The sequence below is a fragment of the Drosophila biarmipes genome, chromosome 3L (genome assembly GCF_025231255.1).
Source record: "Drosophila biarmipes strain raj3 chromosome 3L, RU_DBia_V1.1, whole genome shotgun sequence".
Classification (NCBI taxonomy): Eukaryota; Metazoa; Arthropoda; class Insecta; order Diptera; family Drosophilidae; genus Drosophila; species Drosophila biarmipes.
This window is the reverse complement of record NC_066613.1, coordinates 10,117,456-10,189,544: the sequence shown is the minus strand read 5'-3', so window position 1 is coordinate 10,189,544 and position 72,089 is coordinate 10,117,456. Positions and strand designations below refer to the sequence as shown.

Below are 72,089 nucleotides of genomic sequence, written 5' to 3'. Positions count from 1 at the left end.
ATTATCTAAATATATTAATTCTTAATATAACCTACTAACATTTCAATTAAGCAGACACATTTTGAATAAATTTATAAATTTTGATAATATTTAAACTACTAAAATTAAAAAAAAAGAAACAAATACATTTAATTTAATTTTTTTGTTGGTAAACTTGGGCAAAAGTCGAATTGTGGACAACATCCCAGCGTAAAGACATATTTAATTTTAATAATGAATTTAAACCAATTGAATCGAGTGGCCTGAATTCCCCGCCCACACACAGCCCAGCGTAAATTAGTTAGTGCAGTGCGATGGTGATGCCCGACCCAAATCCGACTTAATACGCTCCGCTTAATTGTTTACAGCATTAACGCAAAAACCTCAGCAAATCCAATAAACAGTGCCCAGTCCTCCGAGTCGCAATCAGGATCCAGAGACCGGGTGGACAGGCCATCAATATTACATCACAACATGGCATCACATAACACGCAGTCAGACCAAAATCGCGGCGACAGGAAATACGGGAGTGCCTCTGGAAATGGAAAGGGACTCGGGATGGGGCGCTGCTGCTGATGATTCGGTGGCAAACATTAATCAGCGAATTATCAATGCAAATAATTTTCAACACGCCTGAATGCGATATCAATCAACGGACATCGCTTCCGCTGCAATAACCAGCGACGACACCAACAACACGGCCGTCGAGCCAAACACACACTACATATAGCCACATACATGCTCGGAGGCCCTGGCTGGGGCACTTAACACACAATTAAGTGCAAATAATTGCAAGCGCTGCATATAAATGATTTGTTTAAGCCAACATGACGTGGGATAAATCACCCAGCATCTTCATTTCGGGTACCATGGGGTGAAGTAGGCCGAGTTCAGTTCAGAGCACCAAAATATTACATTTTAGATTCCTATATATTATTGAAAACACATTATTGAATACTAAAAAATAAAATATTAATAGGCTAATAAGTAATTTAAAAACCGAAAATATTAATATTTGTACACAAATGTAATTTTTTAAAACTCTTTTAAACTGATAAATATTTTAAACCCAAAATGTTTAATCTCAAAAATTCAATACTTTTTTTTTCTAGTAAGTACTACTTGTGTTTAGATCACCGTGCCAACAAAAGGCCTTCTGCGCCGCTTGATCAGCGGATAATGAATTTGAATTTTGCAGCGGATGCACCAAAATGACCAGAGAAGTAGGACCGTGGAAATGGGGCTTAAGACCCTGATTTCGCCACTCCCTCCTCAAATTGGCTGCTGAGGCGCTTAATTAGTATAATCCGCGTTGAAATTATTTAAGTGTGCACTGTGAAATGCAGCAAGGGGTGTGGCAGGTGCAGGGGGTGGGTCAGTGTGCTTAGTGCTCATGGCAACGCATGTGTGTGTGACGGCTCCATCCTGATTATGATAAGATTGGCAAAGCTGCATAAATTTAATGACAGCAATTAAGCGAAGCGCCAAAGTTTTCGCAAGAAGTCTTATCAGAGGGACAGCAGCATGAGCAGGGACGTTCCGCACAGTGCCTGCGAAAAGTGCACCGCATAATTGAATACTATTAAGCCAACTTAATGCGCATTTCATTGGGCCACGCGACACACGGTTAACCCCTTCTTGGCCAATGTATTGCATTGCGTATAATGTACTTTAAAAATATTGCAAAATAAATATCTAAATCTTTTCAGATCCAGGATTAATAAGATTGTATTTAGTAAATATACCAAAAATACTTTATCTAAAAAATGTTTTAAAATGATAAATATTCATTTCTGTTTCTTAGGATCATTTAAAATTTCCCAGAAGCATAAATAGGATCAAATATTTTTATTAATATTTTTGGCTTATCAACATTATTAATTTAGCCACGACTGGGTTAAGTGGTAAGATCGGGTGCATTTGCATATGGACGAAGAACATGTATGTAAGTGTCATTAAATATGCAAATTGCAAAATAAATACACCAGCGAGACGATATGAAAAACAATTTGGTCCGAATGAGATTTATGGGGTCCAGTTGGCAGGGAATAAAAGAAAAATGTGTAAAGTGCACTTAAGCAGTCGAAAGGATTGCTTCCTGCCGTTCTCCATCTCTGCTCGGATTTCTTCCTCCTGCGGTCACTTTGCGTGAATCACTGGCGACGCAGAGTCTCCAACTTGCCACCACCCGCCCTCTTTGCTCAGGAAGCCGTAATGGAGTTTTCATTCAAATTATTTTCGGTCCAGCTCTGGGAAAATGCAGCGCGAGCCAAGGAGGCAGTAAATTGCCTGAATTGATGTTCTCCTTCCTGTTTTGGTCTTCTCTCTGCCAACTCTCCTCAGTGCCGAGTGCTGCTTTTCTTTTATCTCTCAGCCAAGGCCCACATATTGTCCTGGTATAAATCAGCAGCGGAGGTGGAGCTGCAGCCAAATAAAATTCTCTAAATCTCAAACGGGGTGAAGTAGTGGTTTTGAGTTAGACAAACGAATTGCGGGTTTCCCTAGCAAATTTTAGATTCGATAACTAACGAACGACCAGATAACCTTAATAAAATGCACTTCTTTATGTTAAAAATATTCCGGATTTTTATCAAAGCTTAAAAAAATACCCAAATTAATTTATTATAAAATATTTTATAATTTCCCTTTTTTTTGAGTTGGCTTTCTTTTGTGTAAATTGTTCTAGTCTAAAACATTGCTCCATTTTTTATTTTGTACGAACTCTGTAAAGTGCCGTTTCATGAGTACCCAAAAGTGACCCCTTAAACTCCGCCTAATGCACACTTTCCGCATTTTCCTCTCGAAATTTGGCAAGCACATGGCGCACATTTCATGTTCAGGAAAACCCACATAATATATGCATGCACTCTCCGAATCACACTCTTTTCCAGCCACGAGTGCCGAACAATGCAAAATTTTACACATAAAAATTCTTTTCGCACTTTTTGCATCATTAATTGCGATATTTACGACTCGAACCCCAAAACCAAGGGCGGCGAAGAGGGAGGGAGATCTGCGCGACATTTTCTATGCAAATTTGGTAGCCTTTTATTGAGCTGTATGTACGTGTTGAAGGTGTTGGCTCAACTAAAGGGACATACAAAAAATTGCACTGGAAAAAAGACTTGAAAACAAAATATATCCTTCTCTTACTCAAGAATTATTTTTGTAACTACCTAAATTATAACTATTTCTAACAAAAAACTTAATTCAAGTCAGCGGAAGAAGCGTATTAAAAGCATAAATTAATTTTTCAGTAGAATTCATAAAATAAATTTTTTTCTGTTATTAGAATTATAATTAATTTTTTATTTTATATTAATCCTTATTGGATAAAAAGGTATTCTATCTACTTCACGCTCATATAACCTTTTACATAACTTGAAGTGTTATTTCACTATTTTTATAATTTTTTGCAGTGCACATATATCGCTGTCACCGTGCGGAGGCGAAAGGAAAAGCGCGGCTCGTGATCGTTTGTTGTTTCAATTGTTTGTACGTAAATGTTTATACGAAACATGTAAATAATTTCCAGTTGATTGCGCAAATTCGTTGCGGGCTTGATTTTTATTATTGCATCCTTGGTGCCGTCTCTTTCACTCCCTATATCACCATCTCGCTTCCACTCGAAGAGCGGCAGAAGGATGCATAACGAATTTTGAATTGCAGACTCCTTTTTTGTTCCGATGCCTTTTTGCATTTTCCTCTGGGTGCGTTGTTCGCGCTTTTGTTTTCAATTTGCAATAAGTCTGTCAATTGGCGAATTAATAAACTGGAAAATTCAACACAAACGGGACAGATTGGAAAAGTCATTTAGGGAAACTGAGGGTAAGCAAATTTCCCTTCCATCAGCCAGCATATGAAGGGAAAATTCAACTTCAATGCTTTTAAGAACGGAAGTTTTTTTTTTCTACAAGGGAAAGTTATCCTTAAACTTTAAGTTTAAATGTATATATACTTTTTTTTTTAATTTTTAGAGGACTTTACGACGGACGAACCTAATGCAGAGGAATTCAATTTAAGCCGAAATAACAACTCATTTTAGGATCACCTTCAGATACATAAAAATCGTAAATTAAAGTTTGTATCTCATTCGGCTTATAAGCTTAGCCTCTTTGCTAATTTAAAAGCAGTAAAACATTTTCTTGACTTCCAACCTCTCACCTCATTATGTAAATTCGCAGAAAATTAGTAAGCCCATTGCAATTTTTATGATATCAAGTTGTAAAATTTAAAAAACTGTCAGCGGGCATGGAAAATTAGCCTGATCCTGTCCTGTGCTAAAATTATGTAAATTTGCAAATTTTACGACTGTCGCAAGGAAGAAAAAAATATTCGCTAAACAACTTTACGACTTTCCAATAGGCAAATTTGCGACTTTACCCTAATTAGCTATATAGACTGGGGACACGCGAGAAGAATCGTAAAATTGTAGGCACGTGCGGGGCCAGGGCATTTTTCACCATCTGTCTGCTCGGTGAAAGGCCCCCGTCATAAATGTCGAAAGGCAGAAAAGTTCATAAATATAACTTTGAAGTTAAATGAAATGATTAGTAACGGCTGAGTGCGAAATTTTTGCATCTCTCATTTGGCTGCAGGCGCGATAAAAATGCAATAAAATCGCGACTGACAATAAAAAACCAAAAATTCACTTTGATTTTACAGGGTTGACGAGCCGTTGACGGAGTGGAAAAATCGATGTAAACGGGTTGTAAAAATATGATAAAGAAAAATGCTAGGGGTTCCATATAGCAACCCACTATTTTGCATAAAGGGGTGTGATTTTGTAGGTAGCACGATCGAAACAATAGTTTTTGTTTTGATTTTTTTTAAAGATAACTGATGTGGAAATGCAAACAAGTTGTTGGGATGGGATTAGAAATTCCATTTTTAGTAACGCCCGAGTTTGGGAATTTAAAAGTTTACATTTTAAAAACTGCTATAAATAAATATATGCTATAGAAATAGCAAATAAAGTACGTAAATTAGTCTTAAAAAATAATAATTTTAACTTACGTTCTATTTACAATCCCTGAAATTTTGCAGCATTTTGAAATAACCTGCACCAATTTGCTTTGCCCCGGCAACAAAGCCACTAACTAGCAAGTATCGAAAACAACTCTCCCCCAGTATAATTTGACATAATTTATGCAACGCCCGGCCAGTTAATCAAATTGCAGAGTGCCGGAAAAATTCCTTTGGACGCATGCACCCATGCAGCGGTCGAGGGAAATTGCAATCAAATCAGCTGCCGGTCCGCAGGCCAATCTAATTCAATTTTCAAAGCAAATTCGTGTCATGCCCCTCACTCGACAGCCAAATAAACACAAATAGAACGTCACGCGCTGCAAAGCCGAAATTAAATTCCCTCGGAGTGAAAGGAAGAAAGAAAATACCGGGCAAACACCATGACACATGTGGCCAAAAAAATGGGTCCACTTTTGTTGGTCGATTTTTTGCTTAGACGGCGGAAGTAGAGGAACAGGCCAGCAGACCAGCAGCAGGTGCCAAAACTGACGCCTGGCAAAATTGTTGGCAAAAAATCACACAAAAGAAGAGCTATAATGGTAGAAAAGGAAAAAATTGAATTTTTAGACTAACGAATACCTGGTAATGTCTTCAGATGAACGTTGACATAATGTTAGCAAAGAAAAAATAATTTATCATTGATCTTATGAGAGTTGATATTGACATAAATAGTGAACATACATATATTTTTTAGGTAACAAAAATAAATATATTTTAAATACTATACAACTACTTATGAGGTATAACATATTATGAGAGGAATCAGTTGTCTAACTAAAACATGAATTATGCTACAGGTTGGAAACTTCCCACTTCACCATCAAACCTCAAGTACCGCATAACACCCATGGACCCTCGAAATACTGGGTAGAAAAAAGAAATGCAATAACTAAAAGTAAAGCACAGCTGGAATGAAATGAACTAGACCCCGGCAGTCGAACATTTGACGAATGTGCGGCAGACCTGCTGCTTGGCCACAGGTTGGTCAGATCTGGTCAGGTTGTTTTTGCAGAGAGGATGGGTTGGTTGAGTGTTGGGGTAAATCGCTGGGTGCTTGAAATGGGCGCCGCAACATGCTGTGGTTTCTTGGGGCGGGAGAAAGTGAAGTGGAGCTTATAAGTCCCACACACCCACGGCGAACCGAAAAGGGGAAACAACAAATGCAATGGCTGGGCGGAGTGCAACAATGAAATACGCAAAATATTGACAGGCCAGATAATAGGGTATGAGGGAGTGGAGGGTATATGTGGCCAAGGGAAAAGGTGCCAGTCACAGAGGAAAGCGAGGCACAAATGCACTCGCAACATGCGTCTTGCCTGCCTGTTACAATTAAAACCCCAGTACAGAGTTCCGAAGTTGCAGACCCTGAGCTTTGTTTCAATGGGACTAAGGTGTGTACCAGGGGTGGGCGACATATTAAAAAGCTTGTGTGAAAAACCATTTCAAACTAATATTATTAAATGTCTTCGAAGAAAAATGGAACCTTTCAAAAGCTGAAACTTTTAATATAGTAGGTAGTTGAACCTTTAATCTTAAATAATCTTAATACTCCAAAGGGGTTAGTCATTTAGTTTTGTTCGATAAAAATATATAACTAACTACAAATTACATTATTTAACTAACTAAAAATATAAGTTAGTTTGTGTATAATAAAAAGCGAAGAATATAAATAAAGTTTTTTAACAGGAAATGAAAGAAATTATTTGCAATTCAAATTCTATTATATATTAAGATATTATATTTTGTTTTGTTTAAAGTTATTTTTAGTTTTATACTTCAAAAGATCTATAAAACCCACCTTATAATTTTCTGGCGGTCCGTTACAATTAAGGCCCACTGCAAGGATACTGTGGAAGTGAAGGGTGCACCCAGGGAGGACGAGGGAACTCCAGGGAGGTGGCCACTACCCTCTTATGTAATGCAGCGGACAGCAGGCTGGCAGCAACACTCGACAACCTGCGACGCGTCATTTGGCCGCCCATGATTTCGTGGACAAAGGACGACGGCAGAGGAGCAGCTGCAATTTTGCTTGAATGCTTCGGCTGGCATGAATAAAGCATCCTTGTGCGCTTGTTATTAATCCGACATGATTGGCAGCAGCGAAATGGACAACACACACTCGCCCACAAACAGGGCCTCCCACACACACACACAGGCGGCCGAAAAGGACACAGGTGGATGGACCCAGCGTCCTGTCATCGGCCCACGAATTTCGAAAAGAGACGCCGACAAATTTGTTAATTTATTATGCCAAAGCGACGCGACGGCGACGAAAAGGCAACGATTTTGACCCGACTCCCTCGGCATCATTTAGCACACCCACACAAACGAAAGCCCACACACAGATACACACCCACACCCACAAGATGGCAGGAGTTTCCCTTTTGGGTTTGGGTTCCGGATTTTCTATCCAGCTCATTTGGCTAGCTGCATGTCAAGTGATTCCGACTAACGCAAATCTCATTTCGAAACAAGAAAGTAATGGGAAATTGGATCTATAGTGAATGAGGAATACCCTTAATAATGAAATATATATTTTAATATTCAGAAAATGCATCAACAATCCAATAAAATCTTATATATACGTTTTTGAAGCATACTTTGTGGGGCTTCTTCACTTTTTCTTATTATCAGTAAATAATACATACAAAATTCATTGATTTTATTTAGGATAAAATAAAATAATAAATCTTTTCGCAAAATATAATTACATAAATAATTTGATAAATTATACTGATCCAGATTCGATTTTCGGTTTTAAAACAATATAATGCATTTTAACTAAAGCTAAAGTTATAAAAACGTCTTAGAACTATCAAAATTAATAAACCCATTTCAAATTGTTTAAATATTACCTTAGAAAAGTATTTTGATAACGAAAAAAAAGTAAATGTATCCTTAGAGGCAGGGTACCATGGGCAGCTGCAACTTTGTTGCACAGATTACAGTTTTGGGCCCGTGTGGTCAGAGTGTCCTTTTTAATAAAGGCAGTCGTGCAGGAGTCGCCGGGAAATCGCAGCTCCACAGCCACATCCTGCTCCGCCTGATCATACAAATTAAGCACCCGTGTTCAGTTCGGTTCGGTTTGTTTGTTTGTTTGCTGGCCGGGGTCCAACACCATGGAAAATGGACTGCGGCACCGTGTGACTTAAAAGTGAAATATTGCAATCAGTCAATGGATTTTCCCGATGTTGTCCTCCCGTGAGTAGGCTTCGATTTTAATTAAGGAATTAGGCAGAGTCCCAGCGAACGTGAAATGAGCAGGCGACACTCACGAAAAGCTCATTAGGGTGCAACTCCCCTCAGGGGAGATTGGGATTGGCCAGAAGGTGGAAAGTGGATTACGTCGGGGATTGAGTGCATCAAACTTAGTTAAAAGTGAATGGAATGTTGGGAGGATGGGCTTGCATTGCCTATGTTGCAGGGTTAGGGAAATGAAAATGGGGAAAACATCAAGTTTAAAAGAAAGACAAAAAGGTGAAATGGCACAAAAATCTCAAATAAGATAAAGATTCTAAGTATTAAAATTAAATATTAAGGAATGTATATACCTTTTATTATAAATGATCTATTTTATTGGTTTCCTTTAAAGAAAACATTCGTATTTAAGTTCCTGCACCTTTTGAACAATATTTAATAACTACTAATCCTCCTTCTTGAATAACCAGTAACCCGATCAAAGCCAGAGACCACACAATCGACCAACAATACCTCAAATTAACTTTGATTAAACATTGGCCAAATGGATCATCAATAGCTTTGGGTTTGGCTGAAACACCTGGGAGTACACAAGCTCGTACAAAATCACAATACCAAGTGGCCCCAAACATTTGTACAAAATTTCCAACGTTTAATAATCGAACTGGGAAGTGGTAGGAGAGTGAAGGGGAAAGGGGACTACAGGACGACAGCAACAGAAATTACACAAATGCTGAAAATGTCCACCAGGAGGGAAGGGGTTAAGAGGCCGCCATGGGAGAGCCACTCAGCGAGGAGTGATGTACAGGCAGACAAAATTATTGAGGAACTTCATGTTATACTTTGTGCTTAAAATATTTTGTAAAATAGTTTTTAGGCATTTCGAAAGAGCCCTAAGTATCTGAACTTATTTTAATTCTTTTTATATACATTTGTATACATTAAATACAAGATACTATACTGAAATTGTCAGAAAGAGAATTGACAAAGTATATTATTAAATTATTAACACTAACATTCATTTCAAATATCAGAAACCATATTACAATGCTTAGAACAACAAGCATTCCCCAATTCGTTGAAAGAAAATAATTTTGTAACCTTGATAATTAAAAAAAAAAAAAAATAAAACTCGACTCAAACCAACAGTATTTTTTTCAGTGTGCTTGAAAGGTGGGTCGAGGTGAACGTGGCCGGAGAGTCGGGTTTGTGTGGCTGGCACACCCAAAGTGGCATTAGAGATTTATCAAGTGTAGCGTGACGTGGCATGGACTAAGTCACAGGATGCAGTCCCATGCCATTCTCTACGCCCCCTTCCGAACTCCCGGCACATCGAAAGGACAATCTCCACACACGGACACATTGCATTACGTGTAGCGTAACAAATGTACAAAAACACGTAAACTCGATGGAAGGACGGAGTTGGTAAGGAAGGACTCCGTGCTGCCAACTGCAGGCAAAAGTGGAAATGGAGCCGGGACACTTTGACTATTAAGCAGCAGCGACAGGACACAGGAGCAGCAGTAGCAGCAGTAGCAGCAGTAGCAGCTTGGGAGCTGCTCATATTCGATGCCCTGTAAATCTAGTGGGCAAAGGGTAGGTACTTGTGGGATTTGAATAATCTAGAGATCTAAAAATAGAGCGTTAAAGTATAAATTATTTCCAAATTATGCATTAAGTTAATGATATAAATAATTATTCAAATTACCAAATTCATAAGCAAAAATTATCATATATATATCCTAAAGCATCTATAAGATTTTATTTGAAGGATAAAACAACAGTTTCTAAATTTTGCTTGCACAGGACAGCAGGGTACCAACCAGTTGCAATGACTGAATAGTCGCCTCCTTGGACATTCCACCTATTCCTCCCATAATCTCCCCCGTCCTGGCGCTTTTTCTTCCACATCTGCGGGGGCTATTCGATGACAATCAATGGTTTTTGGTCTGCTGCACACACTGGACCCAAAGTTGACTCAAACTGGGAATCGGAGGAGCCGAGGCTACTTCTGCACTCCTGGGAAGATGTGTATGCATGGACATGTGTGCCGTGTCCTGTTTTTGGGTCCTGTTGTGGGGGCCACGCTTCATAAAGGATTCAAATTCGAGTGCATCAAGCGGAGCTGAGTGGAGTGCCTGGTCTAATTCCAAATAAATGAAGTGTATGGCAAACAATGTGGTCGAGATTGGGCAGGAGAGCTCCTCAAATCTGCCGGACAAACTTTATCGTCCTTCACAGGCCAACACCAACTCTACTCGGATCTTTCAGTTTCTCCCAATCCAATCCTTTTTTCCTCTGTGGTTTCTCGTGTCTCTTGGCATAAATGCATTCGTTTTGGCTTTTTCTAGCTCTGAGTTTTTCCCAAAAATTAATTAACTCTGGCCAGTGTTGAATATTGGAACCCTGCGGGATATGTTACTTTGAGGCTCCTTTGTGGCTCCTGTTGATATGTCTATCTGGGCCTAGCTAATTAAAAAGCCAACAAAAACCAATCATAACCTTGTGCTGACAATTTTTTCGAGATTCATCTGAATGTTTTGTCAAATTGGTGTAGAGTCCATCGGCTTAAAGAGGCCACTTTCGGAAAGACTTTAATAAAAGCTTATCAACAAGACATTAACTAAGTAAGGAGTTAAGTAATAGCTACATTTTTTATTTGGCTTGGACAAAAAGTATAATAAGATTTCTGTTTTTTTAGCTCGATCTTATGAAAGTATTTTACATATTTTCTGGATTTTTTCCAGAGTATCTACAATTCGTTGACCGCCTACATCTCCCACCTCATGTATTGAGCTCTTTTAAAAAAGGAGGACTTAATCAAGTGCAGCATTTTGTTGTTTCCCTTCAATGTCATGTGCAACTCGAATTGCAGCCACCCAATGCTGTCAATCAGCATGTTGCAGGTGGTGCACTGAGTTACCCATTAAAATGGCAATACGGGGAGGAAGATCCACCCGAACTCAAGGCATTTGGCTAAATGCCGCTGATTGCTTCGCGGGACAAAAGGAGCAAAAAGCGGCGGAGTCCTTGCCAGTCAAACATTGCATAAAATCCCATTTAATGTCGAGCAACCACATGTGCCTGCCGCTGCACCACCCCAGTACACAGAGAAAAATTATGGTGAACACGTTTTAAAACCTGTCTAAGAAGGAAATATTAAAAAAATCCTTTTTTAAAGAGCAAAATGGCAAAGAATACAAAAATTCTATAAATAATTTATTGTGTAATTTGGTATTCATTTGTATAATTTTTGCCTGTGCATATAGCCACCACACCACTCACCGAAGCCACCTCGAGTGCAGTTTTCTCTGCCATTCTAATGGAATTTTCCTCATGACTTAATTCAAACAATAAATGCGCTCAATTGAATGCAATTTTCATTCGCCGTTTTCGCTTCTCCTTTTTCCTAAAAATACTGCAAGGGATATTCGAGTCACATCCTGCCAGGATCCTGCGGTTACACACCACTGATAAAGCCACTTGAGTGCAGCATGGGGGATTGCCTTCTCGAAAACACTTTTTCGATGACGTTTGCAGTTTTTTTGCCGCAGCTCCTTTGTGCGTCCTTTGTGTGTTGTTTCCGTTTGCTTTGCTCGCCTAATAAACGTATACAATTTGTTAATTTGTACAGGATCAAACATGAAAGTCGTCGTCTGCTGCTCTCGCCCGTTTCCTCCGCTGCATCCTGGTAATTAGTTCCTCTTGCTAACTCCGAAAAGCTAATTAGATTTTGGCCGAGGCGAAAAAAGATTTCATTAAACGCATGCGGCAAATGAATTCTGCGGCGGCAGGATAAAGCCTGCGAAAAAGGCTTTATTGAAGAGGAGATTTATGTAACAGGGGAAATGAGCTCAGAAGAAATTGGAAAAGGGTGGAGTTGAGAAATAAGGTGGAAGTGAGGAGAAGACATCAGGATGAAATCCTAAATGTTAAGGAAAAGTGAAAAATAATGAATAGGCTAATTTCAGGAGTAAATATTTTTGATTAATTTATACATTTGAAAAATACAAGATACAAAGTAATACTAAATGACTTTGTGAGCTACTATTCCATCAATTAAAAAATATCCAAATCCTTATTCACCCACTACAGTTACCCCTTGACTAACTTATTTTCAACCATTAAAGTACACACTCCAATTTAAAGCGTAAAATTCAAATGAGCAGTAGAATAAACAAATTAATTCAGCACATCTAACTGGCGAAACCAAATAGAAAAAATGGGTGTTTCATTAATTAAATTAAAATCCACTTAGAAGCTCATTAAATGCAAATCTCCACGGGTCAAATAAACGCAAAAAAAGAGTACCAACCCACACAAAAAAGCTGAAAACAATTCTAACCACAAAAACGCATTAAATGATTTGCGTAATTTACCCAAAACAAAAACAAATTGGGCAAACCGAAAAAATAAGGGTAAGCCGAAATCAAATAGCAAAAAATAAATAGCGGACCGAAACCGCATGTTAATTAAAAATCAAACTAATTTCCTAATTGCAAAGCTTACCAATCATTAAACACCAAACGGGGAATCCCGAATCGAACACCAGAAAAAATCCCCTGAAATTCCTTTGATTTATTTCCAGCACGGGAGAGAGGACGAACCATTTGACCAATTGTCACACGATTAAACAGACAAATTTGAAAATAATTTTTCATTAAATGCAATGCAAATCAAATGGAAAGCCAATCTGTGGCATATGCCAGGGGTGTGGCAGCGGGGGCAGGGCGGCTCGAAGGGGGCAACACTGCATTAATCCTGTTACACGCCCATGTTCCGTGGCAGCTTTGCAAATGCGTGTGAGAAAGATAGGTGTGATAGGTTTGTGTTCGTGGTATGATCCGATCCCCTTTTTATCAAAAAAGGACGATAGGAGGTAGCGAAAGGGTATAAAAAGCTTACACAACATTGAATTAAGTCACTGAACAAAAGACTTTCCACATTTATTTTAAAGTAGTGAAGATATTCGTTTAAAATAAGTATAGAATGAAATTACTCCAATATATATGTTCATAAATTACAATCAAGTACTCTTTCAAAAATCAGTGACATCTTTAAAAACTGGATTCTAGATATTTAAGTAATAAAGCATTTCATCATAACTTTAAATATAACATTGTTAACGTTACTATTTTTATTTATTTTTTTAACTTTTTTAAAAATTAACAGTCCTACTTTTATTAGAGATGCCTTCCAATACAGGTACTAAAATTATCTGAAAATGTAGCAAAATTACATTTAATGGTAATCGAAGGTCTGCGATTTACTAGATATCACCACGTCGGCTCCACGAATATCTCCCATTCGTTGTAACTTTTTGAGCTTAATTAAAATCCGCAGGGCAATGTGTTTTCCACTGCAACCACTCCCTGAAAAGTATGCAACAAAAAAGCGAATTTGCATATCACAAGCTGATGCCGAACACAAAAACCTATACCTCCGATTCGGATGCATATATAATGTACGCATATAGAGGGTATGTGTGCACCATACTGGATGGAAGTAGGCAAACAACAAAACAAACACACACTCGGACTCAATAAATTTCAATTTATTTGCGTAAATCATTTATTTTGCGTAATTTTCAGCTTAATTTCCAGCGAAAAAGAGTTCCGATTGGGGTTGGGACTTTAGAGGGCTTACGAGGGAAACCCTCATAAATCAATTAGGACGCTGTGAGCCAGATTTTGGCAGCCCATTTTTGGTTTTGCGGCTTATTTGCTTTGCATAATTTTTTTCCACTCCTGTGCGGAATTTGTTTTGACATTTGTGGTGCAGAATTTGGGTTTCGGTTTCGGTTTTGCTCAGGTGTTATGTACACATATGATTCAGATCCGGACGCCTGGGTTTTGTTATGATTAATGGCGCGTTTGAGGCTGATTTATGAAGTGCCCTTGTGCTAAGCCAGTCGCAACTCATTACTTTATCGAGGGGACTATAGAGATGGACCAATGCATTGGCCAGGCAATTAGCGTAATGGAAGATGGGTAGTTTGGGTGGGGCGTGCCAAATGCGATCCGGGATGTCTACTTACCAACATCCCCTTGACACTTGGGGTCTGTTGTTACCATAAGTATGGGAAAGGATAGAAAATCTTTGTGAATATACTAGATTTTTAAGATTTACGAAATAATTGTATTTTAAAGGGTTAAGCCCTCTAGAAAACCTAGCACCCTTGCCACCCTCACCAACCCTTCGACTGCGGCTCCTGCAAGTGAAATGTTTACACAATCGCCACTGAGCTCGGTCGCCCAAGAACCAAAAAACCAAACTTCAACAATAGCAAAAACAAAACCCGAGGAAAAACAACTAACCAAACAAATGCCGGCAGCGGGATATGTCCGGGATGAATCCGCGGCCGGAACCGCGACTTCTTCAGGGGGCAATCAAGCGTATGAGCAATTTCACGTGGCAATTAAAACAAAGACGCGGCGGCACACGTAAAGGATTTTCAGCTGGGAATCCTTCGGCTTTCAGCGGGAATTGCTCTCGCAAGCGGAATCAGCAACAGCTTCTCAACTTTTCCGCTCACCACTCACCCACTCGATGGGAGTTGTTCTTAAATTAACTCGACAGCCGACGGCGGCCTTCGCGAGTGCCAGCACAAGAACAATAAACACCAAAAGTTCGGTTGCGCTGGGCTAAGAGCCATTTGATACCCTATAAAAATAATTTATATAATAGTTTGTGTTCTAGAAAAACTAGTTTTATTTTAAAAGCATATATAATACACTAAAAAAAAACAACTTCAAATTAATTTGCACATAACATATAAGAATCAAAGTTTCGAATTATAAAGGTAAATTAAAAATAGGTAACAAAAAACGTACTTTTAAATACCAAACATTTTACATTACATTATCCAATTCGAAATTATTTAAATCTGCATCCTATTACATCCTATGTTTTTCATACATATACCTACAAATAATGTCATTTAGAAAAATTATATAATTTATATTAAAATCAATGCAAATTAGCTTATATTATATATTTACTTGTTTAATTTAACCGCAATAGATAAAAAATTATTTTTATATAGAATACGAATTCTCTGCTTTAACTAAATTTCTCATTTCTTTCTTTTAATGTGACAGCTATGATAACCTAGCTATGAAGCTGTGATAACCTATCACATTCTTTTTGCAACTAATGAATCAGAATGGATGTTACATATAATGGTTATTGTATCCTTCAGTCCAACATACCTTGTTCCCTCTACAGAGGAATAATTGCCCACACTCCCGGACCATTTTCCACTCCCCACTCTCTGCCCAACAAAGCCAAGTTAAACAAATGTAATAATTGTTCGAGCAAACTTCTGTGCAAACACCGACGGCAGTCACAGGCCCTGGTCCTTTTGGTCCTTGGCACGTTTATTCGTCGGCATGGATTCGGGCAATTTGCTGTTGTTCCTGCTAATGTTTGTCGCCACTATTTTTTAGGCCGGCCTGCGATTGTTTCTACTTGGGATTCCACTTCCAATCTGGACTTGTTTGGACTGAGGCGCGTGTCCTGCTAATGCGCCTGGGGGTGTTAAAGTCATCCCACCGCTGAGATACAGTTGGTGGCACAATGGATTCTATTATCTTTGTGGGATTCGATTTTGATTTTTGACGAATTTGTGTTATTTTTTTGTGTGACTGCTTGGCGTGTGGCTGTGTAAATGTTTTGCAATTGTTTGTTGGCATTTGTGCGTGCGCCTCACGCACTCTCTGCATTTCGATTTTGGATTTGGACTTTCAAGGACCTCTTACCAACCCTAAATGAAAAAACAGTAGGATGGGGTAGACACGTTTTCCATTTAAGTTGATGCAATTTCTCAATTGGAAATTAGAAAATGAAGTCATTTGAAAATGTTTTCGAGGGTTTGATAGCGCTCGTTTGGAAAGGGTTTGCTCTATATCGTTGTAAAATGGGATCGCTAAATCTCGAGTGGTTCAACAATGGGCGTGACTTCAATGGGTTTATAATGGCGGTTTAGTTGCTTCATAATAATGGGTTTAATTTGACAGAAACGAAGGGCTTTAATTAGAAGAATACAAAGAAATCTAAAAAGAAATAGAAGTAATACAAGTGAAAATTTTGAGAGGCTTAGGGCAAGTCTAAAAACAAATACCATATGCATAGTTTAAAATTTATAAAGAGAATTAAAGATCCCCATAAACATTTTTACCCTTGAGTAAAAAATTTACAAATACTTGTCACATAAAAATACTAAAACTTCATGTGATTTTGCGTATAACTTGGAATAAATATATATTTAAATTAGATAATCCTTTTAAGGGAGCAACTTGATTAGCCGCACCCTAAAAAATATTTATCCACCCATTCAAAATTCCGTTCGCCCATTAATTCCAACACTTACCAAAGCGTCGATGAGTGAAAACAGGCGTTAATGTACTTAGGCCTAGGAAAACCGAAAATCAAATCATACTTTTAGGCTTAGCTCTGGGAGGAACAAAAAATCAAAAAATACATAAACTCTGTCAAACCAAACACGAGATTCCTAACATACCACCCCTTCGACCCACAAGAATACTTCAAAAAAGTGAAAGAGTGAGCGGAAAAAAATCAAATGTTCAAGACAACGACGGCGGCACGAAGCACGTGTCTCTTTCTGGGAGCTTACAACCCGGACACGTGACCACCATCATGTTTGCTTACATTCTCGACTGACTTGACTGACGCATGGGTAAATGACGATGATGAAGACCCACTTCTGGGAGGAGGAGACGATGATGAGCTTGCCGACTACGGCGATCAATCAAGGTCCAATCGGCAATGCAAAACACATTCGGAAAATCGAAGTCCCTTTTGCCAGGTACAGTTGCCGCCGATGACCAAAGAGCGGAATATATTTAGTTGAAAAAGTCAAAAATAAGAAATATTTTGGAAATATATACACATATATTTTAAAAAATTAAAAAATATTTATGTTCGTGTTGACTAAAATCTAATTTAGTTATAATTAGAAGACATCTTATTCGGCCTGCAGGATATGGTATCTATACCTATTAGTAATTGGTATGAAAGTGCTTTACCACATATTTACCTTTTAGATAATTTAATTTTACTACAATATTTTTTAGATTTCCTCAGATTGCTGTGCCTATAAGCCCCAAATAATTGAAAAAGGCTCTGCCCCGGTCCCAGCTGCTTATCTTACCCGTTCCGTCTTCCGTAATTTTCCAATAGCATTCTATCCCCTCACCCCATTTCGGATTAGACATTGTTGGCCATAAATTTGCGCACTTCAATTTGGCAAATGCATTGGCATCGGCGTTGACTGTAATTAAAATTGCATTCGCATCTAATTAATTGGTATGCAAAAACCAGAGCCTAAAGGAGCGACAGAGGCGAGGACTAGTTGGAGAAATTGCAAAATGCAAATTGCAAATCATCATCAGGGCGGCCACATCGAATGCAATTTATACACCCCCTGAAGGGGTTCCTGGGGTGTGACAGGGCTGACCAGCGTGCGATTAAAGGAGAAGAGGCATTTAAAAGGCCCAAGGGGAATCGCCCAAAATCCTGCCGGCTTACAGCGATTCCAAGTCACGGATTGCAAGGATTTCCAACTCCACCTCCGGCTAGTGCACTCTGCCGAACCCGAGTGCAATGTGTTGACGTCACGACACCTTCAACAGCAACCCTTCCTCGTCCTCGATCCTTAGGCGGCCCAAACCAAGCCGAACCAGACCCATGCACATCCCCCTTTCAGATGGCTTTTGTCTGGTGCATTGTGCTTTTGACTGGCCTGGGCCATGACATGATTGGCTTTTAACGCTCAAATAAGCTTAATTGAATTTCTTTTCATTTGCCAACAAAGTTTCTGCTCCTAGCCGAACCGACTGACTGGGATTTGTTAATTAAAAGTGAATTAGGCGGCAGAGAGAGCTTTTGTGCGGCGGCAACAGAAATCAGTCACTGCAGGGATTTTGTTCGGTTCGTTATGGTTCCTAAAAGCATGGACAGTGCAGGCATTTAGAGGTTAGAGTAGTGGGGACTTAAAGATTTGAAAATATGGGTAAACGCTTTAAAACTAAGCCTCTCAAAAGTACTAAGTATCAGCAAAGCCACATGAAAAGTATAAACAATATCGCTTTCAAGTAATTATAAAGGTATTGTGTGCAATGATTGTAAATATCATGTTGCCCATTTTATCCATATTAATTGATATGTTATTCATATAAAAAAAGGAAGGACAAACAACCTCCTACAAATGCAAATGTAATAAAATATTCCACCGGTTCATATCACCCAACCCTGCATTAAAACTTCAGAGCCTCGAACAATCAACCTAATTTCTGCGGATTTAATTATGCAATTTTTTCATTTAATTAGAAACGAGGTCACTCAACTATAAATATTAAATTGCGCGCAAGCTGCGTATTAATGAAATTGGACTAATAAAATTATGTTTAATCAAAATCGAGCAAAAAATGGAGGCCCAACAATTGCCATGGCAGCGCCACGAAATGTCAAAGTAAATATCCATCCCATTTCCCCCTTGACCGCATCGTTTCCATCAAAGGATATCTGCCCGGCATATGGGAACTATCAAAATTAATGGGGCTCGTCGCGCAGAGAAACCGCAAAAAAAGTATATATGAGGGAAATAACATTTGAATACCTGAAAAAGTTAAAACCAAAAAAGTGAGGACAAAATTGGCGGCAACTGCAGTGACATTTTAGCTATCAAAAATGTATTTGCATATAAATTAACGATGCCAAAAATGTGCCTTTTTTTAATAATGCAATTTAAACATATTTTATTTGCATTTATTAATGGCTTAAAGTCGCCCAGAACGGCCGAAAAAAGTGCCCAAAAAGGCCACATCAAAGTGAATTTTTTCAATAACAATTTCGGTTGGCAACGGAAAAGCGGGACTTAACCTGTTTGGGCCCGATACTGGCCGTTTTTGCATTATTATCCTTTATTTCTCTCCCTGCGGACTGTTACAAAATATGTTTTTTACAGCATTACCATAAAATTGTAAAAAAGAGAACGGGGAATATTGTTTTTTATCCCCTGACCACGTCAAAACATGTGCCGGGTATTAAAAATAAGGAAATAACAACCTACACGAACCGACACATGGCAGGGACATTGACTTTAAGCGGCTTCGATTCTCATTTCGATCCGATTTCCCGCAAATCATGTACGAAAATTGATGATGGAAATTTTCGTGTCCCGGACAGATTCTTTGGGGGTGTTGATTGGGTCCTGCCCGGTTTCAAAGGATTTTCATAGCCAGCGGCTACTTATCATAAAAAACACAAAAGGAAAAAACAACACGCACATAATGCGAGTCTTGTGTGGCTGCCTGTCAAGTCCTCTGAGTGGGTGGTTGAGTGGGTGCGTGGTGTGCGGTGTGTGTGGTGTGTCCCGGCCATAATTGAGTTGTTGCTGGCGAGAAAAAACCTTAAAAATCTCTGCGTCTTTCCCACCTAACCCTTCATGTGTGGCTATCCTCTGTTGGCGAAAGGAGGAAAAAGCGGAGTCCGTTGGCTATAAGGTGAAACAATTGAATTGAATTTCTTTCCATTGCATTTCGACCCAAATTTATCAAATTATTTTAGTTAAATTTAAAAGCAAACAGTTAAACATCAAAATGTAAAATATTTTATCAAGACTTAGTTGTTTCGATTAAATTTATCGATTAAATATGCGTCTTTTAAATAAAACATTTATTTTCTTCTTGGTCTTTTTATTAAAAAATGTCTGATTTGAGTTAAAAATAGCCAACGAAGTAAGAAAAACATGTAAATAGTTTTCTGTTTAAAAAAAGCTTTATATGTTTAGCAATACTTAAAAGAGAATTTATATATGCTTATTTTGAGACTTTTAAAACAAATTAAGAAAAGAGCATTTCATATTCCCCTTGGTTCCATCGCCTACCACATCCTTATCTTTGTTTTTTTTCATATTTCATATCAGTAACTTTTATGTTGATTCGGTTTCTGCAGCCAACCGACGTGGTTGTGCGAGTTCTGTTCCGTTATTATTGAAAATTGGCCAAATTGTATAAACGCACATATGCGTGAAATTCGATTCGGGAAAGTGTGAGAAAGTCTGGAGTGGTGTGAATGATGGGACGGGTCGGTGGTGGGTGAAAGGGTTGCAAGTTGCAGGCCAACTAATTCAATTTACAAGTGATTTGTCCTGCCACACAAAACCGATTTAGTTTTGGGCCTGGATCCTTAGGTCCTGCGTCCTATCCTGTGTGTGTCCTGCGCTCCCCGGCTTGACCAATTGTCGTAAATTTATGCAAATCCCATTTAAATTGTTTGCATTGCAATTTCAATTTAGAAACAAAATAAAACGCAGCGCCATGATTGCTTCGAGGGAGGCAACTACCTACAAATGACAGCAATTTATTTAAATTTTCGCAACAAAACACTTCCACCCCTCTCCCGGCGCTTTGGAGTAATTTTGGCATTTTTGCCAGGTCCATTAACAGGAATCCATCAACGAAATTGCCAGTCGAATCAGCGCCGACTCGTCATTTCAGCGACTTCAAAAAATGTTTGACGCCGTTTTCAATTTGCCCCGCGCTTATCAGCCACTGATAGAGAGCTCAGAGTTGTGAAAACTGCCGAGTCGGTGGGGGATCCAACTTTATGTCCGTTCCCGCCTGGCTTACCTTCGCCATCAATGGGTGCCACTGCTCCCGTGCTATCACTGGCCATAAAAACAGCTTTCCGGTCGTTACTCATTCATGGCAATCAAAATGGTGCCAGAGTAGAAAAAAGTCCGGCCAAAAAGGGAGCCCCAAACACAGGGCTGCAAAAAATGCCAGTGGGAGGCGGCAATGCAGAAGCGTATTTGGAAATTTGCATATCAATGCGTTCAACAAGGCCATGCACCGTGAAACAAATATTCTAAATCCTCAAATCACTTTAAATATTATTGAATAACACAGAATAACACACATCTTTATAGAAATAAGTGATATTTCAAGCAAGTTTTACAAAGCTCATGTTTTGTTTATAACACTAAATTTTTCTAAAAACCCTGAGCATCTTTTTTTTGTGAAAGTAGTATATGCTTTTTAAAATACAATTAATAAGCTTAAGATTGTTTTTTGTGTTCTGTTGTATTTTTAATAACACATAATAATTTATTTAGTTCTTAAATAAATATAGTTATATATTTATATTTGTATGGCTACGTTATACATTTTAATTTTATTGATTATAATTATATTGAGCATAGTTTAATTTAAATCATTGTACAAATTGTGATTAAAATCTAATAGGGTATTTAATATACTAGGTCTTACTATTCAGAAAGCTTAAACTTATTTACTTTGTCATCTGCAGAATCTTTTTATCTAATTTTATTGTTTTTGTCATGTTAGACACATCATAATAATTTAGTTGTCCACCGACTGTTTGAACAGTGTTGTTTTACTCAACCCGGTATCGTCTAGGCCCTATTACTTATCAGGTTTTGTTTTGCTGCCATTCAGCAGCGCCACAGCAAATTATCAGATAGCATTGCCCACAGCCACCACCCCATCACCACCACCACCTGCCGCAGCCAAAAAGACAACCAGCAAAAAACATCCGGGTAAAATATTCAAATGAAATGTGAAACGCAGCAATTTCGCAAGCTCGCAAGGACTGAGTGCGAGGGGAACCCCAAAATAGTCGGTAATCCGTCAACGGAAGTCAAACGTATTAGCATCCTGGCGATTTTTCATACAAATGGCGCCGTCGCACCCAAGCGAAGGACCCGGGAACAAGGACCCCGGTAGACCTGAGCACCACAAGGACTCCAAGTTCCCACTCCCTTCGCGAGGAACTGCTGGGCATGATTGGTCTATCATGGCTGCCATCTAGTAACGGGCGCAGGCGAACCTGATGACATATTGCAACCATTTAACACTGTCGCTTGTAAGGCAGCCCGGGAACAATGCAGCCGTAGTATATATCCCGGTGTCCTGGGAGCTGGAACGTCGGGGGCTGGCAGACAGGAAGCCTAAGCGAGTGGAGCTGAGCGGAGTCTGGCAAACAAACAAAAAACAATTTCGAAGGAAATTGACTGAAATTTTGCAGTGTTGCTTCATCATTCACACACTGAACAAAAACACTTGTAAGTAATTAAGTTAAGACTGAAGTGACTCAGTTAAGAATTTAGAAAATATTTCAGTTTAAGATTAATAAGGTGGACGGAAGTTATTGTATTGATAAATTGCACAGGGAGTGATTTAAAAAGACTACTCTCGTACTACTACTAACTTTAACTTTATGTTATTTACTAAATTTAAAAACAGTTTTGCCACAAAAATTAATATCAAAACTTATTTGTGTAGAAAGTGCGATGGTCACTATTGTTCACCTCTCTAAGAGTTGTTTTTTCTTAGCTTGATACGAATTTAAACAGAAAACAAAAATATAATATTACAAGGAATATAATATTTTTACTAAATTAATGTTTATAGCTTCTGAAAATTACATTTTTTAATTTCTTTATACTGATATAGAACACATTTTAAATATACGTTATAAATAATATTTATTAAAATGTCTTTATGAATATATTAGACTTTAGATTAGTCAGTCAGTTGCTTGCAATATTCTTCATTTACTAAAGCTTTCACCACCATTCTAAACTACATTTTTTCAGTGCATGGGCCACATGGCTCCTTCCTGGTTGCCCTACAGTTTTCTCTACTGCTCGCCCATCCTGAGCCCATCCGTCCATCCCCTTGGCTTCCTTTCAGGAAGTTTTGCCTTGCTAACCACATGCTGTGCTTTGATAATGAGAGCAGTTCGCCTTGGTTCGCCTGATTTGAAATATTATTCTGCGGCAGAGCGACAGGCATGGAGTCGCAGCATCCACCGTGTCCTGGCATCCCGAAATCCCGGATCCCGGCCATCCTGGCCAGCGAGTATCATTCATGCAAATCTGATAATTGAGGGCTTGTCGCTTGGTCGAAGCTCGGTTAAAGTGGTCGACCAGGCGGAGCTGGAACTGAGGAGCTCGGCCTGGGACACTTTGGTATACCTAGATTAGGACGGGGCGAGGCTGCTACCATCCAAATTGATGGCCAAGTCAGGAAGGATGCTGCTGAAATTTTCCATATTTCTTGATATGAGTTATCGGCCGCTTGTTGAGAGGTTAATGGGGGGGCAGAGTCTGCCTTTTCGGGTGTGAATCGACTGTTTTGAGGGATGACTCGATAGGGCTCAAGATTTATGAAACAATTACACAAATGAAAGTTCGGGTGGAAATTTAAGATTGAGTAGGAGCGACTTGAGGAAGGGATATAGAAAACTTATTACCGATGTCTTAAGCAACCCAATACTTACCTTCATAGCTATCCCGAAACCTGGAATTCCACCCCATTGTTCCTCATTTTTCCCAGAAAAAGTGTGACAATATCATAATTTGTCAACTTGCATTACAAAAATTAAAAAGAAGGACGCCTGGCGAAAAGCGCATTACATCCCGTGAGCTGACGAGCCTCGAAAAGATCAAAAGGCCGACGAACAAATGATTGCGGGCGCAACAAAAAATCCCCATAAAAGCAGCTGAAAATTGTGGAAAAAACGAAGCGAAAATCAACGAGCCAACTTCAGTTTCAATTACAAAATTACAAAACCAGGCGTCAATCAGCCTTAATAATGGGCGTGGCCCAACCCCCGAGGCGGGGATCTCCGCCTGCTACTTAACCCTTTACGCAGCCGAGGGGTGGATAAATACGCTCTCGCTTGAGGTAAGGCCACAGTTCCTACTTTGCTTTACTTTTTACTTTTCAAAAATATTTCCATCACAATGCTCGGTTATTTATAATGCTCGGCACACACAGGAAGTTGATACTTGAGGATGAAAATGTTTATGCGGGCGCTGGACGACGGCAGCCACGTGGCAGTCAGTCAGCCTCATCAGAGGAAGGTTCGCATCCAGCAGGACATGCTGAAGGACAACCCAGTCAAGGGAAATAATCAAGCATATTAATGACCATAAAGGCGGACTGAAAGAGTTAAATGCATTCAATGCAGGCGATTGTCGCTCTGTTGCTCTTGTTCCTGTTGAAAACCCAGACTGCAGCTCGGAAAAAATTAGGGCTAGGGTGGTCGAGAGTGGACCCTGGCCATGTGCTTAATTACGTGTAGCGGCCAAAGTTTGTTGACTTTTTTCTGCTCTGTTTTATTTTCCCATAATTAAATCTCAACCCTCATGAAGGGGAGGTGAGTTGAAGTGTTTGATTGCAAAGTGCCCTGGGTACAGTTGTGCGGGGGCTAGCTAAGTTGTAGTTTATTAGCACTACTGTGGAAAAACAATAGTTCTATTTAATTATGCTTAATTAGATCCACAACTTCAATGAGTCATGAGTGAAAGAAAAAAGTCCAAGCTTTATTAAATAATAAAATGTTAGTACTACCTTTCATCGGAAAAGGAAGTACAGTTGTGCTTGACCGACTAAGTAATTCAAAACCGCAGAGGTAGCGCAAATGCCAATGAAAACCCCCCACATCAATCAACCATAATGATCTGGCACGAATAAAGTCTGATATGTGTGCTGGGCGCTGGAAACTTTTGTGCGTGCTCGACTATTATCAACTGTAAAATATCAAATAACCATCAAGGATAACTGACAAAACCATGGCAAATAGCACCGAAATGAAAGCATATTTTGGCGGGCATAATGATTTGGCAGAAAGCTATGGCCGAAAGCCAGTGGCAATCGTATCGTCCACATATGGAACTGGGGACACATGGACACAGGCATCAGATTACATTGTTGTGGTGGCAAGCTTCCCCTCCACACACGTGTTTCCCGGACGATATCAATAAAAAGAGGTCCTCGTCGCAGTTGCCAGGCAAAAAATAGAGAAAGGAAATAGCCGCAAAATATATGCGAAATTGACAAATTGACATACGTTTTGGCTTACCGTGAAAAGCACAGAGGCCAAGTGGAGTGGGTGGGATGAGGCCTTTGCTCGCCATCATCTGTCCTGTCATTAGAAATAATTGTGTGGATGACGTTTCTGCCAGCGATGGAAAAGAAAGCGAGGCGAGCAGCTTAGGGCCCTTTTCAATATTTCTTTGGTCAGCTTTTGGTGCGTGATTTTAGAACTGATTGGTTTCAATACAGTGTGTTTCGAAAATGTAGCTAGTGCTTTGCATGGAACTTAAAAAACGTATATTATTTCTTTTTTTTATGAATTATGTTAGTATGCCACACAAGCCACAAGACATTTAAAAACGACTTTTAGGTGTAATTAAAAGTATCATAAAGTACGCACAAATTAACGTACTGTTGTCTCTCAGAGTTTATAATATACTGTTGCATACTTTTAGATATTGATATTAATAAAATTCATATTCATTTATATAACAAATTTAAGTTTATTTGTAAAAAGTGTCAGCCCTAAACTCCTGAAACGCACGTTATCCGCCTGGAAGAACCCCTTTGACCCATGAATTTATTTCAAATCCTAATTGCGTTCGAACTTCTTTTGTGGGTTAAGCAGAGAGCAAGTCCTTTTGTACGGTTCCGTAAATTATGTGCGAAAAAGTCTTGATTTCGATTTAAGATAAAACCGTGCGTCATATGAGGGATGATGGGTGTGAGGCCCGGCAGATTTATAAGCCAAGATTATAAGTGGAAGCTCTCGCTCAGTTTACGATGCCTAAACATCCTTCAGAGCAAATATTTCCTCGGCAAGTCCCCAGACATTTACATTTACGATCGGCGCCATAAAAAGCGAAGCGTTCCTTATAGTTTCGTGCTATCAGAGAGTAATTAAAGCAGGAACAAACACAGCTGCCGGGCAGTCCACTTCCTGGGGATGTGTTTAATCCTTTTCTGCGCTTTTTGCATAATTTTATTGGAGAATTTTTTACGACAACTTTTCCAAAGGGAATATGCCGCATAAATGAAATAAACGTTTTACGACAAGGGCAAAACAAAAGAAAATAAAAAGGAAAATCAACCAAAAAATGAGTGGCAAAAGCGCGGAAAAGAAAACAAGACCGAAGGACAGAAACAAATTTTTTATGACATTTTTTGCTGACGATTCTTCTACAGACAGGGCCTGCAATTGTTTATCTAAGAGGATAATTGTCGAAGGGGTTGGCGAAAATGAATTACATCTTCATAAGCAATAAAATCATTAAGTTTTCGCTTTTTTATTGTTATTATCAGAGGGCTCAGTGGGGATTCTAAAATGTATATAGCAGAGCGTCTCAAAAGCAGCTTAACTCTAGCCGGAGGCCAGCAGACCAACAGACAACCCTTCAAGTCTATGGCCAGGACCTGTTGTCCTTCGAGCTACAAATAGCCATGGATGCTCTTCTAAAGGAAACTGGGTAGATTGAAATTTATTGGAAACATTATTGTTAAAATGTTCAGAATTTAGGAATTAGAATTTTTCTTAATTTTTCGTCTCAACTTTCCCAGAAGGTAAAAAAGTACTTAATTTCTTATAAATAATTTAAGTTCCCAAACAGAGTATTCTCGTTTCACATAATGTTTTTATTTTTATATCTTAGTTTTTTTTTCAAATTTCTATATTTAACCAGCTGAACTGTGGAAATGTTGTTATTTATTTTTATAATGCCCATTTCTATTTGTTTATCAACTTTGGCGATGCCTTAATGCGCTTTTATGTTGAGGCGAAGCAAATAAACGAGGGTCCATTAAGTGTCCTTAAAAGGGATGGGAGCAGAGTAAGGTGTACTTTTCGTCCTTCATCCAACTCCCACCATTTTATTCCCACCCACTATTTGTAACAATTACGGAGCAACTTAAATCGCAGGAAGTTTTCTTCTCCCTTTCTGTCTTTTCTCATAGCAACTAACAAATTGAGTCGCATCAGGATTTAAAGCGTTGCTATTTGCTCCCCAGGAATTCCCTTCTTTTTCCTCAAAGTTCATCTGTCAAATGTCAAGCATCCTTGCGGACTCGGGATTGTCCTGCGTTTACATTAACTAAATTAAGTGCTCGTCTTCTTTTTTCTTGTTGATACTTAGCCTCCAGTTCAGCAATCTTTTTCTGTTTCCCGCTTGGTCGATGCATAATTTGTTAATTTAGCAACGGCTCCTTGCCCCTTACCAATCTTCGATGTCCTCGTTTGGGACGCCCGATTAATGGAATCTGGACAAGGGTGATGTTTTGCCATGGTGAGTAAATTGGTTAATCGGATTGAACTGTTTTTTTTATCCACTTCGAGGAGGAGGTTTTGGAGAGTGGTTTTGATTAGGCGAGGTCTCTTTTGGAGGGTTTTGAGGTAATTGCAGTTTTCCAGGATGAGTTAAGTTCAGATTAGAAAGCAATTTTGGGTTGATTTAAAATATGTGATTACCATTTGTAATTTAGTTAACTTTTTACATTTTATAGGCCCAACATATAAAGCTTAAATTTAGGTTTCAATATGTAATGCTGTATACATCATCTTCCCCCTATGCAAGCTTGATCTTCCTCTTGCCACCCCAAACACTTCCGTTCAAAATGCTAATTGCAAATTAATTGTGCGCTGCATCTAAAAACAACAAACTCGAGTGAACGAATTGAAAAGGCTTTTCTAAATAAGGAAAACAAAAAATGGAAGGAAAAACAAACAGAGTGGAAAGCCGGGGACAGAAAAGCTTGGCAGGCGAGGCCCAAATAAGCGTTAAATGTTGCAAAAATAACAACCCAAAAAAGGATGTTCAGGGGAGGATATGAAGTCCCGGGAAAACACTTGTGGCCAGCAGCACACACATGTTCCCCACTCAAATGGCGGATTGGAAGGAGTTCAGGGACTCTGGCAAAGCAAACAAATTAGTCATCATTAGCGTTTGGCCGGGATCAAGGCTCAGGACTCGGGGCCTGCGACTCTTCGCTCAGCTCGGGCAGATTTGCGTTAAATAAGCGCACTTAATGCGATTACAAAAAAACACACACTGCGCACAACAAGAGCAGCCACAAATGTTGTACTTTGGAGTATGTAAATTCTGCAAACTGAAATATCAAAAAAGGAAACTTGAATCTAGCAAATTGAAGTCATAAGCGTAAAAGCGCATTTCGAACAGTTGTTCTCAACAAACGATTGACTATCTAATACCCTTTATACTGACAAAAAACTAATGTATATTTTTTTTTACTAAATTTTTTAAACGACTTTCTGTAGGTTTAAGATTACTGCAAAATATTTCAAAAATATCTAACCTTTTTTATACAATTGAATACTATTCAATAAATATTTTAGTAAAGAAAAAAAAGAAAACATATTTCATTTAAATTGTAATTTTCGACGTCTATTTTTATATACGTGGGCATTACACTTTGCAACACGAACTACCCGCTTGAAGAGTATTTTTGAAAAACCTATATCCTGTTTTGGGCAAGGACAAACTGACAAATGCAGCCGGGAACGAATTTCACTTTGAACCATTTGTGCATGAATGAACCTGTCCGGCAACATGACCAGGGCAATTACACCCGAAGAGAGGCAGGTGGACGTTGATTTTGGATTCCTTTCATATAACGATGGTTATTGAAAAATACTTCGGAAATAGCACCAGATAGGGAGTCTTTTGAAATCAGAACCTGAAAAGCAGTTACCCAAATGAATAAACGAATTAGGGCTAGACTGTAGCCGTTCAATGTAGTAAATTGTTTACCTAATTAGTGAACAAGCCTACCTAAAAGGTAACATATCTTTTCTATTAAAAAGTAGTTCAAATTATTTAAAATTAGGATTATTCTTAGCTCAAGCATTGAATAAAAAGGATAATGACACAGGGCCACTCCCCAAACCCATTTAAATTAATTTTTAACTCCGCAGAGATTAACAAATGTAAAAACCTCAGAGCTGGACTGGTGGGGTCTAATCACCATGACGAAGCATCCTCCCACTGCTGAAAATCATGGCAAACAGGAAGCCTCAGCTGCGCTCTGAGCCCCGGCGGTACTTACACATGTCAAATGTCACAAAGCGCATTCATAACGCGAAAAAATTAGCCGCAGCCGAGTAAGAAAAATCCACCCAATCAGCGAGCAAACCTCACATCCATCCTATCCCAACCCATCCAGACCAACATTTAGCAGGAGCAATGGTGACGAACTCGACCCTTTTGGTCGTCAAGCAGCTGTCATAATGATGGACCAAAGTGCATCATCAGCGGCAAAGGCAGCGACATTTGTTAGTGGGTGGGAATAAGTTGGGAAAAGAATGGGCTATCTGCACCTTTTAGACCACCAAATACCCAATAATTAGTATAACATATCTGAAAATAGAATAGAGATTTTCTTAGACTTAGAAACACGGTTGTTTCTGTACTTCTCATAATATTAATTTGAATACAAGACAATATTATTATAAAAACATAATATTTGCGATACATGGAAGTATAAGCTAAAAACTTAATTTTAGTGGTGAAATTAACTATTTGATCTAGGAAGGACAATTAAAATGTAATTTTAAATGAATGAATAAATAAACGTACGCATATTGAAAAGCGCACAGTACCAAAAATATTCAGCTCCCTTTAAAAAGTACCCACCATAACCATATTAAATGTTTTCATGTTTATATTTTTTAGTAATTCATTTACATATAAAAGTAGAAAATACTTAAAGATCCTAATGTTCCCTAAGTTCTTCAAGATGAACCATATCTATTTAAGATCCATTTATTATTATACTTCATAAATTCTTCTGCAGTAAATGAATTGTTTGAAACTAGAAGATACTTTTCACAACCCCAAGGTCTGAAGGACCCTCCAGGTAATGGGTACCAAAAAAGCTCGCTCGCTCGCGCACATGGTGCCCAAAAGCTGACAACTCCGGCGAGGCCTTTGGCAGGAGGCCCGAAAGAACACAGGACTACGGCGACGGCTTCGACATGGGAGCAGCGGGCATAAATTACAAAAAGCAATTACAACGCCAAAAGCACACTCACACCGCGCTAATCATGCGAGTGGGCGGTGGGAGGGGCGTGGCAGCTGGCGCAGATGCGCGCCACCTAGCGCTCAAAAATTGCACACTAATTGCGCGCAATTTGTGCGGATAGCAGCGTATCTGGTCATTAGCCTGGGCGGCACTTAAATGCCCGTATGAGTTATGATGGTCGGGGCATCTCAAGGGACCTCCGGAGGAAAAGGTCCTGGCTCTCGGCGCTTTATTAGTCAACGCGCTGGACTTTTATCGCCTGGGCGGGACTTAATTACCACGCACAATTTATAGGCCGAAAGGGGCGTTGAGCATTTTTAATGCCGTGCGCACCGAAAAGTCTTAAAACAATCATCAAACTGTGGAGGACAATTAAAATTAATTTGATTGGGGGCTTGCACAGAAATGATGGTCAATATTTACATAAATTAATGTGAATATTTATGGGCGAGAAAAACCTTAAGGTAGGGTAGACCATTTATTATGATATAGGTATTGAATTTATAGAGTGTTAGCATTTATTTCGTGTGTTGATGCGATATGACATAATAACAAGGTGGGTGAAAAAATTTTATTTAACTCACTTAATTTACAAGTTATTTAAAAAATTTTAGGTTTCCATATTCCTATTATTGTGTTTATATTTTATAAAAAATATTTTGAGGGTCTTAACTTAAGTTAAAGGAAAATGAAATGGCAACCGGCTACAGCTTTATTGCCTTAGAAAATTATATTGATGCTTTTGTCATATGCATATCGCTTACTTGACCATGCAAGAAATAATACTTTTACGACCACTTAAGCATTTAAAACGTATTCCATCTTGATTCACTCAGCTGGCTGTGTTTTAGTTTCCTCGGCGCTTTTTTGTCCTGCGAATTTAATGCATTGCGTCAAAACGCCATGAAATATGCAACACATGGCGCCTAATATTGCCTTTTATATGGCTTGCCACACCCCCAAACGCCCCTTTCCCGCCCGGTTTTCTTTATCTCCTGCATTTACCAGTCGAGTTTTATGATTTGAGCTTCTGTGCCAATGCAAATGGCGCATTAAAAAATTTGCAAATGTCACGTATGGGAAACTCTCTCTTATCAATGTCCTCAGACTGCCTTCAGTTCTCGTTCTACACAGGAAAAAAAGTTTATTTATCCTTTTTTAAGTGTTTTGGGTAAAAAACTAAAAATTTTAAATAATAATTGCTATTTTTTTATTTATTCAGAAATCCTATAAGACATTTGATATATATAATGAATATACATAGTAATATTTTTGGTTCCCATTTCTTGCCGTGCTTATATCTCCCAGTGGCAAGTCGTAAAAGATAGCTATAAAACTAAAGGAGAAAAGCGTCGAAATCAAAGTATATAAACCCTGTATACCCTCCTGCTACCAGTATTTTTGACTATTTCTTCACACACTCGGCCATAAAATAGATAAAAGACGAAATTTGAATAGGATCACGAGGATGAGTATACGAATTTTGGGGTTTGGGGGTCGCCGGACTGTCTGCCACATCCTCGAATAATCCATGCAGGAAATGGTTAACGATACCATCCGAAAGTGTTTTATTACCCTGGGCATGTGAGAAGGAAGACTGCTTCAGCTCATAAATATAAATTAAATTATATAATTTATTGTAATTCAACAATTTCACCCGGCCCACGGAAGCAATTATCGTAATTTTCTTCGCTTTTGTGTGAGACTCTACTTTTATTTAAATCAATATCATAATTTGTTGCTCGGCAAAATGAAATTAAATTTAATTGCTCGGGTTATTGATGATGGTTGGGCTTATTAAGAATGCTTACCCTCGCGTCTGGTCAATAACTTCGGTCGGTTAAATGGGTAAAAAATAAATCGGAAAAACGTTTTTAACAAATTGGTTTAGATTGTTGAGCTTACCTGTTAGTGCAGGATTAAGATGAATTCTCTGTTCTTAGGTGAATTAGTTCTCTATTTTGGCTTAAGCATGTAAGTTATTTAGATATTTTGCATATATTATAATTTTGGTTTATGTTTTTCTATCCAAAATGCATAAGTATTAAAAATAAATTAAATGTGAAAAAAAATATAGTCATTTGATGAACATTTATTGTTGTCAATTAATAAGGCTGTCTTAATTTAAAAGCGTATAATTATCGACGTAACAAAATACTTGCTATACCAAATCTCATTTTTCCTAATTATTTGTACGTGACTAATATGCATCGCCCATGCACATCCATCAGTTGCCCCGTAAAAATAAATATCTGCATGATGACTGCCCCACAAGACAATCAAGTAGGTGCCTAACCACCGTTTTTATAGCCCAACTCTAATTTCCACACGTTTACACACCCGAACCGAACGAAAACTCGCAGCATGACTCATAGGCGATGTAAAATCCTCACCCCACTTCTGCACACTTGACTACTGCCCATGGGGAAAATATTAGTGCAACTAAGACCAAAGGCAAATAATGACATACGGCAAATAGGACCCACATAAAGAAACCCCAAAAAGAACACCGGGCATGTCGATGCACGCCGAGAAGAAAGAAATCAGAATACCCATTCTGAAAACCTTATCTAACTATAAAAAATCTATGGAAAAGGGGCGAAAATTACTCAAATAAAAAGAGAATTTCCACTGACATGTTTGTACAAGTCGAGCAGACCGACAAATCTTCGGTGGGCAAACAAAAAGAACAATCAAATAAATTAAACAAAGGCCGAGGACGGTGCAAAAGAAGGGTCTCCAAGTGGATCGCAGGTCCGAAGGCAATCTTATCGGCATATCAGTTTTCCGTGCCCCACCACTCCATGTATCGCTTTTTGCCCCGGGTGTACGAGCGGAGAAAGGAGATACGGCAGGGGCAGGGGCAGGGGTCGAGGACCAGTGTCCGAGTCCCGAACACAGTTATGCACATGTTCTACCCAAGCCGCCAGACGGCGAGACGATCATCAAGCCCCCACCAAGCCTGCCCTCCGAAAACCCCAACCACTCGGAATCAGCAGCGAAAAACAAGTGAGATTTGTGCGGGACTACCGACTAACCGATACCTCTGGATTGCATTTTTGTAAGTTATTATTAACGGGTTATTAAATAGGATCTTTAAACTGATGGGTTTTATATAAATTAATATTAATAAAGTGGTATCCTATAAACTCTTTCTATAAACGAAAGTAATGACTTTTATATGTGGAGTCCATAAAATAATTTAACAGATAGATAGATCTTTTATAATTTAATTTAATTTTTATTTTATAATTTATTAACTTAATTCTTAAACGCTGTTGTATCCAAATTTGTAATTAGTATCTTGATATCTATTATACCCCCGATCTCTTCCCATCTTGGGTACCAAAACGGAGAGCACACCGGCTACAAACAGTCGTTAAACAACATTAAATGGGTCTCGTTTTGGGCAGTGGAATGAGAGCGTTGCGCGGAACCCCGTCCCCATCCAGCGATGTGCTCGAGAGTATGACTCATCCCGGGAATCGAGTCTGGGGTCTGGGTCTGGGGCCTCGGGTCTTGGGTCTGGGAATCGTAGCTCCCTGGCGGCGGGCGCTTTAAGCTTCCGACCAGACGATCGGATCGCTGTAGATCGGCGCGGATCGTCTGCCTAAGCAGCCCTCAATGACAGGCGTTACAAAGCGAGTGAATAGAGGGATAGGGGCCTCGAAAAGGTGGGGAGTGAGTTAATGACCCGAGTGCTACGGATCACTTGGCAATTGTCTTTGTTTCTTCTTCCCAGGTCGGCTTTTCTAAATGGGAAATCAAATAACACAAAATATACATTTCTGACAAGATCGGAAAGCGGACCCAACCAGACCACCAGTTGGGATCATAAAAAATTAACACAAATTAACGAAACGAAGCCGCAGCAGAAGAGATACACAAACACCGATGTGTGAGAAATTGAGAGTTTTCGAGATTGAAAACGTGCGGGGGCCACAAAGAGATGACAATTTTTTGGGGATTGCGCAATTCTTGGAATCAAATTGAACAGAAGAAAGGGGGAGGAGGAGCCAACCGGATTGTGGAAATGAAACTGAGAGGGAACACTTAGTATAAATGATTACGGTGACCTAGTTGGGATTCATTCATGCGTATCTGTATTCAGAAATTTAAAGGTGGTGGTAATTGGATACGGCACGAATTAGGTGTTAATATATTTAACCGAAAACAGCGTTCTTATTAGGAGAGATAGTAATAATGGCAGTCCAACTCACCGACTGAACGGAATGATCTAAAGCTGCAATTAAATGTAAAAAGAAAAAAATTAATGGTTGGAACAAATAAGTACAAATTCGAGAAAAAACATATGTATTTTCAAAGGATACTTATTCTGAAAGGAATAAAAGTTATTTGAATATTTAAACGTAGTATTTATATTTCAATATAATTTAGAATATATTATTCATATAACATCATTGCCTTTGATTTTTTTTTTAGTCTTGATACCCTACGAAACGGTACATTTAAATAAAAGCAAAAAATCCCAAGCAGTTGCGCAAGTTATCGCACTGTTGATATTACTCATTAGCATTCGTGAATGTTACGAATGCTTCTCATGCATATATGGTATGTGTAAGATATAACGTTTTGAGGCAGTCCCAGACAAAGACCGAGACACGTCAGAAGATGGACCGAAAAAAAACTGATGAAATTATCGCTAAAAATTTGCTTTCGTTTGGGAATATCTCGTGAGCTGCCTCATGAAGCGTAAAGTGAATTTCTGGAATCCCAACCAGAAACGGGATCGGGAAACTTCCGGGTAGATCGGAAACTCGATTGACACACTTCCCAGGAATGAAAACCACATCATGTGGGTCATTTGACATGCAGATTGAAAACTCAATCGAAGGAAACGTAATCCAATTGGACAAACTCAATAGGCCACAAGACACAAGTTAAACTTAGAGTTAGACAATTAGCTATGCAAATGATATATGGGCTCTGAGGCAAGTCAAAATTCGTGTTTACTTGTTGCAACCCCAGCAGGCCATGAATAATTTGAATAAAAGATGCAATAACGACCCGCATGAGAGGCAAGGAACCGAAATCTTGAAATCCTTCGGGAAAATCAAAAGTAAACATAAGCCGAGACATATCTTTGAGCTTGAAGATTTCGCCTCATTGGGCAATTACAAAATTTAGATGGCTATCTCCTGGAAAGAAAAACAGAAGTAAGACTGTGTTAAAAGTACTCAAGAGGTTGATCGTGGAACTAATTGACATTCGAGAGCCTCAATTACTCCTAATGCGCAAATTACGGCTGGTTAAGGTAGAGGGCACCCACTTAAGGGATAATGCTGGCCATATTTGGGTTAGCTCAAGACCCTTCCAGGCTCCACCCCCTTTGGCAGTGATTCAGCTACATCCGAAAAAAGGTCCCAACCTAAACTCCGCCCCAGAAAGCGAAGCAGACCCAAAACATAAATTCCCAACGCGAACCACATTGGTCCCCCAGCCGTGTGAAAGAGAGGGAAGTGCCCATTTTTGGCTTCCTCTTTTGGCCCGCTGGAGCATAAAACGCTGTTAGGAAGCAAGCCACGCCCAGCCCTCCCGGATTTATATATGTTGACGCGAGCCCGGAAAGAAAGACCCATGAAAAAGAACTACGAGGCAAACGCCGCTGTTGTGCGACTGGGACGGCGCAGTGAAAGAACGAGAGAGAGCACGGCAAGGCAGAAGAAAGCAGAGTAGTTCCTTCAACAATAGACCTAGACAGCGAGCTGGAGAGGTGGTCGCCGCAGACGATGACGCAGAACATCCCCCAAAGTGGTGGCTACTCTCCATCGCAGTGGAACACTTGAGACGCACGCCGTAAGATTCGGCTGTCTGCCCGTGTGGGTACAGTGGCACGGCTTTGTGGGAGGAGTTTGAATGGAACTAGCAACTCATCCGGAGATCAGGGGGTAAAATATTTCGAAAATGTCTGTAACACTTCACAGATTTTGGGAGGATATATAACCATGAATATAGGGTATTACTAAGAATATCCTCTTAGGAGTAGTAGATTTTCATCACTAAACCTAACTATGACTAAGAATAATGGAAAGGTTATACGTCATAAAAGAGAAAGTTTCAATTGAAATAGATAAACAAATAATCACCAAACATGGGAGATATAGGAATTATAACTAAAGTTAGTTTAAGTATTTAGGAAAAAGGATCTGAACGAACATAATATAAACGCGTAATAATGCCAATTTTAAATGATTTATGATATTTACAAATAAAACTTCCTATATAATCTTGAAATCATTGTTCGACTACCAACAGAGCGCCAATTAATAATACTTTAATCCGCAGTGAAATTTCGTGTATTATATAAAATGACTTCCAGGGAAAACATTCATATCGTATCATATCATACCCGACGCGTTCCGCTCTAATGAAAATAAAAATTGCACAGGAGAAATGAAAATGATGAGACGAGCCCATTGTTGTCAATATACTGTATGTGGCATATATCCCGTAATTTATGAGAGGTTGTCATAATTCTTGGTCGGAAGCCTCAGATGATTGTGTAAACACTTGTAGAACGCGAGGTGCTGATAAAGAGAGCTATATCTATGTATCTACGGCAGGTGGGCTTGTCGAAGAGAACGGGAGGAAAGTAAAATAAATGGGGACCCATCCTTGCCCACTTGCCCATATTTCAAAGTGATGCTGCCTCCCACACGCACCGCTCTCTTTTTCTTACCCTCATAGAGGGTTGATTTATTTTAGTTAACAGGTGGCAATTAAACAATATAAGCTTCTAATAAATAATAAAAACTACTTAACATTACATTTATTGTAAGAGATGCACTAGGTAATCATAAAAACATTACGATATTATAATATTTTTCGGACTGTCCCTCTATGATGTATGGTATTATTAAAGGTTACCCAATAATTAGGTAAAACGTATTCATAAACGTATTCATTATATAGGCGTCGTTAACTCCCCTAAATATAATGAAATTTTGAGTTAGGCGCCAAAATATTCAAATAAATTTTACAAGATTTAATGGGATTTAATTATTTTTAGTATAGGAAACATGTTTCATATGATGTTTTTCCAAATATAAAAAATGGTACAACGATTGAATGTAAAATTCTTGATTTCGCGGATATCGATATGAAACCCAGTAAACTGATGTATTTAGTCCTTAAAAACCATGATACAAGGTTTGGTCAAAATTCATAGAGCTATAGCTCATATATGACCAAAAATTCTGAAGGCATCTTAAACTTCAGAACCGCAGTCCCTTTCGTATCTCTTCCGCCGTCGCACTCCTTGGTGGAAAGCGATTGTCATGCCCCGACGATTCAATACAATTAATATGCTAACTGTACTTCTCGCCGCACACCGTTACAACAAAGGCGCTGCCAGCAACCTGCCAACAACAACCCGGCCACACAAAAAACACGCCTGGCAACAGGCGCAAGGTGGCCCCGCCTCCCGCCCACACCAAAAAATGAGTTCTTTTTTGGGAGCTGCGAATGAGGCGATGTCAACAAAAATACCAAAACAAAAAAACGCCAGCCGGAGGGCCGGAGAGCGAAAGAGGTCCGAAAAGAGAGCAACCACCGCCAGAATGGCAGAAAAACAGAGAACAAGACGGCCCGAGAGAACCAGGTATAAATAGCCTCGGAGCAGAGCTCAGTATATTCAGTTGGAAACCAGCCAGCGCAGCGAACGCACCTCGAAAGTATCTGAATCTGAGTATCTGAAAGAGCGAAACCCAGAACGAAGTGAACGAACTTGAAAATACGAAAGCGACGTGTGTGTGCCAGCAACAAAGAACTAACCCGATAAACATCCATTGTGCCGAGGAGAAAGTCATTGAGTCACCGGCAATTGTGTAATTCCGAGACCAGCGATAACCCACAATGGCAGTGGCATTCTTCATACCCGATCAGGCGACCCTGCTGCGGGAGGCGGAGCAGAAGGAGCAGCAGATCCTCCGCCTGCGGGAGTCCCAGTGGCGGTTCCTGGCCACCGTCGTCCTGGAAACCCTGCGCCAGTACAGCCCATGTCGCCCGAGGACCGGCAGGAAGTCCGGCAAATTTCGCAAACCATCGCAGTGAGGCGTTCGAATAACTAACTACCACGGGGGAGATCCAATAGTCCAGTCCAAAATCCAGAGTACAAAGGAAATAAGCATGAGCCAGCCCAGATCACAGCCATCACTCAACAGCCGACGGCACTCGATTTCTACAGCAGTCAAGGATACAGGCCAACAGCATCACCCACCCACTCTTAGTTTACTCATCAAAGCGATTGTGATAATGGTTTTGTTTCTATACAAAAAATCGAAAGCAAAATTTTTAAATCCTTAAAAATCTTTTTATTTCCCCAATTTTGTACGGTCATTTTTTGAAGAGAAAAAATAATTTCTTTAGAAATAATTTACACTTAAAGCCTATTTAAATGAATTACCACTGTACTAGTTTGTAAGTTCTTTTGTAAGCAAAGTTTTTCTAAGTTTTTCTTAAGAGCAAAACCCAGGAAAGAAAAAATCGAAGCATAGTTGGCTAAAAATTGCATCAATTTTTTGTCAAACAAAAAGTCAATAAAAGAAAAAATACAAAATTAAAAAAAAAAAAACAGATTTCTCATTTATTGATGGCGGGTAATTTTTCATCTCATTTTCAGGGATAAGAAGAAAGCACACGATGACGCAAAAGATCGGTATTTCGTGATTTTAAAATTTTATTTCACCGACGGCAAAAAGGAACTTTCTAGAAAACCGCATTTTCATTTTCAGATCAATCACGTTCCTTCTTCCGATTTCCGACGGGTTTGTTAAGGAAAAGAAAATAAATTACAGAAAAAATAAATAAGTATTTTATTTAAAAATTGATTGTTGATAAATTGTTTTCCATTCATCTTATGTGTTCCGACGGACTTTGCTTTGTGGTTTAAGTTCAAAAACAAATTAAAAAACACTGAAGGCCAATGGTACAGAACTCATAAACGTTTCTAACAAAGATACAAAGATTTCGTTAGTCTTCTAACTGAATTCGAGTTAGACTTCTAACTGAAATTATAATTTAAAATAAAATATTTTAACAACCGTATACATAAATATACGATTTTAGCAAACTGATTACAATATTAGTAAACAGTTAAATCTAGATATTAGTTACAGAAAATAAACACAGGAACACAAAGTCGAGCATTTTCCTTTTACTTTTCCATATGTCTTTCTACAAATATAGGTTTTTTCAAAAAATTTCAATTATTTGCTAATATTTATATAAAAATCAAGAAACAATGTTATTTTCCATTCCTTCTAATAAATTTTTTTTTTTGAATTGAGAATATTTGTTTCTAAAAACCGCGAAAGTACATTTTGAGTTCAATGTCCTTAAAATCAGAAAGAAATGGGAAAATAACTTTTTGATAAGTAAGAAACACTACTGACTGGATTAACAATTTCGTTATTAAGATAAACAATAAACCGCAAAATCAGCTTGATTTAAGCCCATTGAAAACATTTTCAACTTAAATTATCTCGTTCTATTTTTAATAATAGAAATGAGATCGTAACTCTTTACTTAAAAAAATCATGCATTTTTATAAAGAATATTTTAGGATTCATTACAAATCAATATTGTTTTCGAACGGTTGTTAGGAGAGAATGTTGGAACATTTTTTACTAAGTTTTAACAATATTTTATATTATTATTACACCCAAACTGTCTAAAGACTTTTCAACAGAAAAAAAAATTTTAAAGAAATTGATAAAAGTACTATAAACCTAAAAAGTAAATGGATTAATCTGTTAAATTGTTTTCCTCCATTTTCTGTGTGAAATATTATTAGAAAAATAAACTTGTTTCTTTGTTAGTACAAAATTGTTTGCTCTTAAGAAATTAAAACACAAAAGATTAGCGAACAGGGAAATCAAATCCCGCCCGGCAGCTTTTATTTGCCTAATGCTTTAACTGTCGTCATTAACCTTGACAAAATTACAGAACTGTAATGGTTTATCAGAGGATCCTTGGGAAAGGACGAGGACATTCGTTTCCGAAAATTTTACATTGGTCTCGAAATTAAATTATTTAATATTTATAAATGTGCCGATATAAATTCACTGCCTCTATTCCCAAAAATGAAATTCTCAACTTCTAGGAATGTTAAAACTTAAAGGAGAATGAGCTCTTCATGCCCAACTTTTCCACTCTGAGAAAAACTTTTCAGCCACTCCGACAACATTGTTCAACAAGCGGCAGCAGGGAAACACACAAAGAAAATTCAATTATGCAAAAAGGAAATACAAAAATATTTTCCGAGATTTTTCGATGCAGAAACTTGGCACCGAAGACGGGGAGCTCTCCCTCCGGCGGTCCTGACATTCTTCCCCCTCGATGATGTCAAAAAATTAGGTGCTAACAAAACAATTTGCATTTTTAAGTTAATTTTTGCGAGCGGCAAATTGGACGAAAAAAATCAATGTGCAATCCTTGAGGGTCTCGTCATCAGCTCAGGGGATATGGCTGGGTTCCGCGAGCGCGGCCTGGAGTTTTAATTAAACTTTTGCACTTATGCAGCTGCCATATCCTTGCACATCCTGCAGTTCAATTCACTTTGATTGCCCGAAAAAAAGTTCATAAAAGTTTGCAAAGCTCGCGCAAAAAGAAATCAGAAATTTCACTTTGCCAAACAAAACTAATTAACGTTAAGCAGATAAAAGTTTGGCCCACGGGAAAGGGATTGGCATATGAAAAATAATTAACACAAGTTTATGATTATGTTGAAGCTGCGCCAAATGTCGAGCTATTTGTAAGCGAAAGCTGTAAAAATCACAGACAGAAAGCATTTAATCCCTGGCAGGAAATTCTTTCGAAACTTCTCGCTCGGTTCGCCGCTGTTAATTAGTTCGGAAAGTGTTTCTAATATTGCGAGAAAGAGCGGGAGTTCAACAGAGACCGCTTAGAGTTAAGTGAACTCGAATCAAAACAAAACTTTATCCATAAATTTCCAAAAACTATTTTCCGTCAAGAGGAGTATCCCTTTTTTTCGTTTCGGGCCTTAACCTTGACTGATCTCTATCGGTTGTTTCGGCTCGACGGATACCTTCCACATAATTGTCTGGTCTGTTGGCCAATTTTTGTTCTATTCTTTTTCGAAAAGGAATTGGTCTGAATAGAATGGCCAGACAACAGGTAAAAAGACAATAAGAGCGATCTGCGAATGCTCGTGCAGAAATAAATGAAGACCCAAAAAAAGGTCCAAAGGCAAATCCCTAAAATAAAACACGAAAATTGAACTGTCTGAATTCGGGTTGCCTTTTGGAAATCATGTTGAAGTGGTTGGAGATGAATTGATGATTTGATGATTTAGGGTTGCCAAGTTTTTTGTTATTTTCAAATACATTTATTTTTCTCTTGAATAATTGCAAAATTAAAAATTGGAAAAATGTGATTTAGAAGATATCCTGAAAAATTAATAAGTAATATAATTATTTTTAAAACAAATTCTCTATATGATGTTTCCCTATATGTCTTTAAGTTATAGGATATGTTTAAATGTAATGTTAAATTATGTATAAGAGAAAACAGTAAATTCCGGAAATCTCAAGACTTACAAAAACTTACTTATTGTAATTTTGAATAACCCAACATTATTTTTATTGTCGTTTTTGTGGTAGTATCTTTTAACTCCCCTCTCATATTTTTTGGCTGGCAAGCGGCGAAATAATATTAAATCAGTTCAAATCGAATCAGTCAGCAACTAATGGCAGGCAGCCTAATGCCATTAGCTCGGACTTTCTGTGCAGCAAAGTAGAAGTGCTCCTGCAATGGAATTATGAGAGCTGGGTCCTTGGCCAAGGATTAGCCAAAGGCGTGTGCGTGTGGCGTCGTGTAATCAATTGGAAAACTCCACCGAATTTCCACGTCGGCTATTATGACAGTTGTGCAAATGGAGGAAAATTGTACGACGGAGGAAATTGGATTAGTTGCTTGGAATTATCAAAATGTAACCTCTGAAAAAATATCAACGCAAGAAGCGCCCCCAAAAATGTAATCAAAAAAGGAAGAAGTGCTCAACAAAAACATCATTTATAAGCCGCGACAGCAGGAGCTCCCCGAAAGAAGCGAACATTTAAAAATATACTTTGATTGATGATACGCATCTAGCCAGATAGTCGGAGTCGAAAAGTCCAGGCGAAAGGACACGCACACGAGCCAGGAAACGAGACGGGCGGCGAAAAAAAGCGGGGAAAGTACATTAATTATTGAAATGTCATTAGGAGGAAGGCCCGAGCTGACATCCTCCAGATTCGCTTGAATATTTAATAGGATATTTGACCGAAAAGCGAAATAAAAAAAATTATGACAAGAAGACGATGCGTGACCGCCTTTTGCCGCCAGGATGTGCCGTGAGTATGGGCCGAAGGAACTTTTCCGCAACGGTGGTGAAGCAAATCACGCAAGATGATGTTGATGATGATGATGGAACACACTCACTCAAATCGTATTAATTACAGGGTGGATTCTCTATCGGGATATCTGACTGCCATAGGAAGTCCCAGGCCATTCATCAAGCCGGCGAACATTTTAATTAGTTTTTTTTTGTTTGCAGCTTGAACCCGAGATTACGAGCTAATAGTTCTCGAACGGCAAATTATCCCGATACCAGGAGAGTTATGGTAATGCGCGGCCACACCCTCTATCAAAATATTACCCGTCTCCCCGAAGAGAATGCATTCAATTTGACAGATCCTGAGACACATAACTGTCAGAAAGGACAACCCGTCGTGCCGCAAATTGTGTGCAAAAATTTTAAGGGATATGAAAGATCGAATTATTAAATACCCTGAAAAATACAACGTTTTTGCTACCGAATAATATAGTTATATATAAAAAAAAAAGTTGTTACTATATTTCCTATAGTTTTATTTAAAAGAGGTGTCTGAGTTTACATACATTTCTTATTATAAATTCAATATTTTTCATATATAATATTTTAAGTATTATTTAATTTGTAAAAAAATTCAAAGATACAGAAATGAGTATATTATTAGATCCTTAGTTTTTCGGAAAATGAAAATACCCGCATTCGAGGCATCGGAAAGGACAAATTTTCGCGCCTTCAGGAGGCAAACGACGGACGTCAGAAACTATAAAATAAACAAACTTCCGCTCGGTGGCAGACGCAGATCAGCTCGGAAAATGACTGCGATGATGACTGCGATGCAAACTGACGAGTTTGATGGGTTCGACATACGCTCGGCAGCTCCGGCTCCATTGATTGCACCATAAATAATGAATTTATGCTGACAGACAGTCGTCAGAGGTTTGGTGGTGGCTCCGAACTCAGCCTCTGGCTCTTCGTCAACTAATAAAATATGTTTTTATTGCAATGCAACACACACGCACCGCGTATAAAAATTAATGAGCCACGGAGGCGCGCACCCTTGGAAATTCGCATAGCATTCGGGATCGGGATCCGGAATCCAGAATCCACAATCCGGATCCTGGCCAATCCATTTTTGCGCATTTTCCTGTCGGCATTCACTCGCTATTAATGTTTGCCAAACGAAATGTTAATAATATTCATAAATATGTCAGCTAATAAAATCTGCGGTTCATTGTCACCTTTATGAGGCTGTCTCGGCTCGACCAACAACCCTCAAAAAACCTATCCCTCATTTTGCCTGCACTTTCTTGAGAAATTCACTTAACTTCTTGGCATCTGAAAGTAAAAGTACAACTCAAGTAAGCGAAGCTAATTGGATTTTATGTAAGTGCTAATTGAAACTCATTGTTTCGATGAAGATTTTTAGAAGTGTTCTTACGTTTACATTAGTTCCTGCTTCTCAAGCCAAAATTTGCATACCTTTACTTGTTCTTTAAAAACAATATTTAGGTTCAATTGATTTTTGTAACTTTTCCGCTTTGTTTGTTTAAACTTAGACCTGCGACAATGTTGCAACACCGCCAGCTGTTGTCTTCGGGATAGAGCAACTAAAACCGAAGCCAGGAAAATGAAGAAACTTTATTTCCTCCGCAGCCTTCTCTCCACTCAGAGAACCTTGGGGATGATATTTTTACGATATTAAATGCTGAGATTTTTATAGATTTATATCCACAATTCGACGTCGTTGCTTGCTTTTTATTGAAATAGGAAACTTTCTGCATATTGCATGCATCAAATGCTTCGGCGACATTTCTTCGTAATGTTGACCATTTTTACGACAAAGAATGAAATGAGATGAAATTATCGGCGGGTGAGGAGAGGAGCGAAAAAACGGAAATCGCTGGCAAAACTCGAAGGAAATAAAAAAGCGAAATCACTCTTGATAAGAGTAATAGCGAGGACTACAAGAAAGCCAAGGATACGCGAGGAGTGGCAACAAAAAACTACACATAACCAGCAGGAAGTCAGCTACAAGAGGGCGTTGATTTGTCACAAGTAGAATTATGAGCCAAGGACAAAGGACATCAAGGAGAGCAGCTGCCGGAGACAACTACAACTTCGGAGGAAAAACAGGAACGGGAACAACAACAAACACTTCAATTACCGGAAAACGTGTCTCGGATAATACCTTCCAAGATTTCGGCCCAGCGCCGAAAGTTAATAAAAAGTAATTTTATTATTTAGGATTTTTATGGCCCAAAGCTCAGAGGGAAGTCATTTGGCCGGGAAACATACCCCTTACGTTGTAGGGTATGAAGCTTCGGAAATAAATAAAAACATTTATTACAATATTTTTAAACTACTCCTATACTACCTTTTCAAATCATGAGACTAGAAAAAAATTTAACAATTAAGGAAAAAATTATACTATATTTTTTATAATTACTTCTGATATTTAACCATCGGGACTTTCAACCAATATTTAGGTATACGCAAAAACTTTATAAACTTTATACCTATAAGTTCAGATAGGAAAGTACAAAATTGGTAGCACACTTTGTAGGGCAAAACCTATTCGCATGCTACAGCTTAAAGTTTGCTCAATGGTTTTGTACCCATCTTATTTTTATTTATTTTGTAGCCACATTAATATTAATAACGCCAGTCAAACTTTGTTGCCGTGCTGACGTGAGGAGCGAAGGATAAAGGATCTGCATATGTCTCAGCAGGAGTGCGCAGCTCACCTCAACTCGCAGGAAGGAAAGGTGTGTTTACGAATAGTTTTAATGGGTTATCATTGTTACTGTTTTTCATTTCTCCGTTTCATTTTTCCTTGCCGTATCTTCCTTTTTTGCGCGAAGGGAAACTGTCATAAATGTCATTGCTCGTAAAAGGCAAAATGCAATTTCCACGCCCCTCCAGCACTGCCCTAAAAACCCCCGTCAGCCCTGCGATTATTTTTTATGTGTGCAACCGAAACCGAAACAGAAACAGAAACCGAACCCATCCCATGCCAATCCACCTCCCTCCTCGGGATCCTTGGCTGCGTGTGAAATTATGATAAATGTGCATAAAATCGCGCCAAGGAGAATGCTGCTTCTCGTCACCGTCTCCGTTGCACTTTTGCCTGCAGTTCAACGCGGTTCACTCGGAGTGTCATAAAAAATCGGCCAAATTGCCAGGCAGCACGCACAGGACAATGCAGCAGTGGCAGTCCTGTCTGAATGGCATTTTTCATTGCATTTTCTTTTAATTAAATTAGCTTTTTTAATGCTTCCTCCTCCGTTGTTTTGCTCTGTTTTGACTCTGGTTTGTGGTCATAAAAAATTCAGGGGACGGCGAGGAAGGGCTACTTAGGATCGCCTTCCCGAATGGGCGCATCAAAATTCTTGTAATAAAATTCCACAAAAATTAGGTATTGCTAAATGGAAAATTGCATGTTAGTCGTAAAATATTTTCAAACTGAACAGAAGCTGGGAAAATTAAAGGAATTGTCCTAGGGGAAGTTGAGACGCAAAATAATAATTTATGTGGCTTTAAACGACACACAAAAAAAGGCATTACAAAAAATTTGGACAAATTAAGGAGAATAAACTATTAAACATTTCTGAGTATTATTGTATCCCTACTTGGGATCATTATAGGATTTTCACAGATTTTTTTTCTTCAAGAAAGTAAAAATAAATTTATAGCTCAAAATGTACATTTACTTTTAAGGAAATGTTTGTCCTTCCCATCTCTGTATAATTTTGTGGTTCAGCAGACGTAATTGCAGGGATGGACATCCGATAAACTAATAAACCAAAGTCATTGCCACACACATTTTCCATTTCCGTTGCAAGACATCGACGGCAGAAGGGCCACGGGGCTGGGGCCGAGACGCAGTTGACCAGGCTTACGAGTGGACCTTGCGGAAATTGCAAAATTTCTGCATCGTAATAAGATGAAATTAAGTTTTGGCCAACCTCACACATGCCCACTGCCTCACATCGCAAACAGAGGGGCAGAGGATCTTCCAAGGAGGCTCAGTCAGGCAGCAAATGAACCACTAATTGCGTGACGAAATGCAATTTAGTGAACTTTGCCCCATCCCGAATCCTGATTACAAGCACTGAGAAAAATGATTGCCTAATTAACGCATTATTAGGGCAAATCTATGATTAAACAGAGGAGACCTTAGCCAGTATTCTAGAAAATTATCTAAACAAGAACAGATTGTAACTGACCATTCGACATTCCAAATCAAATTATTCCGATATAAAAATTATATAATTATTCCTTTTCAAGATGCCCAAAGCGTTAATTACTTGGAATTTTCTTAATATTAAGATAATTGTAATTTCTTTCACTTTTCCAGCAAACCCCGACCATTTCCTCAACTATGTAAATACAAAAGCTTTGTGCCTCGCCCGTGTCCAGCCCGGACTTTGGCAATTAAATGGAAAATGTGGGGAAGTCTAATGGTAGCAAAGCAAACATGGCCAGAGAACATTGGGTACTCAGCAGCCTGGACTTTATCCCTTTGTTTAACTAGGCAATTTAAAGTGTTAATCCTTTCGATCTGTCCGGCAGCCGATTCTGTCACCCTTTGAGTCCCGGGACGTCCTGATGACAATGATAAATTACTCGGCCACTTTCTGTTCTGTTTTAGCGTGATTTATCGCGCCTGCCGGCCAGGACACGTGACTCGGCGCTTTACTTTTGGGTTGATTTTTAATTAAATGCAAACAGAAATGACCATTTGATAAGGTCGTTGGCGACTCTCCTGCTCTTTATTCGCAATTGCAGTTCGGGGGGAGGCATTTTCCAGGCTTTTTAACTCATATTTAAAATGCATTCGGCGCCTGAAGAGCCGACTGCAGCCAACTGCAATGCATTAATTTTTATAGACTTGACTGCATTCATGAAAATTCATTGGCATCGTCCATTCATCGAGGGCCATGCGTTGGGCATAAGGGCCAGCTCTTCATAGGCCGTTGCACTCCGCACAACAATTTTCGGCTTAATGATGTTGCCAAAATGCATCGGCAAATATGTGTTTCGCAATTCCAGCGAAATAAAATCAACTGAGTGGGAATTAAACCTAGGGTTGGCTATGAGAAGTGGGAATACTCTACATGTTTCCCTATAAGTGTACCAAGTGTCTTAATTAAACACAATATTAATATATTTTTTGCATTGATGAAATAAATTAATTCATATTACAGTTTATAGAAAATAAAATCAATAAAAAGAACTCCTACAATGTGTAATAATGTATAGCAATTAATACAAATATATTTTAATTCATAGTACGGTTTTTGGGATGTAGAGAGGTCAGGTCATCTCGCATATGGACCCGGAGTTATACACTCTTATTCCCCGAGTCACACATCCTGTACATCATCAGTCGGCCTTTCCAATATGTTTATGTGTAATTTTCAAATAAAGGCCTAAATGTTTTTGGCAAACAATTGTTGCCAGCAGCGGGACATTCGAACCAACCACTCAAAGGAAAAATGTGCGGGGAAAATGTGTTACATTGCGGTTGTTTGCTGGTCAGTGATATTGATATTGGGGTAACGATTGGATTTCGGTGTTCGCCCCGCGTTGAAGGCTTGCAATCAACATGGTTGCGGCTTTGCATTGCTTTTTGCTTGATTATTTTCGAAATATTTTATAGATTTATTTGACGGGGGGTTGGCTGGGTGGTAATTATCAATAAGGGTTTTTCAATTGACCAACAGCCATGCCATTCTAATTTAATTTAAATATTTCTTTTGTCTTCTTCGACTAATCCTAACTATTGTACTTGCATTTGAATTTGTATTGAATTAACACATACATATTTTTTTTGATTTTTATATGCACCCTTGTCCTTGAGGTATTCTAGCTTATATATATTATATATATTTCAAAACTCTCATTTGGTAACTCTGACTAAATTTACCTTTTTGACTGACTAAGTGATTTGTACATTTTGTAAATTAGTTCAACAGTTAAATGGACTTAGGTTTCGAGAAACCAATTATATTCCATGCTGTAAAAAGAAAAGGTACCTCTTTAAAAAGGATCTTATAGGTTTCCGGCCTCACATAAGCATTTAAGATAACCACATTAAGCCTGGGTTCATATGTTTTTTGCTTCGGACTATTCCGTTCGGTATTTCCCAATTACAGACCTGGGATAATCCCACACCCTAACTGCGGGGCAAGCTCGATTGCCCCAAGGAGGACAAACAGCCGCAGAGAGATCTCGGCTAAATTACGTGCCAATCAACCACTTGGAAAACGACAATGGGCCCGAGACGATAAGACGGCGACGGGCAAACTTATTTGTTTAGCAGCACGCAGACGGCAGGACGAGGATAAGGAATCCTGTTTGCTAATTAGCACATGTATTCCTGCAGCCCGGAACAAAACTCCGGCGGCAGTGTCAACATTTCGCTTCACGTGGAGACAGCTCTCGACTCCGTCCCGGCGGATTAAATTGTTTAATTTTAAATATGCTCTGTCACTTCATTTGTAAGGAGACAGAAACGAACACGAAAAACTTTCCCTCCAAGGATGCCGGCTCTTCCCTTGGAGGGGGAGAAAAATCATTAACACGCCCGCAAGCGCAAGCCAAACGAAAGGATAACAGATTTTTCTGCTAATTTGCAGGCAGACTCCTTTGTGCGTGACAACTCGGAGCTGGGGCCGTCCTGTCCTTATAAGCCAGACACTATCTTCCTCCGTAGATCAACTTCTTGGCAGCTCGTTTCACTTGAGTGACGAAGCTGCAGGAGATAAGCTCCTTGGCGAAGTGGGGAATCCTTTTTTCGTTCTGCAGGGGGAGGGGCGGCAGCTTGCGAAACTTTCCCAATAAATTGCGTTTCTCGGGTGGCATGGTGACAGTTTTGCTTAACGCTTCATAATCAGCAAGAAACAAATACGTTGCCATCTAATTGTGTGCCCTAACAATTAAAAGCCGAGAGGACTTAAGTCAACTAAAAAGTTTGAAACCGACTCGGGGGCTGCGTTTACCCTCGGTCATCCTTTCAAAGTCCTGAGCCAAACACAGCTTGTGATACCCCCAAGAAAAGAAAACACTGAGTAAAAAATCTTTACCTTATTTTTTTAATAAATAAATAAAAATATATATTTTGACGTGTGTACCCTATATTTTAAAGAATTTATTATCTTTAGTAAATAAATATCTGGTCTAAAAACTTCGATTTTAAATATAAATCTAATATTTTAGCCTAAGATTAACGACTTGGAGTCCAGCCTAATAGAATTTAAATTTAAAATATTTAGAGTTTCAAGTTTACATTTTACTCTTAATTTAAAATTTGAGCAGTGTACCAGAAACTTTTTCAAATATTTTCCAAATGCTCCAACTCACGCCTGAGTAGTTTCCAAGGAAGTCAGACAGGATGTCCTTCCTCAAATCCTTGCCCTTCGTCCTCTTGTCTGCGTGGCCTTTTAACGCTCCGCCGATTGCACACAAGACAAAATTAATTGTTGAGTAATTGAAATTTTATTTATATTAGTTTCCTTTCCTGGAGGTCCTTCCCCTCGCGGGTTGGGTGACCACTGCAGGCGGTATTCGCTGCCTTTTGTGGACTGAAGTGTGTAATTCTTGTTTTTCGTTGTAATTTAGTACTCAGCCTTGGCTTCACTGCATTTATCCCGAGTCCGCCACGGGGCTCATTTTTTATTCAAATCCACTTTCGGAGTTGTCTTTTTATTCCCATTTTGTTCGTTCTTTCCGAGAGTGGAAAATCAATTTTTCGCTTAGCTGATGATGTCACTTTCAAGTTGTAAATCATTTGTAAATAAAAATCTGGGGCTGGTTTTAGATTTGTGATAAGGGCCTAGATTACGTAAAACATGTTTTCAACAGTGAAGTTTGACTTTTTGCTTTAATTTTCCTTTATTAAATTCAAATTGATTCATTTAAATTATTAAAATTAGTAGTTAATATTATCGGAGCTCTGTATAAGAAATATAACTATAACTAACAACATTTTCTGTCCCTCTATCTAAATTAAAAAATTTTAATGACATCAAACAGCTCCAATTAAGTAGTGTTACTCACATACTCCTTCGACATTCCAACGATTTTCTTCTCATTTCCCTAAGCTTACAAACGCCCATCGCCTGCTTTTCCTGTTAATGCATTTTAATTTAATTTTGCATGCCCAACCGCACCGAACACAACACAAATGGCCAAATGCTGGAAATAAAAAGCCAGCACCGAACAATGTTGCTCTCCACCCGTCGAACATCCCATGCCAAGTCCCAGATATAGGGTCTGTTCCGGGCGGATAGGAGGCAAATGCAGCCAAAGTGGCACTGGGAGTCAATAAGAATGCGATGTGGATGACGATGGCTGTCAGGGACATAACAAGCCGGACAGGACACGTTGCACAAGGACATGGGAGTGGACCTGGAATGGAGTTAAGGTGGATGGGTCTGCACTTCAAATGGTTTGGGAATTCAACGGCTATCAGCAGGGAAACACACACTGGAAACGCAGGGCTTGAACAGGAAAAATGCCAAATGCTCTTGCAAAAAATATTATAGTATAAGATAATGGATATTACTTAAGAAATGGTTGTTGTTAAAAACATTGTTGGCTTAACATTGCTGTCTGATTTATTTATTTATCCTTGAATTTATTCTGCATTTCTTGAATCCCTTCTCTAACTAGGAAAAATCAATAGATAATTTGATATACCTTTGAACTTATACTTTTTTTCACATCTAAAAACATTTTATCTTCTCGAGTTCGAATTTTGTTAAAAATTTGGTAGAACCCGTTTTAAGGGTATTGCAAGAACATTGACAACAATATAATTGCCGGTCATTTGCAGCAGTTGGATGCTGCAGCAGTACTTCCACTCCCACTTCATACCAACTTTCCTTTTTTCACTAAAGTCCCCCAACCATTTCCTTTTATCATATGCAAATCAAACAAAAAGCTTTGTGAGGTTTTCCCTGCAACATTGTTGCTGCAACATGTGGGCGGGGAAATACTTGCAGGCGATGAAAAACACGAACCCCTTTTGAACCCGGGGAACCAAGATAAACGAACTGCTTTTAAAGAGCACATAGAGCATGGAGCTACTTGTAAGGGAGCCGGGAATCATTTGGTTTTATTGACTGCCCACCGCCGGACAGACAATTACGTTTACTGCGGTCAAAAATGCAACACACTCAAGTTACGCAAAATTACGGGGAACTAGAGGGTAACTGGGGGTATTTGGGAACATAAGTGGTGCCCTGAAAGGGGAATAACTAAGAAAAAGATTTAACCACTTGGAAGTACACTAAAACCTTAATAGAAATTTTATTTTATAGGTTAGATAGACAATTTAAATACAAGAAAAATATGTATGATGCAGAAGTATAGATCCAAATAATCTGTGACTCCTTAGTTACAAATCAATGAATAGGTATACCCTCCTCGAACCCACATCCCAGGGAGCCAAACTTTTCCTTGTTAGCCATGTCGTATGCGTAATAACCCCGTTAAGGACAATCGTTCTCCGTACTTTATCTGTCTCGTGTCTCGCCATTTAATACGAAAAGTTGTTATCAAAATAATTGCAGCGATTGCAACAACGTTGAGGTTTTCCAGGGTCCGGCTTCCGAGCCCCCCGTGGACCATAAAAAACTGCCGCCAGCAGAATCTCATTAGAATAATGCATCGCAAAGTGGTTGCGATGAAGGCAGGTGGCTGCTGCGACTGCAGACAGACAAACAATTGTTGATTAAATTCATTTTAGTCATTTGCATATGAAATTGTCTGCCAGGATTTGGGTTCGGTTCGGTTTCATTGCGCCAGCGCCATTGAAAAGTCATTTTTGCGGATCGGGCGGGAGGATTCTGGCCACAAGAATAATGAAGTTGCCGAGTCTTAAGTCTTAGCCGAAAAACAATGGCATCGCCTGACAATGCCATGACTTAGGTGTTTGGCCCGGCTCCTCGAGCAGGATGCAGAACGCACTTAGGTGTTTGGGCTTTGGCTTTCGCCATTGTTCTTTTATGGACGCCTTCCTTGTTTTGATAATTTAATTGAAATGGCAGCCCGGCAGGAAGACTTGCAGTGGCAAATGGAATTGCAGTGTTTATTTCGGTTTTGATTTTCCTGCAGATAAAGGCCGGAGAGGTGATAAACTATTTGTAAGGCGCAGACCCTTTACTAGGTATAAGTCTGGAGACAGAGAAATATATACACTTGTCTTACATCTGATACAAATGTTAATACAAAATAAATCTAACTAATTAATCAATTTCAGTTTTCTTGATTTTAAATATTAAACCTCAAGTATTTTGCAAAACAAAATACTGTAGTACTTAAATTCCAAATTATTGCTATTCACTATCCCTATTTTTATCCACAGGCATATTTTTCTTTAGTAAATTTGTTGCATGAATAATTTCTTCTGTATTCCACTTCTGAAAGTAAAAATATTTATAAATAATAAAATAGATTTAGATTTATTGTGTCTCAAGTTGATATAGAGACACTCAACCGCCTTAAATGCTTTTGTTATCATTCAATCCGCCCTCGAACTTTCCATTAACTCCTTGCGAATCCGACACTTCGCAAGCCCTTTTGACAAGTTTCCAGTTACACTGCACCCAAATACTCGAAAGTGTGGGCGGCTGAAAAGCCGAACTTTGGGCACCCACGCACATGTCCATTGATTGCATTAGTGCCGTCCGAAGGAGGGAAATTGCGTTTCCACATGAGCCGCACTCAAGTCCAAAGTTTCGACAGATGAAGACAAGACTTTCCTTTCCTTGGTGCCTCATCAATTTTAATTGACTTTAAGTAAAACAGACCACAAACGGGGGCAGGGAGTGTGGGAAAACTTTCGGAAATGCCTCGTTTGACTGTTATTGAATTAAAATTTCCGCGTTCACTTAGTCCCGGCCTTAATTGCAACTGTAAGTGACGACGTGATTACCTGAAAAAAGGAAAATAAAGCCACTTGAGCTTCAAGTTGCAAGCCACTTCCTGCCGCAGGACTTGGCCTTAAAAGTTTCCACGTAGTTTTTCCTGCTCCTGCTCGTTCTTTTCCCCTTTTTTGTCGTGTGAGTGTGCATTTTTGATGAACTCCTGGCAGGATCCTGGGCTGTGGAAAGGCGTTCGCCTGCTTCTTGTCAGTTCATTCCATTTGCATATCGTTTACGTTTTAATGTGATTATGGCGTGTGCATATTGAATGCCTTGGCCCGTTATCCTTCCGTACACTTCCTGAGTTTCCTTCTCCCAATTTTTCCTTTGGGCTGCAAACTTTTTAAAAGCACATTTTCGGAAAACCTTCTGCACATTTTCTTTGGCCCAGGCTCTCAACAGTTTTCTTGGTTGCGGTTAGTTGGCCTTTAAGCTAATTTCACTTCATGAATCCTTAAAGTGGATTGGTAAATAGAGATGATAATGGAGAAATATAGGGAAACCGCGGAATTAAGATTTTTTCAAGACGAAAATATATTCCTTAAGTTTTTTTTTTGTTTTACATAGTTTAGTTTAAGAAACAAATTCATCAGGTTCCTACTCCTCAAAGCTTTTCCTTACCAAATTGATAAGCATTTCTGGGTAAGTAAATAAGTTCCTTAGGCACTAATCAGCAGTAAAACATTTTATTTAAGCACTGACCTTAATCCCCCTCCATCAAGTCACACCTTTTTGGACAGGACATTTTATTGCGCAATTTACAGTAAAATTTATTTACGACAATGTTTTCGAACTACTTATGGGATCCTTGAAGTGCCCTACTCCCCCGCCGCCCAGCTCGTTGCCCAGTCTATATTTCAGTGTTTTAATGCCTCTTTTATTGGTCGGAACACGAGTTCAATAGACGATGACAGGCGACCCCATGGGGCGATTTTTAGACTCGGTTCGAGAGGAGCTTAGCTGACCATCGGCACACGTTGCGCTCCTCCGTCGCTTTTTTATGGCCAACTATCGACTGCCGTCGCTGTATTTCGGACTAGATGTCAGCAAACATAATTCACAATTCGCTAGTTTTACGAGTCGCTTCCGTTCATTTGCCGTAAAAAGGCAGCAAATAAAACGGACAGTCGGTGGACAGCGCGCCCGCATCATCAAGTGACCATTGTCCGGCAGTCGGTTCGGCTCGCTCTTTTTTACGGCATCAAGGGTCATCCTTTTGTCCTTAATGGCCGGGGCAGTTCAGGAGGGCTGAGCTGCGACTGTGGGACTGTGGGAGCAAGTGGGTTGCTTTGCCTGGGGTCGGGGTCCGATTCGGGCTTATGTGTTACGTCACTTTTGGCAACGAACTTCCCCCTTCCTCGAGGCGGATTTTCTTCTGCACTTGGAAAAATAGGTCTAGGTCCCATTATTAAAGTTAAGAAAATAAATAATAAATTCTAAATCAAAAAATAAATATTAATGCCTAAACTCAAAGTAATTAACTAAAAGCAAACGAGTTCAAGATAAATTTATTTTCAATTAAGCTTAATATTATATAAAATATTAGAATAATAAAATATAATTCCTATCAAATCCAATTAAAGGGAGGAATGGTAAAATAAAAAATTGTATGTAAAGATTACTGTGAGATTTAACCACTTGATTACCCTTTATAAAATAAAAAATTATGTATTTGATGACATGTAGTAGTATATTTCACAATTTTTAGAACAGAACTTTAATTTCCTAGTTTTTTTCCGTGCATGGATGAATTTTTTGTGTCCCTGGCAACCATAAGTTATTTATGATCCATCATTGTGCAATATTTGGTAAATCTTGCCGGGTTTTTACTGTTGCTCTCGGTCCCCAAACGCCCCCATTCACATCCAAAACTGAGGTACAGTTTGTTATTCTTTGACTATTCCTTTCGAAACATTTCCAACTGGCTGACAAGCTGTCAACGCTGTACACATGTACGTGTGACTCGGTGCCTCATTCGGAGATTTATTTCGCTTATCGTTTGGGTAAATAAAGTTATAAAAGCGAAGGAACCTTTTACCCCAGTCCTATGGAGGGGGTTCGATTTGATTTGTTGGATCAGGGCATAAGTGAATTTTTGCTAAATTTAATTGCCAGAACTAAGGGAGAATGAGGTCGAAGGGATTTAGAGCGGTCTTTGCTGGCAGGAATCGATGGAAACACTTTCTTATGAAGGGTTTTTTGAATAATAATTATTATAATACAACATAATATTACTTTGAAGTTATTCTGATTTCCTTACCCAGTTTTATTTAAAGACTTCGCTTTGCTTTTTACCATTTTCGGATATCCTCTTTTATCACCCGTATATTACTTGATTTCATGCAACGTTGATTCCACGCACAACGCACCGGTAACAAGTAATTTTACTAATGCTTAACCCTCTCCTGCCCAACGGGTGCTGGGACCCATAAAGATGTCAAACGTCTGTCAATGCTGGAGGGAAAATTAATGTTGCCAAAAAAGTAACACAAAATGCAACGCAAAAATAACATAAAAAGCCACCAAAAAGAGGAAAAATAAAGAAGGCAATAAATTAGATGCCCAAACCAACTGCACCAAAATATCGGCTTCGATATGTGTCTGGTAATACTTTTCAGACCCCGAGATCCCAACCCCCTTTCGATTAACAACATAATTTCGAGTGTCATTAATGTGCACATTATGCCAAAATAATGCAAAAATCATATAATTTATAGGCCCGGGAAGGGTTCGTTCCGAAAGGGGTCAGTGCAAAAAATAAAAAAGAGAAATGACCACTAACGGGTCGACATAAAAGTGGCCACAGCGAAAAAAGGGTAAAAAGGCGTGCTGGGCAAAGGAAGTGGGTGGCTCGAGGGTCGGGTGGGAGGCAATGGGTTGCCTTTTGTGCCTCGAATTCGACCATGTGGTCAGCAACGGTGTAGAACCACTTGAACGTCGGACAAAAGAAAGTTGGGTAAGTGGAGGAAAGGCCGTGGAGTGGAGGTGTCGAGAGGGCAGTCAGGGGAAAATCGTTTTTCGGCTTTCCCAGCTGCGATGAGCCCTTTAAAGGCTTAGGCAGATAAATGCGGGTTCAACAGGGAAATTAGTGTTATTGTGACAAGGGCGCGAAAAGTGTTTTGGATTATTTCAAGCGGAAAATGTATTTAAATATTTCTTACTATAGAAGATAAAAGTAAAATAAAAGTTTTTGTCAATACTTACCATTTGATAGATGTTAATATTTTTTAAAATACTTTTTAAGTCAAATGATTAAAGGTTTTTCTCTTTATAAAAGGTTTAACAAGCGATAATCTTTATTCTTCTGATCTTTAAGAACTTAAAAGGGACAATTTTACGTGCCCTTTTCAATGTACAAGCTTTTGACTCTTCCCGCAGAAATATTCATAATAAAAAAACGCTAACGAACCGCGAAACTGTCAAAATATTTCCACACGTGAACACCGGATACCTCTACCCCGAACTCCTTCTTTTTTGCCATACACATATGGCAAACCTGGAACGCACGTTTCCTCTGTGAAATTCATTCTAGCGCAACGGCAAAGCAAATGCAAAAGCACAAACTAAAACGGAAGGATACGCAAAATAGCAGTGCGACTGAAAAAAAACACTACGGAAGTTGTATGAAAAAGTCCACACACGGTACACTGAAATGTAAAATTTTAATAAATAAATACCTTAATTAATAAATAAAAAAGTAAAAAACTTAAAAAAATATCGAAATATTTATTATACATTCAAAATAGATCTATAAACTTAAAACATTTATTTGGAATAAATAGAGTCACTTATAAAATTTTACATTTAGGGAGATAGACAAAAATGGTACTAAAATTATTTTATGGAAAACTCTTTATAAAAAATAACACATGATTTTATTTTCAGTGCCGACTTTAACCCCTTACTGGCGCTTCCTCCACTTCCACTTCCTCCACACATGATTTTGATTTAGTGGCACTTTTAAGGCTGGAAAGCACTCACCAGCCTATAAATTCAATTTGCGTATTTATTGAGGCAGAAATGCGTCAACGGCAGCAGCAAAATGAAGCCAAGGAGCAGGAGGAGCAGCCAGGACGACTTAATGCACTACCAATTATAACTCAATTTTCATAAATAAGAGAAAGAAATGGCAAGAAAAAAGCGCCACAAAGCACGCAACCCACAAGTGCAAGGTGGGGGTTAAAAGATCGGGCGGTGAAGGGTTAAGAGTTCGCTACGCCTTGACAACTCTATGCTTTGATTTTTGTGCCTTTTCATTTTTTTTGGGAAGTTTTCCTATATGAAATATGAAACAACCGCATGTGTGCAAACATTTTTTCGGGTTAACCAGGAAAAGCGAATCCTAGAGGGGTGGCTGACACACAACAACACCTTCACCCTCTTTTTTCGGCCTGCTCCCGACACATGAACCCTTTATTTTTATTTATTTATCCCTTTTTCCTGCGAAAACATTCGATTTTTATCACCAAAATCAATTGCATTATTGTGTTTGACTTTTTCGACAGGCGAACATGTTAAGCGAAACGTACATATAATATATTTAGCAACCATGGATAATTCAATTTGGTTGGCAAGGGTTGCAAGTCCTTTTAATAAATGGTGGAGCGGGTCATGAAAATTTGGGATGCTGTACACTTTCTCATTATCGATTGCTTAATATATTATACTAAACATTTGTTGTATAATAATACCTGAACTTATTGACTAGTTTTTTCTTAAATTGAAATATATTTTAAATTCCACTCCTACTTTATACTTTTCTTTACTACGACGTTTTCCTGATTAAAGCTGATTGTGGCAAGTTTTTTACCACCGCTCGTACCTCCTTAACCCCCAACCACCTCCTGAACTTTTCCAGTTGTCAGTGGTCTAAAGCGGAACATAAATCATAGACCGAGGCTTGACAGGATGCGCTTGGGTCCTGATGAGAGTCGGGCTTTCTCCACACATGAATCACTTGGTGGCGCAGCGAGTGCAACAAACTGTGATTAATAGCGAACGAAACCCCAATCCGAGACCCGAAAAACAGGAACCCACACAAAAGCTTGAGCTGACAAATTTTCATGAATTTTTTATTAAACATTGAAATCAATTCCACTTTGTACTCTTCGTTTCCGCTGCTTCTGCATATGTTTGTGGGCGGGGGAAATTTTTTAAAAACATTTTGGCCCGGCTTTTAGAGTCTGCAGCACACGTTTGACTTAACTTGTTGATTTATGGCTCGCAAGCTGTCAGCGAGGGAAAGCCAAGAGGCAACTGCCGTGTTTGGTAACATTTTGGGGGGCTGGGCGACTGGGAAGTGGGTGGTACAAACACACATTGTGTAAAACGCCTTGTTAACATTGCTCATTCGAGGTCTCATTTGTTCCGAGCCCGCGCTTGGGGAAGAAAGCAGAGTTGACAGTTTTGGGGAATCCCCGCATTGAGGAATTTAAATTAGTTGGGCCACAGAAATGCGCAGCAGGAAACGCTTTTTGACATAGTTTTCAGCGCACGGCCATAAATCAACGCATTTTCCAGTAGGATTGGGATTTTTGAAGAATTAAGTGGTGATCTTGGTATATGGTTTTTGCAATGTTTTTTTCAGACCACAAATGCTTGAAGAATATATCAAAAATGAAAAATATTGAACAATTTTTTTTTTAATTTTAGAACGACAGTTGCTGATATGTCCAAACCATATAATTGAGCGAATTGTGACGCAGCGAATTTCCTTTATCTTCGTTATCCCCCACAATCTCATCTGCTTAACCTCAACCGTAAAAGTCCTGCCAAATTTTGTGTGCATCCTCCGACCCCTGACTTAAAAGGGTTAACTGCCTGGGCTCAGGACTACCCCGGTCTACTTCGTCAAATTTTCAATATTTACAATTACTTAGCATTTTAAGTCGCCGCGTCACATCAAAATGACAATTATTTGTCAAGTCATAATCAAATTGAATCCAACAGACACGCAGGATCACAGTTGTGCCTAAACCTGCGGCTTTGCATGTGCGCCATATTACCAAAAGTATAAAAAAGAAAGGGAATATCGGTAGGGGTAGGTGGAAATGGAAAGGATTGCACTCGTCAAAGTGACGAGACAGGAGGAAGGGGAGTACTGGCAGGGATATGTCCTGAGGGGGGTTTGTCATTTGGGCCTCAGCGAACGCGCGTCGGCTATAAATGTTTATGATTATGGTTTAGGCAGCGGAAGATTTACTTTACACATGTGCTGCATTTTGCATATGATACCAGCTCCCGGTAGAGATGGCATCGTGAATGGAAAAAGGAGAAGGGAAAAATACATCCCCAGATAGTCCCACGACGAAACTGTACTTTGCAGAAACAAACTTTAGATACGCAGGAATCTCTAGAATCTGCATGCTTAGTCCCAACATTCTAGTACCGCCAAAGGGTATAAAACACAAAAACAAGGTTTGTAAACTTTTCTTATATTTTATAATTTGGAAAAATATTATCTTAGCTGTACCCTAAAAGAAGGTTTTATTTTTTAGTTTCTTTCATAAATTTGTAAAATTTTGAATTATGCAAAAATTATCACATAAATATACATTATATTTTTTAAGTTTTCCCCTTAATAACACGCTCCCATCTCTAGAGTCAAACTCAAAACCGAAACCACCACCCGCGTTTCAAAAATTACCAAACGCATAAAAACTTATGTTTATTTGACTTGGCCTTCAGTCGGTTGTCGGCTGCCACGCCCCTCCCAGTAACTCCACCACCCACCGCCCAGGGTTAATTGAGAGTTTTGCAAGCCCACGAATATCGCACATGTGGAGCCTTCCGCGGCTTAAGTTATGGCCAAAGATATTTGGCGCAATTTGCAGCTTTATTTTAATCTTTCCTATGATAACATTTTACGATTCTTGGCCGCCACTCCTGCGCAGGCTTTCGAGCTGAAAAAATGCGGGCATATGCCATGTTTGGAATTATTTTTAATTGGTGCTACTCACCCCATTTTGTCCTCAATTTCGCTGCAAGGTACAGCCAGCCCCGGAGGCTTTTCGCGCAAAAAGCTTTCAAATCAAAGCAATTTTCGCTTTGATTTGTGCGAAATCCGGTGAAAAAATAAAACCCAGGCCCAAACAGAAGCGGCTCGAATTCGGCGCGTGAGATTTATGTAGTTGAAAGATTTATCCGCGCTGAATTTATTGCAAGTCCTGACCGTGTCCACGGGGAAGTCGGACTTGGGGCCAGGACTTCATAGACCTGCTCGCTGTTAAGTGCTTTAAAAGCGCATAAATCACGCGGTTGTTTGGCACTTTGGCGAAAACCGCGTTGACAAACTTGCCCGAACACAGGCTCGCGTAATTTACCCAAAACTCGCTGTTATGCACTGTGCGAAAATTTGGCCTAATACTGATCTAAAAACTTCTCTTAAAATAAATTTTCTCTGCTCTTGATAATTCTGGAATATTCAACAAATAATAGACTGTGCTTTAAAACAGTTTAATTTACAACATAAATAATTTTTTAATTTTTTTAGGATATTAATGGAAACATATTACATAAAAAAATATTATTTATCTTTAATATATTTATTTCGCAGTGTCCTGTTTTTTTTCAGCCTTTCAGGGCCGTCAAATTACGCGTAAATGGCAGTTCCAACTGGTCCGACCTCCCACACCGTACTGACTCTCCCCGGGAAATCCCTGTGGTTTCCAGGCCCGCGGCGCCTCAATTCAAATCTCCCTTAGAACTCGCCTCACACCCTATTGCAACCCACTGCCACATACGAGCCGCGTTGATGGCATTTTAATTAGTTTTAGGAACTTGTAGCAACCGTTTGATTGAATTGTTTTTTCGGGCGGTGGCAGGATCTGTGGGTGCCGTTTGGACATGAGTTCGATGTTGACACTGAGTGCAAATTTCGGTTCTGTTGAAAATCCCATTTTAACAGTTTTTTATACTAAATAAACAGATTTCACATTGTTTTCTAGCTGTTTTAATTATTTATTCCAGACTAATAGTTAGAATAGAAATGGCCTAGGAGCTATGTAACTCGTACACCGCAACAAATCTGAGTTTGGCTCTTCCTCGAACTGAAAAGATAAAATGTATATTAACAATAAGAAAATAATCATTTGTTTTTATTGTTTATGCAATTTTGTTTTGAAAGGCATGATGAGTTTCAAATAGTAAGTTTAAACGCATTTAAATTTTTGATCAAATAGTTGTTCAACAACGTTCTACATTAGTAACATTTAAGTTGTGCGCATTAACATGTGAGAAGGTCCCTTAACGTTAATAACCTAGTAATTATAACAAAGCTTTTCTTACCACTTTTGCCGCTTTAAGTAAAGCTTGGTCATTGTCCCAATAATGTGTATTTCCTACCACTGTCAGTTCGAACGGGCGGTCCGGAGTGAAGCCATTCTCCTTTAAGAGGTCAACAAACAAGGACATGCTTTTCTTTGAAATAGTGTAAAAGACTGTAGGTTGCACAAAAAGGTATCTCAGCTTTCGGCAGTTTCTGAGCAATGAAAGCATTTTGCGTTCGGAAAAGTAATCAACCTGCAATACCACTTCTTGCAATGTGTTTCCGTGTTTACTTAACCAAGCTTCATGATCCTGGTAATGCCATTCGGCGCATTTTTTTATAGTAATACTTTTTAGCATTGGAAAGAAAGGAAATTCGTCATATATATTGCATCTGTATACTGTCAGCTTTTCCAACCCTTGAAATTGCAAAGTATCACTCGGAAAGAGTCTAGTCACATTGCAGCTGGACATTCGGAGGGAACGAAGATTTTTTAAAGGGGCACAGTCTTGTAAAACATTTAGACGGTAAATGCCCCCGGAAAGATCCAACTCTTCCAAGTTGACAAAATGCTTAATGAGGTGAACTGAAAGTAAACAATGTTATTGCAGCAAGAGCATCGTAAAATTTTTGTATTTACTGACTTTTTGAGTCGGGTACTACTTCCATCGCTAAATTTCTTAAAGGTCGCAGTTGAATCAAAACACGGATAATATACTCAATATCAAGTAAATCAATTAAGTGGTAATCCTGAAATGATAAGTGGATGGACTTCAGGCAGCCGGATTTCCGCATCAGCGAAGCAATTGCAAATATATTTTTTCGATCAACACGGGCTTTCAGGAATTCCAGGTTGGTGCAATGTCGTTGTATCAACTCGAAAGTTTGAATCCTGATATGGAGGTAGCACCAAGTATCAATTCCCAGAATACCAGGTCCGCACAAACGCAAAATTAGCGACCAATCTTCCGGCGGCTCCTTTCCGAGTTCCACTGTTTTGTAAAGATCGCGGACGTGGTAGACGAATGCATCCGCCAACCTCGGATGAGAATCGGCGAATTTTAGTTTATTCGACGGGGAAAGTTGCTTGAATATATGGTCCAGAACTTCAAGCGGCAGATCCAAAAGATTTTTACAATTTCGCATGTTGCTCAGTAAAAAAAGTTATCCTTATGAGTGGAACAAAAAAAAAGCCTGGCGACCAGGGGAGCACTTAATTGTTATCGAAAACATTCGATACACTGCACAGACTTCAGATGACACAGAAAGTAAAATATCTTCTCACGAAAGCAAACCACTTTATAGGCTGTTCACAGGGTTATCTACTCAATCAATAAACAATGAATTAGATGAAAATTTGTTGTGTGAGATTTTTGACAAATGTGAAATTCACTCTGAAAGAGCACATCTAACATCTTTCATCCGATAATTTAAAAAAGTTTATGGAACATTAATGCTATTTCTTGTAAATAATATGTGTTTATGCACCTTGATAATGCAATATACTCATACGTTTTTGAAATAGTCTTCGATAGACTTAACTTCGTAATTTATAATCGCATTCAGACTGAACGGATTGTAGTCATTTTCTTTTGGCACTTCAAATTGGATTTCGTGCCTTATATCGATATTTATTCGATACCTATACGGCTGCATCCCTGGTAGTCACGCTTTATTGTTCTTACATTTTTATTGGGGAGCACTAATTTGAGGCTTTTTGTAAAGCTGCTTAAAATGGAGGATTGGAAGTCTTTGTTGCATCTTCCACTTGAAGTTCTGGACTTTATATTCAAGCAACTTTCCCCGTCACATAAACTTATGTTGGCCGACTCACATCCGATTTTGGGCGATGCATTCCTCTACCATGTTGGAGACACATTCAAGAAACTTACCCTCAGACAACTGCCAATGGAAGAACTAGTCACCTTGCGATTGAGCGGACCTGGTACGTTTAAAATTGATACCGGAAAGTATAGCGTAGACCACATGGTTCTGTCTTGGGAGGATGTTTTAATCATTTTGCGGTTGCTCGGCTCCAGTCTGCTTGAAATTGACGCAGGCGAATATGGTGTTAAGAATATGCATCTTATTTTTAAATCAATCCAAAGGCACTGCAACAATCTAGTGTCCATTAAAACGCCTCTTAATAAGGAAAACGTCAACGCCTTTTGCTCTTTGCTGCTTAAATTGGAGAATCTTAACGCCGTAGGATTGTCATTTTACCACAAGCTTGATGACTTTGACCCAGAGTATACCATCCATGTCCTGCATCAACTACCAAATTTAAGAAAATTAAAGATTGGAAGGATACCCGACATACAAAGTCAGTAAGTAAAATTGTTATGAGAAGGAGGCAAAGCACCACAACTATTTTATATTATACTTTCAGTCGATCTTGTTCAGCAACTAGTTTATTTGGAAGACTTGGATCTGTGTGGACGTTATGTGACTTGGTCGAATATCAATATCTTTGAAGTTTGTGCGCCATTGAAGAAACTACGTTCCCTCAGGGTGTGCGAATGCAATGTAAATGGGCCATATCACAATGATGGTTTGTCATATCAGGATTTAGAAAAGCTTGGAGTGGCTTCTTGCGAAATTGATCATCCATTTCCGTTCTTTCCAAAGTTAAAATTTATTGACATAAGAAACTCTTGCGGGCCGCTCTTTGAAGATCTTGAAAGAACACTGCTCCAACATGGAAACACCTTGGAAAAAGTTGTATTATTAGTCGAATACTTTAGTGGGAGCTCGATGCTTCGATTGATAAAAAATTGCAGGAAATTGAGATTCCTTTATGTGCACCCCATGGCTTTTGACCCAATTTCGAAAGCAAGCATGGTATCATTTATAAGTATTTTGAAGGAGAACGGGGTCACCCCGCAGAACCCATTTAAACTGATGGTGCTGGTAAACTCAAGACACATTGGGCCCGAAAAAGTGGTAAGAATTTAAGTCAGGCTGTAGAGAAAATGAAACTAAAAAGTAAATATTTAACTTACAATTACAATATTATTTTTGTTTTATTACAGTTTGAGGAAGAACCAATCTCGGAGCTTCTACTGTGTTGGAGTGATAAGCAATGGTATTGTAACTCTTATTTACCTTTATTCTTTTGGAATGCGTTAAAGACGCCTTTTAAAGACCAACTTTGGGAGTGAATACAAGTTGATCCAGCCAATGGTTTTATATCCTCTTAGATATAATAAGGATGCTTATAACCATGGGTAATTAAAGGATAATTTTCACTTGTTATAAAAAAGTATAAAGTATAATAATATCTATTTAGTGCGATTTGATACCCTCAATGTTCTAAAAATAAAATAAAGTTATTTCTATTAAAATAGGTTATTGTCTCAGAGGTAGCAAGCTAGATGTTTTATAATGGTTGCTAAGTTAATAACATTTTAGATTAAAGTTAGCTAACTCACTAGTAGTACATGTAAAATAATGTTCAATAGTCCAACTTAAAAACTCTCTTCACTCTCTCCCATAGGCATTTTTCCTAGCTTGGAATTTTTAAAAAACTGTTTATAATATATTTTATAAAAATTCTCCTAGTCTTAGCGTAGTTTTTTCTTCTCTTCTAAAAATTATATACAAATTCCAGGCATCAGTCAAGCATTAAATTATATTCTCACATTTTACGACATTCGTTTCAACTTAAGCTGCGTAAGGCGCTCCCTACTCCACAACTTTTTTTATTTGCTGTGAATATTTGAATAGATGGTCTAAAGGGAAAACTCGTCCTTGTAATTATCTACTCGACCGCCGTTGAACGTCTCAGCCCCATTTCCAATTAAAATTAATGAAATATTTTACGGAAGCTGGAAAATTTGGCCGGGTCAAGTCGTAAAATCGTTTTACAAAATCTTGTCAAAGCCGTTTCATAATCATAAACTTGGCAGCAACTCGGGTATTTCGGCGCTTTTTTTGGGGTGTAATTATTAGCACCCTCGGAAAATGGCTTGGGATGATTCCCATTGAGACGAACGACTTTGAAGTGTTGAGGGGTTTCGGTCCACAAGGGATCAGGGCCAGGATTTCTTTTCCAACGCTTACGGTTTGACATTTTACCATGGCTTATAATTGAAATTGTTTCGCGTCTCGAGGAACTTTCCAGGTGGTTTTTTTGTCCGGTTCTTTCAGTTCCGGTGGCTACTTTTTAATTTGCAAGTCTCGGCGTTATAAATGACCAAAGCACATACGTAAAATTAATGACAATGCCCAGGACTTTCTGTCAGTCTGATGGACAGACGTGGGGCAAAGAAATGTTTGCAAAAAGCATTTCTGCTTAATGTTGATTAAAATGCCAGCGCGCTTTCATTTTGTGGCGTGAAAAAATGCCCGCCAATCTCTAGCCATTTTCCGGCTCCACTTGCTGGCCTGCCCTCCGCTTTCCGTGTTGGCCATATTGACAGCCGTAGAAGTTTTGGCCAGCTTCACAGCAGGCAGCTGTCTGCACTCGGCCATCGAACAATGGTGAATGGATAAATGGCGGAACGCTCCGATGGACGAGTTTGAAATGTTTTTCGGTTCGCTCTTTCTTTTTTCCCCACTTTTTCAGGAGGCATTGCGTAGACAAATGAATGAAAATGTCAAGCTGAACTGCAGTGGTTAGGGTTCGGTGGTTTGTCAGCCGGGATTTGGATTTGGACTGGGTTGAAGTGGTGAAGCGTAGGTCCCAACAAAATATATTATTAAACTAACTAACAAAATAATAATATATATATTTAAATTTGTTCCTACACAGGTTAATGTTAAAAATTTTTTTGATATACAACCAGAAGAATTGAGATCGGGAAAAACTAGATCGTCTTTTCTCAGTTTGAGAACTTTGTCTTCTCACTTTTTCATCTTGATATTAATACGAAAGCATTGTACTCCGAATATAAAACAATCTTGATGCAATTAAATATTTTCATATTTGTAAATCCACTTTAATATGATTTATAATTCTTTTGAGTTCACAATACCCTTCTGAACCACTTGCCTTACTAGCAATAATGGCTTTTCCTTTGCCTTCCAATTTGACTTTCCCGTTCAGTGGCAACTGTACCCTCGTCTCAAGTGCATTTTCAGTGCACTCAGATGGCGGTCCTCGAGTATCCATGTACAAGTAGCCATAACTTGCAAATATAATGACAAAGCAATTAAACATTATGGCAATCCTAGGGGGCACATCTCCCCCGAAATTCTCCGCCCTCGAAGCCAAACAGAAAACAATCAAAAACGGTGTCGAGTCTTCGCTTTACATTTCTTGGGCAGGGGTAATAGCTTTCAAACAATAAATGTCCGCAAAACCATTGACATGGCTAGCTGAAAAGTGGGGTTGGCCACCCCAAAAAGGCAAGGGGATCCGGGGAATTGGTCAGAGTGGCCAAGTCATTATAGAAGTGGAAGTCGACGAACCTGGACTGCAAAGCAATTCATCTAATTTGCATGAGCCTTGATGGGGTTCCCATATGTGCACTTGAAGAAAGTTTTTCTGATTTATATAACTTACTTATTCAAAATTTGTACATGCTTGAATATCAAAATCTTAACATTTTAATTTGGTAAATTACTCTTCTTATTGAAAATGTTGAAAAATCCACGATGCTAATTTCTTATGTAGTGCTTTTCTTTGGGCCATTATTTATATATTATATTCTTCTTACTTCTTAATAATATTTTCAAAAATGATTTATTATTAAAAGATTATAATATTTTGATTTGGAGTTACAGTTCTTCCGATTAAAAATGTAAAATGTTGGAAATCCGTGAGCTTAACATTTCCTTTTAGTGTTTTGCATTGGGGTTGGCCGGCAGGCGCACAATAAATAAAATTAAAATGATGGCAAACAATGGACTGGACTGGACCACGGAAAAGTGGAACCGGAGACCGGCGGACCGGACTTATTTGACTATTCCGTAATGCGACACACACATACGAGCGTAATGACCTACGAAACACAAAACACCAAATGGCTGAAAAAAGACGAGACCATCAGCGGGAGCGAGCAAAATTGAAAAAGGAAATTGTTTGTAACTGCGAAACGAGTTTATTATTTTGGCACCCTTTTCGCAGTGGCCACGCCCCCACCTCCGGCCCAAAAGTCTGACCCCCCAAAGAAATCGCGAATTTTACATATGGCTTTTTGGCCAGGACCGTTTGTCTGAACGGAACTGAGCTGCCAGTCGTCATGGGTCCGTAACCTTTTTTAATTAAAATGTTGACAGGCGCATGGAAAAATGCAAGGCTTTCGTGGGTGGGAGAAATGGAAAATGGGAAAGGCAGCCGAGCATCTCAATGGGCCTCCAAAAACTCAGACCAGGGCACTGTCTCTGGCCCATTTGGCAGACATCACCTCAGGCTCGAAAAGAAGACAAAAGGAGCTCCAAATCGAGGTGACGTGGAAGAGCTGTTGCTGAAACGAAAAGTGATATTAAACATAATGGATTGAAAAAATAGGATCCATTTAAATCTCCTTTTTGAGTTTAAGGCTCTCCAATTTACAGACCTTATAAACCAATAAGTTAACACCTAATAACATTTTTTATAATATTTTTTAAGCCTACTATTATCTTAAAATAAAATAAACATTTTATTTAAAAGGAAGAAATAAATATAATAATTAATTAAGTTCACATCAACTTAAGAATGAGTTTTTCACACCACCAGTTATTTTTTGGCCTAATCTTATGTTAAATATTTTCGATGCGGGTCCATTCCCTTTGAGTTCTGCATAATTTTAAAGCAGAATATTGGCGAATCCACCTCGGGCGGTTTCCCATCAGCGGCAGTCGCGTGCTCGGCACTTTTCCACATTCCATATGGGGGTTGCTTAGGGAAATTTTTGGAATCGCCAAAGATTTTTATTTATAGCGACACTTATAACACTTAAGTGGTTTTTGCACTTTTCACCAGGCACGCGGCCACAAAAGAAATGTTGCCCAAATGATTTAACTTTTTTTAATTGAATTTTAAAATAGCTTGAAGTTCTTAAAGAAATTTCTTATGTTTGCAGGGCAGATAATCTCATGTGTGTAAAGGGGGAGGGGCTACTTCCTTCTTTCAAAATGCTCGCATATGTTGCTGGTTTTTGGTGAAAGCTGTAGAAATAGATATGACGACTTCCCCACCCCATTTTTTGGGTTTGCCTTCGAGGCGTATCAGTTTACAATTACAAATGTCAGGTTTGACATGATAAATGGGCATGTGTGGGCGAGGCTTTTCGTTTTCCAGTTTTAAGGATTTTTCCTCCTCCATTTTCCGAATGTTTCTGGCATTTCTTGCAGTCCCCAGGCGGTTGAAAGGTTAAATGAAATGGAATAAAACGCACAAGCATTAGCATTAGCAGGTTCCTAATTTGAAGACGTAGGAACATCGAAGGGGAGAAAATAAATAAAAAAAAAAATAAAATCACATTTTAATTTGGAAGATGGCTTTAAAAAAGGAATATGCTGTTTTGGTAAAAAATATTAATATTTTGTTTTTATTATAAAAGCCATTTGTAAATTGTCTTACACGTTAGTTTTTTAATTGGGGTTAACGCAAATATTTTGAGAATTTTTTCCTTCCCATTATATAAACAGTAACAACAAATCCCACCTTATTTGCCGCCCCAAAACAGCAATGTAACCCCTGGTGATATTTGATCCGAATGCTAATTAAGTCAATTCGCATTACCAAAACAAGAAAAAGAACAAGGACAAACAGGCCAGCAATTGGGGTGTTTATATCACAATTTAATGTGAAGGTAATAGGAGATCTAAAAAGAGGGAGGGACGGAGAGAAATTTGAAAGTTGAGACTATTTATTGTGCCAATTGTCATTGTAAATAGTGAAGGGAACTGCGGGGACTCACCTCAATTGGTTATACAACACCAAAATGTGGGCAAAGATCATGAGCAATTAGCATCGGGCACAAATGTTTTCGGTAACCCGAGGAAGCCTGACAGTTGGTGAATGGTTGGATTGAGGAGACGACCCGCACACACCTCTGATCAATCAAAGTCGAAAGAGGGAACTTCCCGGTGACATTTGCCTAATTGAAACCCATCAGAATCACACTCTATTAACTCGGCCACCTTATGGCCGATTACACTTGTCAGCGGAACCGGAACTGCAGCAAACTGGTTGACAGTTAAATTGTCATTTCGGGTGCGGCCCCTCCCCGGAAATCGGACTCATCCGAGGACCAGCCCATCCATCCAGTGTCTCTCACATATGCTCAACTTTTTGTGCATTTCGCCGGGAGGAATCGCAGCTAAGTGCTTTAGTTTTGATTTTCAATTATGTCACATTAACCACCGTCTTTTTCCCTCTAACCTCCGGCTATTAACAGGCTTAGCTACTGTCCCTTGTCTCCAGATATTTGTGAATCATTACCACCCCTTAGTGCTGAAATAGTTCCGGATTCAAAGCGGCGCTCATGTGGAAAATGTGGAAAAATTTCCGTCTAAAAGCCTGTCGGGAAAATTGCATTTATAAGCGGATTATCAATATCGCTCGGTGTAAAACCCCACCCTATAAATTAGCTTTAAAAATTGTAACAAGTGTCGAGCTGAATTTTCAAATTATTAATGCATATTGACTTTTCGATTTAAGGGGTATATTTATTGCAAGTGGATGTAGCAGAAGGGTTGAAATTAAGCCCTTTTAACATATTAACTGAAGTAGTTGTTACATTTTATTAAGAGGATTGGTATTTGTTTATATCTATAATATATTAATCAGTTGCATTTATATGTAACCAATGATTAAAAGTGATTACTTTTCGTTTTATGAAATAAATTCAATTTATAATACAACAATAAATACGACAACTTTTAGCGCTGTTAGGAAAATATAAATATTTATGTTATAATAACAATTTAGTACAGAAAACCAAGTCCCTGCTTTAAGTTTCATGTAAATTATGCATTGCAAATGCTGAACAATCCCCAAAGAGTCGTCTGACTCCGATTCCAAAGTTTTCAGCTAATTAATATACAATTTTGAAAGCGAACGAAACGAGCAACGAAATTTGCATAACCGAAACACAAACGCTCAACTAATTAATATTAAATTCAAGCAAAATTCCAAATTTAATTTCGCGCATCAAACTTTGTGGGCCCAAACCCCCGTCCGCGGTAACTATTGACTTTTGGCTTTGACTACGGCGGCCTGTTCTGCGGCCTTTGTTAACCCCTGGTGGATATTGCGGCCGGAGAGCAATTCATAATCATGTCATAATGCCGCGACCCCCAGAAGCCCCGCCTCCTGGCCGCTAAGGCTGCTTAATTACAACGGCTTTAAAAGCGAACGGCTTTCGAACGGCTCATTGCCAAAACGCAAATTTTCAATTGACTACACATCGGGCCAAGGGTTGGGATTTTATTATTAATTAAGAATTTTACGCGGACTCCCTTGGAAAGCGGCTTAAATTGCTGAAATATTTCGTGGCTCATCGCGAGATGATTGAAAAAATTACTTTTTGCGCGTGAATTAAATTTTCGCGGTCTGCTGTCAGTCACCAAAAAGGGTTGATTTACCACCCACACCAACCCCCCTCACACCCCACCCTTTAACCCTTGACAGCCGGCCCTTCCCAACCCTGTTGACCACTGACGAGCTTATTAGAATTTTCCGCTTAAATTTGCTTTGGCACTTCTGCATTTCGGATTAAAAAAAGTTGTCTTAGCCGCAGCTCACTTTTGGCCGTGTTTGTTTAGGGTAAGACCACCTTACCCCACTCGACCCATTCCCACTTCTTCCTTTTCCTACCTTTGATCCTTTGACGCGCTTTGTTATCCTTCCTCTTCGATTTTTTTTTCGCTCTAGTATTCCCTTTAATTTTGGTTTAATAATTTCGCTGGCTTTCGCTCCTCATTTTGCCTTTGTTTGTTTTCCTTTTAGCCAAATGCCGCGCTAAGCTGCCAAAGTGGCGCATTTGTCTGAATGTTTTTTTTGCCTTTTTTCTGTTCTTGTTTTGATTAAAAATTTGTTGTTTTTTCGCGCAGACAATATTTGAGTTTATCTTTGGTAGCGGATTAGTAATGAACTTGTTGAGGGGAGTGTGGGAGTGGCTCGTCTTGTTTACTTAGGCCATAATGCGTATTTCAATTATAAAATATTTTTCCCCTCCTTTTCTCGTCCTTGATGTGGAAAATGAATGGTTATAAAAAGGAAAGTTTAAGAGCACTAATTATAGCTGCATTATAAAAAATACGAACGTCATATCTACTACTACCAAAAAATTTAATAAATGTTGTATTGATAACTAACGTTAACTTTTAATTTGCTAAACAAAAGAAAAAATGTTTGATAAGTACAAAGAAGTCTACCATATTTATACGATTATGTTTTTTATTTTATAAGACTTAAATACACTTTTTGAAAGACTTTCCCAATCATTAAAAATAGATTTGCAATAGAAAGCAAAAATGAACTTAAATTCCCGATTTAA

At 38.8% G+C, this 72,089-nt stretch overlaps 3 protein-coding genes across 4 annotated transcripts; 2 read left to right on the top strand and 1 right to left on the bottom strand.

Moving 5' to 3' along the window:
• The first annotated feature begins 37,768 nt into the window (after window positions 1-37,768).
• Window positions 37,769-38,664, top strand: LOC108028144 (cell death protein rpr). The gene has a single exon (XM_017099801.3). It carries the CDS (start codon window positions 37,980-37,982, stop codon window positions 38,175-38,177), a length of 198 nt encoding a protein of 65 aa, XP_016955290.1. The 5' UTR covers window positions 37,769-37,979; the 3' UTR covers window positions 38,178-38,664.
• A 22,661-nt stretch (window positions 38,665-61,325) lies between these two features.
• On the bottom strand, window positions 61,326-62,867 carry LOC108028203 (uncharacterized). The gene is made up of 3 exons (XM_017099864.2): window positions 62,301-62,867; window positions 61,677-62,242; window positions 61,326-61,438 (listed from the first exon to the last, which is right to left on the bottom strand). The coding sequence occupies exons 1-3, from the start codon at window positions 62,800-62,802 to the stop codon at window positions 61,367-61,369; spliced, it is 1,140 nt and encodes a 379-aa protein (XP_016955353.1). The 5' UTR covers window positions 62,803-62,867; the 3' UTR covers window positions 61,326-61,366.
• A 472-nt stretch (window positions 62,868-63,339) lies between these two features.
• On the top strand, window positions 63,340-64,981 carry LOC122819037 (uncharacterized). Of its 2 annotated transcripts, XM_044095085.2 has the most exons (3): window positions 63,340-63,979; window positions 64,046-64,599; window positions 64,689-64,981. In XM_044095085.2, exons 1-3 carry the CDS (start codon window positions 63,391-63,393, stop codon window positions 64,815-64,817), a joined length of 1,272 nt encoding a protein of 423 aa, XP_043951020.1. In that variant the 5' UTR covers window positions 63,340-63,390; the 3' UTR covers window positions 64,818-64,981. The 2 variants fall into 2 exon arrangements, with proteins under 2 accessions (XP_043951020.1, XP_050742045.1); XM_050886088.1 differs by lacking the exon at window positions 64,689-64,981 and having other exon boundaries at window positions 63,340-63,983; window positions 64,046-64,193.
• Window positions 64,982-72,089: the final 7,108 nt, after the last annotated feature.

Excerpts from the sequence above, each read along its gene's own strand:
- LOC108028144 (XM_017099801.3), top strand. The coding sequence starts at position 37,980 with ATGGCAGTGGCATTCTTCATACCCGATCAGGCGACCCTGCTGCGGGAG.
- LOC122819037 (XM_044095085.2), top strand. The coding sequence starts at position 63,391 with ATGGAGGATTGGAAGTCTTTGTTGCATCTTCCACTTGAAGTTCTGGAC. Across the intron at positions 63,980-64,045 it reads AAGGATACCCGACATACAAA|TCGATCTTGTTCAGCAACTA; the intron begins GTCAGTAAGTAA and ends TTATACTTTCAG. Across the intron at positions 64,600-64,688 it reads ACATTGGGCCCGAAAAAGTG|TTTGAGGAAGAACCAATCTC; the intron begins GTAAGAATTTAA and ends GTTTTATTACAG.
- LOC108028203 (XM_017099864.2), bottom strand. The coding sequence starts at position 62,802 with ATGCGAAATTGTAAAAATCTTTTGGATCTGCCGCTTGAAGTTCTGGAC. Across the intron at positions 62,243-62,300 it reads AGTAGTACCCGACTCAAAAA|TTCACCTCATTAAGCATTTT; the intron begins GTCAGTAAATAC and ends GTTTACTTTCAG. Across the intron at positions 61,439-61,676 it reads TACTTAAAGCGGCAAAAGTG|TTCGAGGAAGAGCCAAACTC; the intron begins GTAAGAAAAGCT and ends TTATCTTTTCAG.